This window comes from Bos taurus, chromosome 19 (assembly GCF_002263795.3).
Source record: "Bos taurus isolate L1 Dominette 01449 registration number 42190680 breed Hereford chromosome 19, ARS-UCD2.0, whole genome shotgun sequence".
Classification (NCBI taxonomy): Eukaryota; Metazoa; Chordata; class Mammalia; order Artiodactyla; family Bovidae; genus Bos; species Bos taurus.
Window position 1 is genome coordinate 9,021,609 of NC_037346.1, and position 72,089 is coordinate 9,093,697.

At 40.3% G+C, this 72,089-nt stretch overlaps 5 protein-coding genes across 5 annotated transcripts in view; all 5 read left to right on the forward strand.

The window, feature by feature from the left end:
• OR4D2 (olfactory receptor family 4 subfamily D member 2) overlaps positions 1-170 on the forward strand; it is a 936-nt gene extending 766 nt beyond the window's left edge. The window contains exon 1 of the mRNA NM_001389941.1: positions 1-170. This exon is cut by the window's left edge and continues 766 nt beyond it. Coding sequence (NP_001376870.1) covers positions 1-170 — 170 coding nt within the window.
• An 11,771-nt stretch (positions 171-11,941) lies between these two features.
• OR4D1 (olfactory receptor family 4 subfamily D member 1) lies at positions 11,942-12,877 on the forward strand. The gene has a single exon (NM_001390585.1). It carries the CDS (start codon positions 11,942-11,944, stop codon positions 12,875-12,877), a length of 936 nt encoding a protein of 311 aa, NP_001377514.1.
• Positions 12,878-22,412: 9,535 nt separating this feature from the next.
• OR4D2G (olfactory receptor family 4 subfamily D member 2G) lies at positions 22,413-23,348 on the forward strand. The gene has a single exon (NM_001390586.1). It carries the CDS (start codon positions 22,413-22,415, stop codon positions 23,346-23,348), a length of 936 nt encoding a protein of 311 aa, NP_001377515.1.
• A 39,149-nt stretch (positions 23,349-62,497) lies between these two features.
• Positions 62,498-63,433, forward strand: OR4D2E (olfactory receptor family 4 subfamily D member 2E). The gene has a single exon (NM_001390589.1). The coding sequence runs from the start codon at positions 62,498-62,500 to the stop codon at positions 63,431-63,433; it is 936 nt and encodes a 311-aa protein (NP_001377518.1).
• Positions 63,434-71,649: 8,216 nt separating this feature from the next.
• Positions 71,650-72,089, forward strand: part of OR4D2D (olfactory receptor family 4 subfamily D member 2D) — a 936-nt gene continuing 496 nt past the window's right edge. Inside the window, exon 1 of the mRNA NM_001390590.1 lies at positions 71,650-72,089. This exon is cut by the window's right edge and continues 496 nt beyond it. Within this exon, the coding sequence (NP_001377519.1) occupies positions 71,650-72,089 (440 nt within the window).

A 72,089-nucleotide genomic window follows, 5' to 3' on the forward strand; every position in this document is an offset into this window, starting at 1 on the left:
ACCTCTATGCCCGGCCCTTCACCTCCTTCTCCATGGACAAGGCTGTATCCATCAGCCACACGGTCATGACTCCCATGCTCAACCCCATGATCTACACCCTGAGGAACCAGGAGATGCAGGCAGCAGTGAAGAGATTAGGGAGGCACTGGCTGCTTTGTAAAAGAGAGTGATAGTGGGTCACTTCTCTTTGGCTTTGTTTTCCACTGATAATTTGGAGAGAGAGCTGCTGTATCTGGCTCTTCAATAACTTGTGTATGTGTTATAAGGGTCATCATAGAAGTGAATGCCTATTGAAAATAAGCAGCTTACCCAGATTTTGAGGAAAAAGGTAAATTCTTACTTTTGTTTGTGTTAGATGATTTGAACACTCCAATGACAGCAACATTTGTTGTTGTGGAAACATTCTGGCAAGCTACACCCTCCTTTCTGCCTTCTTGGTAGACAGTTAGTTTCCTGTTAGAATGATAGAATTTCCCCAGAAGAGCAGTTTTGTTTTCTGTATTTTGACCTCTTTCTCAGTACCTCGTTTTGGTGTGAGGCTGGATTATTGGAGACTTCCTAGGATTCTGAGTCTTAAGCTTTAATTTGGAGACCCTAACCCATCACTTACCAAATGGATGACCTTGCATGAGACACCTGCCTTCTCTTGAACTCATAACTTCTTATTAACAAACTCACTGATCTTAATATCTGATCCCAAGCCTCCCAGTTTTATTATAAGAATCATATATAAAAACTGTGAGATAACATTGAGTGAACTATGGAATTACATGTTATTTTCAAGTTTAAATTATCATGAGTATTCACACTTTTTCACTGTACATTTTATACTGTACATTTTCACTGTACATAGTATAATGATTATTATAAGCAAAAGATTAAATGTAAAACATGTACATTTTCACTGTACATAGTATAATGATTATTACAAGCAAAAGATTACATGTAAAACATATAATTTCAAAACACTATGTAATATAATATGAATATTCATGTACATGATATTCAATTCAAGAACCACAGGGTACCAATAGCTTATACCTGCTTATAGGTCCTCTCCATCACATGACTTTTCCCCAGATGAAACCACTTATTTGAATTTTGTGTTTATCATTCCATTACTTATAAAAGCAATCTCATCACATTTTTACATAATCAGCATATTGTTTTATTTTGCTATTTTGAGCTTCATACAAATATTACATTGTATATAATATTCCTGGATTTGCTTTTTTCCACTCCACATTATGTTTCTAAATGATACATGTTATTCTGTTTGGCTGTAGTTTATTCATTTGCTCTGCTGTTGATTATTCCTTTGTTAATATTCCTTTGTGAGGATAAGCTAAGAGGGATTGTTTCCAGTTTTTGCTGTTGCAAACAGTGCTCTTTTGAATATTCTTCTACTTATTGTTTTGTTGAGGGGCTTGGGTCATATATCTGGAAGTGGAAGTGCCGATTAAAGTGGGTAAAAATATTTCACTGTAGAGAAATTGGTATTTCTCTAACATTTCTTTCCACACTTTTTATTGTATGCAATTTCCCATGAATGTTTTTTGTTTGATTTTCTACTGACTGTTTCTATGTAGTATAGGAGTTCCTGTGTAATTTGGTTGCTGATTTATTGCCAGCTATACTTATTACAATGCCTTCTCCCAGTTTATGGTTTGTCTTCTTTATTTTTGGTGTTAATTTTCATGTAATCAGGTATATCAATCTTTTATTTTAGTATTAGCTAATGTGTGTTTAGTCTCTCAATCTTGCCTGACTCTGAAACCCCTTGGATTGTAACCTGCCAGGCTCCTCTGTCCATGGAATTTTTCAGGCAAGAATACTGAAGTGGGTTGCCATTTCCTTCTCCAGGGGATCTTTCCAGTCCAGGTACTGAACCTGCATCTCCAATGTCTCCTACATTGCAGGTAGATTCTTTACTTGCTGAGCCATTGGGGAAGCCCAGTTAGCTCATATTAATATCTAATTTTTAAAAATTGCTTCTTATCCAGAGGATAACATGATATTCTGCTACCAAGTTCTATCTTAACTTTTTAAAAAGTTTAACTTTAAAAACATTTTACACTCTTTGAGAAACTTCAAACTTACAGAAAATTTGTAAGTATAGGAGATTTTTTTCCTGAAAGTTTGAGGGTAAGTTACCAACCCAATGCCCACCACTCCTTAATATTTGCATGCATTTCCTACAAAGACATTTTCCTCCAGTACTGCCATACAGCCATTAAAACTAATATAAAACAAACATTGATAGAATATAATATTTAGTTTCTACTCAAGTTTTGCCAGATTTCTCAATAAAGTCTGGTAAACAGAGAATCGGGGGAGAAGCCATGTGTTGCATTTAGCTGTCATGTCTTTTTAGACTCATTAGACCTGGGAGAGTTTCTCCTTGGTTTTGATTAATAGTACTCCATTCTTCTTTATGGCTGAATACTATTCCACTGTCTGGATATAGTTCATTTTGCTTATTCACTCATCTGTTGAATGACATTTTGATTATTTCCATATTTTGTCTATTGTTAGGGCTACTGCTAATATTTGTTAACAAATATTTGTTTGAATACCTATTTTCAGAACCTTTGAGTATTTACCAATGAGTAGAATTGCTGGATCATGTGGTTAATTCTGCGTGTAACTTTTCAAAGAACTGTGAATGTGTTTTATACAGCAGCATTCCCATTGGAACTTATAAGTGTTCTAATTTCTTCACATTCTCACACTTGTAATTTATTACTGCTATTACTACTACTATCCTATCAGGTATGAAGTAGTATCTCATGGTTTTTGTTTTCATTTCCTTAATTACTGATGATATTGAACATCATTTCATGTTGAGCATTGTTTATTGTAGGGCATTTAAATACTTTCTTTAAAGAAATGTATATTCAATCCCATCGCCTATTTGGAAAATTGGGTTTTTGGCTTATTCTTGTTGAACTGTTGTTGCCATTCAATCACAAAGTCATGTCCAACTCCTGTGACCCCATGGACTACTTATATAAACTTTTCTTATGTTTCCTATGTCATTTCTGCTTACTTTTCATTCATTTTCCTATTTATTTGGTTTTTCCTTTTTGTCTCAGTGGCCTTCCTTAATCTCTTCTTGATCCGAGGCTATCTACACAGAAAAATAAATGACCCAATCAAAAAAAATGGGCCAAAGAACTAAATAGACATTTCTCCAAAGAAGACATACAGATGGCTAACAAACACATGAAAAGATGCTCAACATCACTCATTATCAGAGAAATGCAAATCAAAACCACTATGAGGTACCATTTCATGCCAGTCAGAATGGCTGCGATCCAAAAGTCTACTAGCAATAAATGCTGGAGAGGGTGTGGAGAAAAGGGAACCCTCTTACACTGTTGGTGGGAATGCAAACTAGTACAGCCACTATGGAGAACAGTGTGGAGATTCCTTAAAAAACTGGAAATAGAACTGCCATATGACCCAGGAATCCCACTGCTGGGCATACACACTGAGGAAACCAGAAGGGAAAGAGACACGTGTACCCCAATGTTCATTGCAGCACTGTTTATAATAGCCAGGACATGGAAGCAACCTAGATGTCCATCAGCAGATGAATGGTTAAGAAAGCTGTGGTACATATACACAATGGAGTATTACTCAGCCATTAAAAAGAATACATTTGAATCAGTTCTAATGAGATGGATGAAACGGAACCTATTATACAGACTGAAGTAAGCCAGAAAGAAAAACACCAATACAGTATACTAATGCATATATATGGAATTTAGAAAGATGGTAACAATAACCCTGTATACGAGACAGCAAAAGAGACACTGATGTATAGATCAGTCTTATGGACTCTGTGGGAGAGGGAGGTGGGGGGACATTTGGGAGAATGGCATTGAAACATGTATAATATCATGTATGAAACGAGTCGCCAGTCCAGGTTCGATGCACGATACTGGATGCTTGGGGCTGGTGCACTGGGACAATCCAGAGGGAGGGTATGGGGAGGGAGCAGGGAGGAGGGTTCAGGATGGGGAACACAGGTATACCTGTGGCAGATTCATTTCGATATTTGGCAAAACTAATACAATATTGTAATGTTTAAAAATAAAATTAAAACAAACAAACAAACAAAAATAACAAGGCAGTAAATACAAATTTGTACATCTCTATATGAAAGCATTTCCCTGGTGGCTCACACAGCAAAGAATTTGCCGCCATGAGGGGACCCAGGTTTGATCCCTGGGTTGGGAAGATTCCCCTGGAGAATGAAATGCAACCTAGCTTCAGTATTCTTGCCTAAAGAATTATCTGGACAGAGAAGCCAGGTGGGCTACAGTCCATGGGGTTGCAAGGAGTCTGACACAACTGAGTGACTAACACTTTCACTTTCATATAAAAGCTTTTAGACTTTATCTTAGAGGTTCAGGTGGATATTCACTATTTACTGGGGGACACCCAAATATCAAAACATGGAGGTCTATTTTTCTGGAGTTACTGTTTCTGCAAAGAAAAACCTTGCTTTCCTGTATTTGTCTTAGATGCTCAAATTTTGTGGTAGGGTAGGGAGAGTGATGGGTCAGTACTTCTTTAGAGAATAAATTCTTACTCGTTCTTTCATTTACATTCCTCACATTTTACCTCTGGTCCATCATATTCATTCCCTATTTCAGGTGCTTTATAAGAAGATGACTTTGTTCTTGGGGGTCTACCCAAAGCCATTCCCAACCACCTCCCTCTTGCTTGTCCTCAAACATAAGTGTGCAGTTTCCTAGAATATTTAGAAGCCAGGCTTCCTGATGTGTGTATCTGATCCAGGATTGAAAATTATAACAAAAATGTGTTAGCCAAGTAGCTTCTGGAGAAGGTTTCTTCTCCATGAGTAGAGATAGGAGATGAAGGAAGATAAAGAAACTGCCCCCTACCCCTTTCCTCCCCTCCAGCTTTTGAATGAGATGTGTGAGGACACACACCATAATGAGCACGGAGGCATCTTGCCTCATGAGGGAGAGATCAAGGGCACCACAGACTCACTGAACCTGTGTCCTGATATCAGAGAACTGTGTGTCTCTGGTGGCTCACTGGCTTTCACTCCTGATTTTTCTTAATTACCTTTTTATCCTTATTCTTTCTTAGCTCCCATTTCCTTTTCCCTTCCTCCTTCAGATCTCCACCCTACTCACATCTTTAATAATTTTGAAGCTGGGATGGACTGAGTCATGAACACAGAACAGTTATAAGCCCCTAACTGCCTTCATTCAGTCTTTCCTGAACAGAATTGAACAAACGGAGGAGCTATATACCGCTATGTCCATCCACTCAGCTCTCCCCTCTCTCCTCCTCCCTGCTGTCATGGAGGCCCTTGTCTGTAGGTCATTCTTCTGTGTGATGTCCTCCACTGGCTTCCCACATCTCTGAAGGTAAAAACCTAAATCTGTGAGACTGGTCTCTTAACACTATTTAGAGTGATCCTTGTCTGCTCTTCACCTAAATGTCCCACCACTTCTGTGCTCAAGCTTCGTTGAGGCTTTCAGGGTTCATGGAGCGTATGCTGTACCATTTCATCTCTGGACCTTTGTTCTTCTGCCAGATACACACTTTCCCTCCTCTGTATGCCTAACACACTTGTACTTTACTTCTGCTTAAATGTCATCTCCTCTCCAAAGTATTCCTTCTCTTCCAGTCATGGATGGCTCTCAGTCTTTTAACTTTTAAGCATTGCCCTAGTAGAGCTAGAAAAGCATTTATTAATATGTGTTTCTGGGTTTAGCTTTCCCATCAGTCTGTGAGTTCCTTGAGAGGAGAATATATGTCTTATTTTTATATCCTAAGCATGAAGTGTACCCAGACCTACCTCTCACTGCTCTCCTATTCTTCTTGCTGTTCAGTCACTCAGTTGTCTCTGACTCTTTGAGACCCCATGGACTGCAGTATGCCAGGCTTCCCTGTCCTCCACTATCTCCTAGAGTTTGCTCAAACTCATGTCCACTGAGCCAAGGATGCCATCAACCATCTCATCCTCTGTCTCCTACTTCTCCTCCTGTCCTCAACCTTTTCCAGCATCAGGGTCTTTTCAAATGAGTCAGCTCTTCACACCAGGTGGCCAAAGTATTGGAGTTTCAGCTTCAACATCAGTCCTTCCAGTGAACACCCAGGACTGATTTCCTTTAGGATGGACTGGTTGGATCTCCTTGCAGTCCAAGGGACTCTCAAGAGTCTTCTCCAACACCACAGTTCAAAAGCATCAATTATTCAGTGCTCAGCTTTCTTTACAGTCCAACTCTCACATCCATGCATGACCACTGGAAAAACCATAGCCTTGACTAGATGGACCTTTGTTGACAAAGTAATGTCTCTGCTTTTTAATATGCTGTCTAGGTTGGTCATAACTTTCCTTCCAAGGAGTAAGTGTCTTTTAATTTCATGGCTGCAATCACCATCTGCAGTGATTTTGGAGCCCCCCAAAATAAAGTCAGACACTGTTTCCACTGTTTCCCCATCTATATGCCAAAAAGTGATGGGACCAGTTGCCATGATCTTAGTTTTCTGAATGTTGAGCTTTAAGCCAACTTTTTCACTCTCCTCTTTCACTTCTCCAAAACTACAGTTCAAAATCGTCAGTTCTCCAGTGCTCAGCCTTCTTTGTGATTCAACTCTCACAGACATACATGACTACTGGAAAAACCATAGCTTTAACTATATGGACCTTTGTCAGTAAAGTCGTCTCTGCTCTTTAATAACCTGTCTAGGCTTGTCATAGTTTTTCTTCCAAGGAGCAAGTGTCTTTGAATTTCATGACTGCAGTCACCATCCACTGTGATTTTAGAGTCCAAGAAGATATTTTTTAAAAAGGATAACTTTCTATCATGTTAACTAATGTTAACCTAAAAATGTATGTGTTGTTGTGTTGAGTGCTCAATAACTCAGTTGTATCTGAATTTTCAGCCCCATGGATTGTAGCCTGCCAGGCTTCTCTCTTCATGGAATTCTCCATGCAAAAATACCGGAATGGGTGCCATTTCCTACTCCAGGGGACCTTTCCAACCCAGGGATTGAATCCGAGTCTCTTACATCTCCTGCACTGTCAGGCAGATTCTTTATCACTAGTGCCAGCTGGGAAGCCCATATAAAGAGTACTAGAGTTTTACAGATGGTGCAATAGAAATGGATATGAATGGAGAATCAACTCTGAGATCTGATTGAAAAAATAAGATTCATAGGATTTTTTCCACTGTTGTATACATTTTCCAACCTATGATGTTGTCCATGTAAAGATCAATTAATTTTTTTAAGTAAGCTATCAAATCATTTGTCTTACTGTGATACTGTGAGAAGAACTGTCCATTGTAGCTGACAAGAGCAGTGAAACTCAAAGTTAGTGGTTCTCAAAATGTGGCCCCAGAAAAGCAGTGTCAGCCTCACCTGAAAGCTTGTTAGAAATTTGAATTCTCCAGCTCCATCCAAGATCTACTACATCAAAATTTTCTGCATGGGCATTTCTCAGGTTTAACATCCCCTGGAGTGATTATAACACAATAGGTTCAAAAAATCCCACAAACTTTGAGAGAATCTGGTTTTTCAAATCTTGGTCTCCTAATCTTACACGTCACAAATCTACAATTTTCAGTGTTTTTTGTTGTCTTTTCTTTCATTTTGGTTTGTGTGTGTATGTGTGTGTTTTGAATTTTGTTATGTTTTGTTAGTTTTTTGCCCTCAAGGTAGACCTCTCATACACTGAGTGTTTTTGAGAGACTTAGATACTTTTTTAACAACTCCCATCCCCTTGCCCCCAGTGGGAATCATTTCAGCTCCACTTCCTGAGCTCAGTCCAATAATTTCTCCCTGAGGATATACCCTCTTCCCCAGGGTCATGGCCATGAATCATGTGTGTGAGGTATGGGCAGAGATCAGGAAATCTGAAGCTCACAGAGAGGACCTCCTAGAACAATGCAAGACCTGAATTCTCTTCCCCCATTCAGGGTTGAAGGAAGGTGAGAGCCTGAGGGTTTTCAAACCTGCCAAAGGTGATTAAGTTCTTGGAAACATCTGCTGAAGGGTGGTGAGTATAAAAAAGTGACATAGGCATGATGGTACTAAGTCTAATGTTGGAGGAGAGCCTCATGAAGTAATTTGGAACGGGGGTGGGGAATGTGCTGTTAAAACAGCTGCTTCAGGTTGCCTGTAAAGCCCAGTAGTTTCAGCAACCAACAATCACCCTACCACTGGCCTTGTGAGATAGGGAACACAGGATAAGTAAAATTACTTTAAAAATCTTCCATTACCTACTTAATACATTAACTTGACAATATTTACTGAGCATGTGCTATATCAGAGTTGCTGTTCCAAGTTCTGGGGTTAGCAAGATATTGAAATTATGATGTAGCTGGTTGAGGGGAGATGTTGAAAAAAAATGAATAATGATAAACTTGGAACAGAGGTTTGTTTTGATGTTAAAGAACCTTGAAAAAAAGGGAATTTGTTTGCATGGGAGAAGTAGCGACGGGAGTGACAGAGAGGGTGACATTTAAGCGGTGGACCTTTTCTAGTGTTGAGAAGGTAGGAACAGAGTTTCAGGAAACAAATATGGCATGTCTAAGACTATAATCCATTGAAGAGCTAGTGGTTCATTAGAGGTGCAGATACTGATTAGAAAGGCAGACGGAGGTTATGTTTTACAGCCCAGCGTGACATGCTGAGTTGCATGCACAAGTGTATGTGTTTCTACTCTGACTAGATCCACAAAGTGTTGGATGTGGACCCTAAGGGGCTCTGGTGAGCATCACTAAGAGTAGAAGTGAGAGGAGAACATGAATAAATCAGCATTTAGAAAGGTCTCATGGACACTTATATAGGAGGTTCAGTTCAGTTCAGTCGCTCAGTCATGTCTGACTCTTTGCAATCCCAGGGACTGCAGCACACCAGGCCTCCCTGTCCATCATCAACTTGCAGAGTTTACCCAAACTCATGTCCATTGAGTTGGTGATGCCATCCAACCATCTCATCCTCTGTCATCCCCTTCTTCTCTCACCTTCAATCTTTCCCAGTATCAGGGTCTTTTCAAATGAGTCAGCTCTTCACATCAGGTGGCCAAAGTATTGGAGTTTCAGCTTCAACATCAGTCCTTCCAGTGAACACTCAGGACTGATCTCCTTTAGTATGGACTGGTTGGATCTCCTGCAGTCCAAGGGACTCTCAAGAGTCTTCTCCAACACCACAGTTCAAAAGCATCAATTCTTTGGTGCTCAGCTTTCTTTATAGTCCAACTCTCACATCCGTACATGACCACTGGAAAAGCCATAGCCTTGACCAGATGGACCTTTGCTGGCAAAGTAATGTCTCTGCTTTTTAATATGCTGTCTAGGTTGGTCATAACTTTCCTGCTTGGTGTAAAAGCAAATTGAAGTGAAAAACAAGAAGGGAATGGTCTCTGATAGATAAGAGAGGTCTGGAGGTCAGTGTGGGGGATGGGATGAGGCAGGGGGAGTAGGAAGGGCATTTAATCCTCACCTATCACCTCTGTCTCTCACCCTCCGAGTCCTTCTTCACCTTTGGTTCCACTCACTCCCCCACCCAACCACTTTTCCATTCCCCTTCCTTCACTCATTCTGTTCCCCCATTTTCCTTCCTTGTAATTTTATTCCTCCCTTTAATTCTTCATCTATTTCTATTTCTCTACCTTCAACATTTTTCTTTCTTTTCTATGCTGGATTCAATATCATCTTCTAAAATTGCCATTCTTCAGACCTTCAACCAGAGAGGCAAGAGAGTGTACAAGTGGTGGCAGGTCCTGAAATTCTCTTCAGTTCTTGAGACTGGCCAGTCACATGTGTAAAGAGTATCTCCAAGAGGCAAAAGAGGCTTCTGTTGATACTTAAGGTGTGTGACTTCAGAGAGAAATGGATAATTGCGCAGCAAATCCAAACTTTTAGATTAGTGAATTGTTGAACTGCTAATCTTTCTTGATTCCCAAAGGAACAGATTATTTATGATTGAATGTGACATGTTCCTGAATTTTGCATGCCTTGTTGCAGCAATGCAGTTGCTAAGAATCCCATTTGGCTTGTCAACCTTCTACTCTTCCATTGTGCTGTAAAGGCCACATTCAGTGAACTGATTGTCCTGAACTGAACTCATCGCCTTCCTCTGAACCCTCCTCTGCTCTCAGGGTTACTCTTTCAGGAAACTAAGCATTACCATCGCCACTCAATTGCCCAACCCAGCAATCTAAGGATCATTCATGACATCTTCCTCTTCCCCTCAATCCGAACTATCACCATGCATGCATGCTAAGTTGCTTCAGTCATGTCCAGCTCTTTGCGACCCTTTGGATTGTAGCCTGCCAGGCTCCTCTGTCCATGGGATTCTCCAGGCAAGAACACTGGAGTGGGTTGCCCTGCCCCCCTCCAGGGGATTTTCCCAGTCCAGGGATCTAACTGCGTCTCATGTCTCCTGCATTGGCAGGCAGGTCCTTTACCACTCGCACCGCCTGGGAAGCCCAAGCTATCACCAAATCCTCTCAACCCGACTTCCGATTAGTGTTATTTCTACCACCCCTGTTCAGGCTACGCTCACCTTCTCTACTGCCTTAACCACATGCAGCTCCTAACTGGGCTCTCCGCATCCTCCTTTGCATCCTGTCCAATCAACTTGATGTCCAATCAACATCCCAGTCAATCAAAATCACACAACTGAGCTCACTGCTCTCTACCCTGAACCTTTTGGTGGCTCCCATATGATATGAACATGTGGTAAGACTCTACCAGGAAAGAAAAGTTACAGCTTAAAAGAGAACAAAGTTTAGAAATAAATTAAAAAAGAAAAGAAAAAAATAAAATTGCTGATCTTTCAGAAGAGCTCTATGTCTCCTTCAAACAATATATTCATTTAATTTCTTCGCTAACGAAACAGTTACCCCTTTGCCCCTTGTCTCCACCTATAATCTGAGGAGCCTCAGCAAGTAAGGGGCCAGCTCCTCTGGAGGATGGAAAGGAATGGAATGCCCCAGGTGTGCAGCTGTGTCCAGAGGCTCCCTTGCTTGTCCCATGGAGGTACCATTGCACACCAAGTAGATTTTCACCCACCAAGCCATAACACCAAGCACTTATTATTAATAATTACTGACTATGAGCAAGGGTGGACAGTGCAGAGCACAAATAAATTGTGAAATCAAGACTTATGTGTCTAGCACTTTATGGTTGAATTGTGGAGAAACACAGGCACATGAAAAGTTCATGAACATACAGATACATTCACATGAAAAATGAATGTGTTACATGAAAAATGATTGATACAACAGCCAATATTTTCTAATAACTGTAAGTGGAAAGTAACTTCTAAATTGCATAAAAGATAAGGAAATTTTTTAATAAATTATTTTTTTAAAAGGAAAAGTGATTAGTGAAAAATGTAGTAGAGACTGGAGTGGAGTAGGAGACTGCACAGAAGAGAGTAATTAACATTTTTATTGCAGATACTGTCCTAGGAACTTTCTGTGTTATTTTACTTAATCCCTTAAGCAGTTTCTATAAAGAAAATATATTTCTTACAGATATGAATATATATTTCTTACAGATATGGAAATTGTAATGCAGATTAAGAAAGTAGCTCAAAGCCAAATCTCTCTCAAGGAAATGGATGCTCTGAAGTTTTGGCTCTGGTTCTGAAGAATTCTGAGGGCTTCCCGCCCCTATATTACACTGAATCTTAGAAAGGCAAGTGGCGTGTGTTTCTGGATGGTTTTAAGGTATCTCATGTGTGTGTGTTCAAGCACAAACTAGTAAACTTTCAAGAGACAAGTCATTGAATTAGCACTATTGTGATCTGTACATGAAGATGTCCATCATATTTCCTTGGATGACTGAATTGAGCCCTTGAGCCCTAAAGGGGCAAACAACAACTTCACGTGTCTATGTCTCTGCCTTGTTTCCTTTAGGAATATGGAGAAGATATCATGGATTCAGGGAACCTCACATGGGTATCAGAATTTGTCTTCCTAGGGTTCTCCCAGAATCAGGAGCTCCAGTTTTCACTGTTTCTGGTGTTCCTGTTTGTCTACACAACCACTGTCATAGGAAACCTCCTCATCATGGTCACAGTGATCTCTGATTCCAGGCTCCACACACCCATGTATTTCTTGCTGAGAAACCTGGCCATCATAGACCTCTGTTTCTCCTCAGTCACTGCTCCAAAGATGCTGGTGGACTTCCTTGCTGAGAAGAAGACCATCTCCTACCAGGGCTGCATGGCCCAGATCTTCTTCTTCCACCTCTTGGGAGGTGGGACTGTCTTCTTCCTCTCAGTAATGGCCTATGACCGCTACATAGCCATCTCCCAGCCCCTCCACTACGTCACCATCATGAACACTCGAGTGTGTGTGGGGCTGGTGGTGGCTGCCTGGGTAGGAGGCTTTGTCCACTCCATTGTCCAGCTGGTTCTGATGCTCCCATTGCCCTTTTGTGGCCCCAACATCTTAGATAACTTCTACTGTGATGTTCCACAAATGCTGAGGCTTGCCTGCACAGACACCTCCCTCCTGGAGTTCCTTATGATCTCCAACAGTGGGATGCTGGTCCTCATCTGGTTCCTCCTCCTTCTGATCTCTTATACTGTCATCCTGGTGATGCTGAGGTCCCACTCTGGGCAGGCGAGGAGGAAGGCAGCTTCCACCTGCACCACCCACATCATCGTTGTGTCTATGATCTTCATTCCCTGTATCTGTATCTATGCCCGGCCCTTCACCTCTTTCCCCATGGACAAGGCTGTGTCCATCAGCTACACTGTCTTGACCCCCATGCTCAATCCCATCATCTACACCCTGAGGAACCGGGAGATGCAGGCAGCCAGGAAGAGATTAGGCAAGCGCCTAGTGATTTCCAGCAGGGAGTGAACTTAAAATAGGTTGACTTTAAATGACAGATCTTCCCTCTGAACTTCGTTTTCCCATATGAGAAGTGAAGGTGAGTCTTCATGGAATGCGACAGTTGAGATGAATATATCTATGAAGATTACTATTTCTATGAAACTGTTGTTCTGTCTGGTATTGTGTTAGGCACTTTCACACTTTTGTCTCACTCTCAGAAAACTGACAGTGGATGTGTTATTCTTGTATTAAACAGTTTAGAAATGAGAAAACTCAGAAGTCACTTGCTCAGTGATGAACAACAAGAGAAGAGATGACCAGGAGATGGTTCCTCTGATCCCCAAGTTTCAAGACAGGAGATATGGGTGGGTTTTGAAACCCAGGGCTTCTTCCATTCACAAGGGAAAGCTTAGAGTTTCTCATCTATGGATGGGGGCTTCCCTGATGGTGCAGTGGTGAAGAATCCACCTGCCAAAGAGGAGACGCAGGTTTGATCCCTGGGTTGGAAGATTCCCTGGAGAAGGAAATGGCAACCCACTTAAGTATTCTTGCCTGGGAAATCTAATGGACAGAGGCGCCTGGCGGATTGCAGTCCATGGGGTCACCGCAAAGAGCTGGACACAAATTAGCGACTAAAGAACACCAACAACAATATCTATGGATGAATATCTGTGATGAATATTCAACTATTTCATCTTAAATCTGGAACACTCACCTTTGTTCTGCTCCCTCATCCCCTCTGTGGTTTTTGGAAGTGATATCACTTGTAATATCATCTAAATATTTCCCATAAGGGTAGTCCCAAATCCCTTTGGGTTTGTTTCTTTTCTGTGATATACACCTTGGGTAATCAAAAAACTACTCTGCCTTCCCAACCTGTTCTTTGCATCATATAGATGATATGGCTGAGAGGAGGATGCTGTAGTATAGTTGGGGATCCAAGGCCAGAGAGACAGAGCCATGGCTATCAGTGGTCCAGATATGAGGTATGGGTTCAATCCAAGGTTGCCACCTCATGGGTTTTTGCCTTTCTCTTTGACTTCCTGCCCCAGATCGAGTGCTCCTTGAAAGTGGGCCATGCCTTACTCACCTTAAAATTTGCTCAGCACCTTGAACAGTAGCTTATCCAGAGAGGTATTTCTACTGTTTCTTGTACCCCATTCCTTCCCTGTATAGTTCAGATCTATATTTGATTTCTCTCTGGATAACATTTATTTGCTCCATCTTCTTGTTTCCTTTTTAAAACTCCCAGGCAATGTAGAACTTGACCCAAAGTTAGGAAGATAATATGAAAACTTTTCCCCCCATTCCCTCCCAATAACCACCTCATCCGGGAAATATTTAATAAAAGTTGCAGGCTCTTCAAGCCATTATGGCAGCTCTGAGTTGATCCTTTCTTCACTTTTATGTCCCTGTACCTTTTCATGCATTTCTCCCCATTCTCAGTAGGTGTTTGGAGACGAGGGCAGAGAAAATGGACTGTGTCATGTTTGATCTGAGTGTCCCTCAAAACGGTGTTTTCCCCTTTCACACACAAGTCCTTTAAATACCTGGTGATACTTTTCTCACCCTCTAACTTGTTTCTTCTCTAGATGAAGCATCTACTTTCCTTCATTTGTTCCCATTGTGACAAGTTTCTTAATTCCACCATCTTGGCCATCTCCTCTGTATTTACTCTCCTATGACAACATCCCTCTTGAAATGTGATGCTTAGCCTATGACATATAGCTGATTGGAGAATGTGATCTCTTTGGAAAACCATGATAGTCCTACTTGAAATATATAGCCACAAAGATGTTTTTGGTGGCAAACAGCAGCATAACCAAATTAGTGCTTAAAGAATGAGGAGATTATCTCATTTAAAAAGATTAGAGGGCTTCCCTGGTGATTCAGTAGTAAAGAATCCACTTGCCAATGCAAGAGACATGGGTTCAATCCCTGGTTCAGGAAGATCCTACATGCCTTGGAGCAACTAAGCCCATTCGCCTCAACTATTGAACCTGTGCACTAGAGCCCTGGAACCACAACTACTGAGCCCATGTGCCTCAAGTACTAAAGTCAGAGCACCCTAGAGCCCCTGCTCTGCAACGAGTGAAGCCACCGCAATGAGAAGCCAGCACACCACACCTAGAGAGAAGCCCCTGCAAACTGCAACTAGAGAAAAGCCTGAGTAGCAACAAAGACCCAGCACAACCAAAAATAAATGAATAAATAAAATTACATATATATAAATTAGAGGATTGGCAATTCCAGAGGTGGTTAATTCAGCAGCTCCAACATTTTAGGGCCCTGAGTTGGCTATTCTATAATTTGCTGTCTTTCCCTTCATAATGGCAATATGGCTGGTAAAGCTTCAGTAATCATATTTGTGTGTGTGTGTGTGTGTGTGCGTGCATGCTTAGTTGTGCCCAAATCTTTGCAACCCTATGGGCTGTAGCCCACTAGGCTCCTCTGTCCATGGGATTTCCCAGGCAAGAATACTAGAGTGGGTTGCCCTTTCCTCCTTTAGGAGTCATACATTTTTTTCTAGAACTATTCCAGCAGAATTCACTTATGACTTGTTGGGCAGAAACTGGGTCATACGGTCACTCTGCTCTACAAAAGAAATGGAAAGTGCATGGCTGGCTGTTTCAGCCAGAAAATGGCAATCAACAGTGTCTGCCACATAGATGGAAGCCCCTGGTAGCAGGATGGCAGAGAGGTGATTGGCCTGAGTTAGAAATCTTGACAATGAGCAAAGTTTCTTGTGGACAGGGTCATAAAATTAAATGCCTAGAGGAACTGACAAATAACACGGATCTGTTAAGTGGGCCCAGGTAAAGACTGAAGGGAACTAGAGAGTGGATATCCAGGTTGGAGGGAAAACAGCACTCCTACTGCTCTTGGCTACCCTTTGCAGAGATCCAATACCTAAATCCTTACAGAACAATCAGAAGAATTTTATTTAAATAAAATTTATTTACCCAGATGAGTAGTCCAGGCCATCTTCCCAAGGATCTTCTGACAAAACAACTGACCTGATCATCCTAATCAGAAGCCTCAATGAATACAGCTCTATCCATGAGAATTTACACCTTTAAGACATCTCTCATGGAAGCTATGTTGTGTTTGTGATATGAATTTGGCTCAACTGCACATTTATTTATTACCTAAATGCACAATGGACCTTCAATGTTCTTTAGTTATTTTGTATAGTGATTAGTGAAAGCACCTCTCTTAAAAGTTGTTGAGGGAAGGCTGTAAGTCATTCCAGTGGTGGTACATTAATTTTGGTCCAGAGAATAAATCACTGCTTCTCAGCCTCATTATCCCTTGATCTTGCCATTCCACTTGTATTTATATCAAGCATGGGGATGATTTAAGTGTAAGGAGAGAAAAACCTCAATTAACCTTACCTATGAAGTTTACTTCATATCAGTGAGTTCAGTCACTCAGTCGTGTCCAACTCTTTGCGACCCCATGGACTGTGGCACATCAGGCTTCCCTGTCCATCACCAACTCCCAGAGCTTGCTCAAACTCATGTCCATTGAGTCAGTGATGCCATCCAACCATCTCATTCTCTGTCATCCCCATCTCTTCCTGTCCTCAATCTTTCCCAACATCAGGGTCTTTCCTAATGAGTCAGCTCTTTGCATGAGGTAGCCAAAGTATTGGAGCTTCAGCTTCAGCATCAGTCCTTCCAATCATTATTCAGGACTGATTTCCTCTAGGATTGGCTGGTTTGATCTTCTTGCAGTCCAAGGGACTCTCTAGAGTCTTCTCTAGCACCACAGTTCAAAAGCATCAATTCTTCAACACTCAGCTTTCTTTATTATGGTCCAACTCTCACATCCATTCATGACTACTGGAAAAACCATAGCTTTTGACTATACAGGCCTTTGTTGGCAAAGTAATGTCTCTGCTTTTTAATATGCTGTCTGCTTCATATATGAGCCATTAAAAGTGGTGTATCAGTCAAGGTTCTGCCAGAGAAACAGGACCAGTATGATATGGAAGTGTTGTGAAGGAAGAAATATTCCTCTACCATTCTAGGTTCTCCTGGCTGGTCTATGAATGAAATTGACATAAGACAAATTAAGAGAAAAAATAAAGCACAATTTGAGAACATGTATGCATGGTAGAGAACCAGGCAAACTGAGTAACCCACCAAAATGGCTGAAACTTTCACCTTGAATACAATCTTCCGCTAAAGACAAAAGACGGTGTTGGAGGAAGTTCTGTGGGACTCCGAAAGGGAGGAAGACAATTCACATGGAAGTGGAAAAGAAAATGTTCGATAAGTAAATACTTGCTGGGCCACGTAGAGACAATGGAACACAGAGTGGACCCTGATCTTTAGGCCTGGTCCCCTCTCACTATTCACACAGACACAAATACATACCTAGTCCATATTCTTTGTAGGTGAATCTGGTGAAAACCCATTCTGGGAACAGGTTCTCTATTTCAATACTTTAGACAGCTAAAGGGGAAAGTCAAAATTTCTTCCTGAGTCCTTTGAGCCTTGACAATTTTCAGCTCAAAATATTCCAAAGACATTTCGGGGTGGAAAATTTTATATGTATTATATATGAAGAGGGAGAGAGAGAGATTTATTGCAAGGAATTCCTTACCTGATTGTGAGGCTGGCTTGGCAAGTATGAAATCTGTATGGCAGGCCAACAGGAAGGGCAGGCTGGAATTTTTGGGCATGAAGCTGCAGTCCAGAATTGCATCCCCTTCAAGGAAACCTCAGTTCTGCTGTTAAAACCTTTTTTAAAAAAGTAATTAAAAAAAATAAAAGAGTAATTCATTTTAATTGGAAGATATTTACAGTATTGTTATGGTTTTTGCCATATATCAACATGAATTGGCCACAGGTATACATGTGTACCCCCGACTCTAAACTCCCTCCCACCTCCATCCCCACCCTACCCCTCTGGGTTGTCCTAGAGCATTGGCTTTGGGTGCCCTTGCATCAAACTTGATGCATCAAACTTGCACTGGTCATAATTTATTGAATCTGGTACATCCACATTGGCTAGGATAATCTTTACTTAAAATGAATGGATGGGACTTCCCTGGCAGTTCAGTGGTTAACACTCCACTATTCAAATGTAGGGGGCAGGGTTCAATTGCTGGTCTGGGAACTAAGATCTCACAGGCCATCTGGTATGGCCAAAAGTAAAAAAAAAAAATTTTAATGAATTGATTGTAAAAAAATAAAATTAGCTGATTGGAGAATCAATCATATCTATAAAATACCTTCACAGCAGCACCTAGATTCAAATTTGAATAACTGAGAACTACAGACTAGTCGATTAACACATAAAACCAACCATCAAGAGGGGAATCATTAATCATCAATGACTCAGGCCTCTCTCAATGAGGATGCAAAAAAAAAAAAAAGTTCCTTCTAAATGTATCCTGCATCCATTTAGCAATTTGAAGTTAAGTCAGGCAAATACATACATATATATATATACACATATATATATATATATGGTTTTTTTTTTAGATATGTGATACATAGGATAATCATTTTCTTATCTCAGTGTACATGACTGGGTATTTACTCCATTCTGGCCATTCTTGGCTTTGGAACTCATGGCGAGAGGATGCAGTGAACAGATGATGAGGTTTGGTGAACATTTTACAGAATCACGTGCGCCCTGACAAGAGAATATATCAAGTGGGACATATCAGGTTTCTCTTATTGAAAAGTAAATCAGAATCTGTTTCAAAATCATCTACATGATAGTCAGTGAGATGGACAAGTCCTGTCCCTTCCCCAGAATCAATCAAGGCTACTTTTGTGGGACTTAATTTTATTTTCTTATTTTACCCTTTTTTCATTGTGAATCAATCTTAAAATGGACTAGAGCTCTAAATAAGAACTTTTTTGAAAAAATTATTTATATATGTGGCTGTGCTGGGTCTGTTTCTGGAAGAGCTTCACATCCTACTCTTACCTGCCACTGAACTCTATTTTGCCAAGAATGAGCATTTGTAGTAAAACATTCAGACCAACCTGGAAAGTTATATGCAGTTCAGAGATCTCTGTCTAAAAAATCAGTCTGTTTTTATAGCACATCAAGTTTAAAATGCCAATTAATTCTAGTTTTGATCAATCCCTCATAATGAGCATTGTATAAGTTTCCTGTACCAATCCTTGCATTAGAGGTAGTAAGAGTTCACAGGTAAGGAATGCTGGCATTTAAATAGATGATGTAGTGAACTTGGGGCTTCCTTGATGGCTCAGTGGGTAAAGAACCCATCCGCAATGCAGAAGACACAGAAGATGTGGGTTCGATTCCTGGGTCAGGAAGATTCCTTAGAGGAAGGCATGGCAACCCACTCCAGTATTCTTGCCTGAATAATCTCATGGACAGAGGAACCTGGAGGGCTACAGTCCAAAGGGTCACAGTCATACATGACTGACTAAGCACACATGCACCCAGTCGACTTGGGTACAGATGGTAAATCAACAATGGGGCTTCAGCTGCCAAAATAAGGAGAAGGCAATGGCACCCCACTCCAATACTTTTGCCTGGAAAATCCCATGGACAGAGGAGCCTGGTGGGCTGCAGTCCATGGGGTTGCTAGAGTTGGACATGACTGAGTGACTTCACTTTCACTTTTCACTTTCATGCATTGGAGAAGGAAATGGCAACCCACTCCAGTGTTCTTGCCTGGAGAATCCCAAGGACAGGGGAGCCTGGTAGGCTGCTGTCTATGGGGTCGCACAGAGTCGGACATGACTGAAGCGACTTAGCAGCAGCAGTAGCAGGGTTCTGTTGAACTGATACCATATATCTGCCCATGTATGACTTTCTCTAAGTAAAACTCAGTTAGGCATAAAAGTAGAAGAAAAAGGGAAGAAGCAGGAGAAGAAAGAGAAGAAGAAGGAAAGACATCAGACCAGTTGTCTCAGATTGCACAAGAGAGAGAACAGTCCTTATACTGACAAGCAAGTCCATGGTTCCCAAAGTGTGGTCCCTGGAACAGAGAAATCAGCATCATCTGAGAATTTGTTACGGATGCAAATTCTTGGCCTTATCATTGGTCAACAGAATGAGGAAGTCTGGAGCTTGGGCACTGTGATTTGTCTTTTAACCAGCTCTCCATGTGATGGTCTCAAGGGAAAGAATCAAAGAAATGGGTTCTTCTAAAACTCCCAGAGAAACTGTTTCTTTTGAAGAGACTTATACTTTTAGATCTTGGCCTGAGATACTACATGCTATAAATCTATAAAATTGTATTGTTCTTAGTCTTTTTGACCCTGAGGAATAACTTTTAATAAATGTGTTTTTGAGAGATTTTAAAACTTTTTAACAAGTCCCATTGCTCCCTTGCCCTCAGTGGTAATCAACCCAACCCTGCCTCCTGCATCGAGTCCAGTAGTTTCTCCTCAAGGATATTCCCCCTTCCCCTAGAGTCACACCCGTTGTTGTATACACAATGTTTGGGCAGTGGCTAGGAAACTAAGTTTGCAGGAAAGGGATCGTGAAGAAGATGCAAGACATGAGGGCTCTCTCCCATGCTGGGCTGAAGGAAGGTGAGAGATCAGGGTTTTCTCACCTGTAAATAGAGCAGCTGTTAAGAAGAATCCAGACACACTTGCTGGAGAGTGTGGAGAAAAAGCAAGAGATTTAGACTTGATGATTGTAAGGCTAAAGTGTGAGGAACGCTTCAGAAAGTAATGCAGGGGAAATGGGGTGTTGAAAACTGATTTTCCAACGAGCATGTCCAAAACCAGGCTTTTAATGACAAAGTGGAAACTGGGTCCTGTGATTTAGAGGGACGATACTGAGAGCAAATGATAGGAAAATACACCACAAAATTCTCCACGTGGTCACATTGAATAGGAAGGACCACGTAATTACCTACTTATTCATTATGACAGCAACTTTTTTTGAGCAACTGGTGAATCAGAGTTGCTGTTACAGGTGCTGGGGCTACTAAGTTACTGAACTTGCAATCTAGTCAAGAGGGACAATGGAAAAAAATATGATGGGACTAAAATGACCTCTGATGAACAATTCATTGCAGGAAGCGGGTGAGGGGTGGGGAGTGAGACAAGGCCGGGGAGTGAGGAGGCCACTTAACTCTCTACTGTCATCCTTATCTCTCACCTTCTGTGTCCTTCTTCGCCTTTGTTCCCAGCCTCTTCCCTCCCCCTCCACTTTCCCCTTCCCCTTCCTTCCTCTTAATATCCCCTCTTCATTCTTTTGACAACACCCTGGTGGCTCAGACATTAAAGACTCTGCCTGCAATGCAGAAGACCTGGGTTCAAAAGACTCCCTGGAGAAGGGAATGGCAACTCACTCTAGTATTCTTTATTCCTTTGTCTATACTATTTCTCTTATTTCGACATCTTCCTTTCTCATCTGTCTTTGTATTCAGTAACAGAAATTCTTGCGGCTTTTAAAAGAGCCCTTCCATACCCCTTCGTACAAAATCCATCACCTATTTCTTAATCCAGAAAGTCTCTCTCCGCCTTCTCATGTCTTAGCACACACACCATATATATCCTGCTAAGTCACCCAGGAAGGGACCACCTACACCAGTGATGGGGGGACATTCCCTATAATTGTTTACCCGCCCAGCAGTCCATGCCACATGCTTTTTAAGTATTGACTATGAGCAAGCATGAGCACTGCAGTGCACAGATTAATTGTGAATCAAGGCACATGTCTGTAGTGGCACATTATGGTTGAATCAGGAGGAAAACCTAGAAATACAAAAAGTTCACGAACTTTTAGATGTAATAACTGTTGCATGAGAAATGACAGGTACAAAAATATATTAGAGACTGTAAGAAGGCAGGAGGTTTTTAGTAGGAGACTACACAGAGGAGAGTGATTACTATTTATTATTCCAGATGCTATTCTAGGAATCTTATGTTCTATCTTATTTAATCCCCTGGACATTGAACAGAGACAACACTTTTATTTCTACCTTCAGTTCAGTTCAGTTCAGTCGCTCAGTCGTGTCTGACTCTTTGCAACCCCATGAATCGCAGCACGCCAGGCCTCCCTGTCCATCACCAACTCCCGGAGTTCACCCAGACTCACGTCCATCGAGTCAGTGATGCCATCCAGCCATCTCATCCTCTGTCATCCCCTTCTCTTCCTGCCCCCCATCCCTCCCAGCATCAGAGTTTTTTCCAATGAGTCAGCTCTTCGCATGAGGTGGCCAAAGTACTAGAGTTTCAGCTTTAGCAAGATGTGGAAACTGAGATGAAGGGCTTGAGTAACTTAATGTGGGTCCCATCTCAAGGACAAGAAACTCTGGAATTTGACTACATGTCTGCTGGACTCCAAGTGTCTTTTCCTATCACTATATTACACAGAGTTTTTTAAAGCAGGTTGTATATGTCATGAATGGCTTTAAGATATCTCAAGAATATATATATTCCAGTACCAACTGGTACACATTCCAGGGCCAAGGACATTTAGTCAGCACCTGGAATTATGATCTGCACGTGAATGTCCATCATCTAAACCTGGACACTCAGTTTGAGCCCCGGGCACTAATACATGGCTTCTGTGGTGTTTCCTTTAGGTGTATGGAGTAGACACCATGGAATCAGGGAACCACACGTGGGTGCCAGAATTTGTCTTCCTGGGACTCTCACAGACTCAGGAGCTCCAGCTCGTCTTGTTTCTGGTGTTCCTGTTTGTTTATATCACCACTGTCATGGGAAACCTCCTCATCATGGTCACAGTGACCTCTGATTCCAGGCTCCACACACCCATGTATTTTCTGCTGCGAAACCTGGCCATCATAGACCTCTGTTTCTCCTCAGTCACTGCCCCAAAGATGCTGGTGGACTCCCTTGCGGAGAAGAAGACCATCTCCTACCAGGGCTGCATGACCCAGATTTTCTTCTTCCACTTTCTGGGAGGTGCCATGGTCTTCTTCCTCTCAGTGATGGCCTATGACCGCCTTGTTGCTATATCCCGGCCCCTCCACTATGTCACCATCATGAACACTCAGCTCTGTGTGGGGCTGGTGGTGGCTAGCTGGGTGGGAGGCTTCATCCATTCGATTTCCCAAGTGGCTCTGATGCTCCCACTGCCTTTCTGTGGCCCCAACATCCTAGATAACTTCTACTGTGATGTTCCACAAGTGCTGAGACTCGCCTGCACTGACATCTCCCTCCTGGAGTTCCTTATCATTTCCAACAGTGGGGTGCTGGTCCTCATCTGGTTCCTCCTCCTCCTGGTCTCCTACTCAGCCATCCTGGTGATGCTTAGGTCCCACTCTGGGAAGGCGAGGAGGAAGGCAGCTTCCACCTGCACCACCCACATCATCGTGGTGTCTATGGTCTTTGTTCCAAGCATTTACCTCTATGCCCGGCCCTTCACCTCCTTCTCTATGGACAAGGCTGTGTCCATCAGCCAAACCATCATGACCCCCATGCTCAACCCCATGATCTATACCCTGAGGAACCAGGAGATGCAGGCAGCAGTGAAGAGATTAGGGAGGCATCCTCTGGCTTGTAAAAGTGAGTGACAATGGGTTCCTTACTTCTCTTTGACTTTGTTTTCTTTGTAGAGTGGGCATAGAGACCTACTGTATCTCCCCTGTTAATAACTTGTGTTTTTGTTGTATGGATTATCATAGAAGTGAATGCATAGTGAACCTAAGCAATTTACTCGGAGTTTTTAGCAAAATTGATAATATCCTTATTTTTTATTTTGATGTTGATTTGAATATTCCTGTGACAAGAAGATGTGTTGTCATGGAAGCATTATGGAAAGTCACACCTTCTTTTCTGCCATCTTGGTGGACAGTTTCCTCTTAGGATGACAGCATTCCCCCAGAAGAGCAGCTCTGTTTTCTGTACCTGAGTTCTTTTCCCCAGTACCCCTTTTTGTGTGAGTCTGGATTGTTGGAAACTGCACAGGATCCCGAGTCTTAAGCCTGAAATTGGAGACTTTAACCAACACTTACCAAATGGACGACCTTGAATGAGACACCTGGCCTCTCTTGAACTCAAAACTTCTTCCTCAACAAACTTGCTAATATTAATATGTGACCCCAAACCTTCCAGTAGCAGAATCAGAAATTGTGACAAAACATTGAGTGATTCATATAACTGTATTTTTTATTTTCAAATCAGAAATTATCATGAGTATTAAGATATTTTCACTGTAGTATAATAATTATTACAAGTAAAAGATCATGTGTAAAGCTCATTGGAAAAGACCCTGATCCTCGGGAAGACAGACGGTAAAGGAGAAGAGGGCAGCAGAAGATGAGATGGTTAGATAGTATCATTGACTCAATGGTTATGAATTTAAGCAAACTCAGGGAGATAGTGAAGAACAGGTGAGCCTGGAGTACTGCAGTCCATGGGGTCACAAAGAGTCAGACAAGACTTAGTAACTGAGCAACAATAACAAATGTATATACATTATAATATACAACATTATCAATATATTGCATAAACAGTCATGTATACAGTAGTCAGTTCAAGAATCACATGGTACCAGTAACTTCCCTATAGGTGCTCTCTACCACATCACTTCTTCCCAAATGAAAGCTCTTTCTTGAATTTTGTGTTTATCATTCCACCGTTTATAAAAATAATCTCACTATACCTTTACATAATTGACATATTGTTTTATTTTGCTTTATTGAGCTTTATACAAATATTAGACTGTATATTATATTCTGGGGTTTGCTTTTTTTCACTCCACATTATGTTTCTAAATGCCACATGTTACTCTGTTTGGCTGTAGTTTTTTTTTTTTTTTTTGCTGTATAATATTCTTTTGTGAGAATAAGCTTAGTGGGATTGTTTCAGTTTTTCTGTTGCAAACAGTGCTCTTTTGAATTTTCTTCTACTTGTCTCCAGTTGTCATGTTGAGGAACTATGAGTCGTCATATATTTTAAAGTGAAATTGCTGAGCCATGAGATCTTCAAAGATTTACCTTTACAAAATCATGCCAAATTCTTTCCCAAAGTTGTTAATGCATTGCATTTCATCAGCAGTGTTGAAGCGTTCCTATTGATTCATATCCTCCTAACATTTGCTATTGTCAGATTTCTTTGTTTTTGCTAATTTAGTGGGTAAAAAAATGAAATTTCACTGTAGTCCTAATTTGCATTTCTCTAGCATTTCCTTCCATACTTTTTATTGTATACAGGTTTCTCATGAATGCATTTTGTTCCCTTTCCTCTGACTTTTTCTATTTAGTGTATGAGTTCTTAGGTAATTTAGTGCTTAATCTATTATCAGCTATATTTATTACAATACTTCCTTCCACTTTGTGATTTGCCTTCTCTAATTTTTGTGTTAGTTTTCATGTAGTCAGTTTTATTTTAGTGTTAATTCATATTGAAATCTTATTTTTTTAAATTGCTTTTTATCCAGAGGACAAAACGATATGATATTCTGCTATGTAGTTCTTCTAGCTTTAAAATATATTTAAAAGCATTTTTAACTTTCTGAAAAATCTCACACTTACAGAAAATTTGCAAGTAGAGCATAATGTACTTTTTCCCTGAAACATTGAGGGTAAGTTGCAATCTTGATGCCCACCACTCCTTAACATTTGTGTGCATTTTCTGCAAAAACATTTCCACCAATCCTGCTGTACAGTCAGCTGTGGCATTTTTGTGACTTTACCAGGAATATTACAGAAGTCATGCTCTGCTGCTATTGCAGCCTATGAGGTATAAGAGATTTTGCTATGTCCTGTTGCTAATGTCTCATCGCTTTGATTACTAAAAGGTGTTCATTAGGCTTATCACTTAAGTTATTTATTTTCCCTCGGAAATTAGTAAATATTTTGTGGGAAAGTACTTTGAGATTATGTGAATATCTAGTTTCTTACCAAACTTCCAATTTATTCATTTATTTATTTATACCTGTGTGAAATTAATTTTCCTTTTTTTTCATCAAGTTATAATTTATTATTATCATGACTTATTTTGATGTTCCACTTACCCCAGAATTCGCCAGTCAGAGTCTGTAAGCTGGCTTCTGTTCTTTTTATTATTAGAGCACTTCTTTTCTTACTGGCCTAGTGAAATGCCCCATGCTTATCTTATGCTTTCTCTGCTCCAGCTCTGGAATCACCTATTTTAGTAAACAGTCCTGCTTCCTTTGAGGAGAATGGTACTGAAAGGCAAATCTGAGTGCTGGGTGTGCTGATATATAACAGTCCCATTCAATTTTTGTGTATCTATCATCTATCTATCTACCTCTATCATCCGTCTAACTAATGAAAATCATATATTCACATAGATACTTCCATTCCCATTGGAACATGATAGAATTCTTTCTATTTTTCTTTTTCTATACTTATAATTCCTTTCTCTGGTGAGGAACCTGGCTCCCATTATTCTTTTTATATATATAAAATTATTATATATTTATATTATTCTTTATGAGTTCAGTTCAGTTCAGTCGCTCAGTCGTGTCTGACTCTTTGCAACCCCATGAAACACAGTGCACCAGGCTTCCCTGTCCATCACCAACTCCCGGAGTTTACCCAAACTCATGTCCATCGAGTTGGTGATGCCATCGAGTTGGTGATGCCATCTAACCATCTCATCTTCTGTCGTCCCCTTCTCCGCCTGCCTTCAATCTTTCCCAACATCAGGGTCTTTTCAAATGAGCGAGCTCTTCGCATCAGGTGGCCAAAGTATTGGAGCTTCAGCTTCAACATCAGTCCTTCCAATGAACATTCAAGACTGATCTCCTTTAGCAAGGACTGGTTGGATCTCCTTGCAGTCCAAGGGACTCTCAAGAGTCTTCTCCAACACCATAGTTCAAAAGCATCGATTCTTCTGTGCTCATCTTTCTTTATAGTCCAACTCTCACATCCATACAGTTCAGTTCAGTTCAGTCGCTCAGTTGTGTCCGACTCTTTGCAACCCCATGAATCGCAGCACGCCAGGCCTCCCTGTCCATCACCAACTCCCGGAGTTCACTCAGACTCACGTCCATCAAGTCAGTGATGCCATCCAGCCATCTCATCCTCTGTCGTCCCCTTCTCCTCCTGCCCACAATCCCTCCCAGCATCAGAGTCTTTTCCAATGAGTCAACTTTTTGCATGAGGTGGCCAAAGTACTGGAGTTTCAGCTTCAGCATCAGTCCTTCCAAAGAAATCCCAGGGCTGATCTCCTTTAGAATGGACTGGTTGGATCTCCTTGCAGTCCAGGGAACTCACAAGAGCCTTCTCCAACACCACAGTTCAAAAGCATCAATTCTTCCACGCTCAGCTATCTTCACAGTCCAACTCTCACATACATACATGACCACTGGAAAAACCATAGCCTTGACTAGATGAACCTTTGTTGGCAAAGTAATGTCTCTGCTTTTGAACATGCTATCTAGGTTGGTCATAACTTTCCTTCCAAGGAGTAAGCGTCTTTTAATTTCATGGCTGCAGTCACCATCTGCAGTGATTTTGGAGCCCAAAAAAATAAAGTCTGACACTGTTTCCACTGTTTCCCCATCTATTTCCCATGAAGTGGTGGGACCAGATGCCATAATCTTTGTTTTCTGAATGTTGAGCTTTAAGCCAACTTTTTCACTCTGCACTTTCACTTTCATCAAGAGGCTTTTGAGTTCCTCTTCACTTTCTGCCATAAGGGTGGTGTCATCTGCATATCTGAGGTTATTGATATTTCTCCTGGCAATCTTGATTCCAGCTTGTGTTTCTTCCAGTCCAGCGTTTCTCATGATGTACTCTGCATAGAAGTTAAATAAACAGGGTGACAATATACAACCTTGACGAACTCCTTTTCCTATTTGGAACCAGTCTGTTGTTCCATGTCCAGTTCTAACTGTTGCTTCCTGACCTGCATACAAATTTCTCAAGAGGCAGATCAGGTGGTCTGGTGTGTATATATATATTATATATTATATATATTTCAAGTCACATAAAATTATTTAATTCACCCTTTCTATGCAACCATCTCCTGTAGTAATTCTGTCTACATTTCCACTCTCTCTCCTGATACTTTCCTCACTGCACTTGGGCTTTGGTATCACACAGCAGGTCACTCCCTGCTCAGACACTTTCCTTACCCTACTCATGCCCCAACACCCCCCATCAGAACCTTCCAATGTGGAAACCCTCCTCACCCTTCTTGGGCTCTGACAGTTGACATCAAGCTGCATCTCTGCTTAGACACCCTTCTCATCCATTTGGAGATATGCTACCTAAACTGAGTCATCCCCTATAGGAATAGTCTTCTCACCTTGAGTTAACACCGCAGTGGGTAGCTCCAAAAGGACACTCAGACTCTAACTACCCTTTCTGGGCCCCATCTTGAGGACACCCTAAGTAATTGTATTTTCATTCTACATTCAGAAGAAAATTCCTCAATGCTACTTTCCAACTCTCTACTAAAGTTTTCATTTCTGAAAACATATTTTAATTCCCAAGAATTCTTTTTTGTTCCATAATTTTTTCATACCTTATTTTTTCATGTCCTTATTTTATGGATGTTATATCTTCTTTCTTCTCTCAACAGACGTTAGCTATATAAACTTTTTTTCTGTTTCCTATGTCATTTTGGTTTTGCTTCTCATTCATTTTCCTATTTATTTGGTTTTTTCCTTTTGTGTTAGTGGCCTTCCTTAATCCCTGTTGATCCATGGCTACCTACACTCAAGAGCAAGGCAGTAAAACACAAATTTGTACCTCTCTTTATGTTAAAACTTTCAGACTTCATTTTAGGAGCTCAGGTGAATATCAGCCGTTTACTGGAAGTCGCCCAAATGCCAAAACATGGAGGTACATTTTTCTGGAGCTACTGTTTCTGCAAATAAAAATCCTGCTTTCCTGTCTTCTTACCTTGAGTTGAATACTCAAATTTAACTCAATTTTGGGAGAATGATGGGTCCCAGTACTTCTTTAGAGAGTAAATTCTTACCTGACCATCTTCTCTTATTTACATTACTTGCATTTGAGTACATGACCTCTGCTGTTAAGAGTTTTTCTGTATAAGACAGACTTTGCATCTCTGTCCACCTACTGTTGCCTCTGGTCCATCATGTTCAGTCCATGATAGTGCATTATAAGACGATGGTCTTGTTTTTGGGGGGTGCTTTATAAGACGATAGTCTTGTTTTTTGGGGTGCTTTATAAAATGATAGTCTTGTTTTTTTGGGTCTACCCAAAGCCATTCTTAGCCACTTCCCCTTTGTTTGTCCCCACCCCCAAAATTGTGCACTTTCCTAAAACATTTAGAAGCAAGGCTTCCTGATGTGTGTATCTGATCCAGGATTGAAAATTTCAACAAAAAATGTATTAGCCAAGGAGCTTCTGGAGAGGGTTTCTGCTCCATGATTACAGGCAAGATATGCAGAAGAGACTTCCCCCAAACGTATCGTCACCTCCAGCCCTTGAATGAGATGTGTGAGGACACACACCATAATGAAGCATGGAGGCATCCTGGCTCATGAGGGAGAGGCCAAGGGCACCACAGGCTCACTGAACCTGTGTCCTGATATCACTGCATTAGTGGGTCCCTGAGGGCTCACAGTCTTCCACTCCTGATTTTTCTTAATATTTTTAGTCTTCCTCCTTCTTTCTTACCTCCCAACTCCTGTTCCCCTTCTCCTCTACTTCTTCACTCTCCTCACATCTTTAACAACTTTGAAGTTGGGATGGGCTGAATCAAGGACAGAGGAAAAGTTATGGGACTTTAACTACCCTGATTAAGTCTTTGATGAAACAGGATGTGGTATGAATAAACAGAGGCACTATCTACCGCTCTGTCCATCCTCTCAACTCTCCCCTCTCTTCTCCTCCCTGCTGCCACTGAGGCCCTACTAAGTAGGTCATTTTTCTGCATAATGTCCTCCCCTGGTTCTCACCTCCCTCAAGGTAAAACCTAAAGGTATGGGCCTGGTCCCTTAGCACAATTCAGAGTGATCCCTGCCTTCTCTCCACCTAATGTCCCACCACTTCCTCTGTGCTTCAGCCTCATCGAGGCTTTCAAGGCTCATGGAGGGTATGCTGTACCATTTCATCTCTGGTTTCTTTTCTTCCTGCCAGATACACACTTTCCCTCCTTTGTCTGCCTAACAGACTTGAACTTCACTTCTGTTTAAATATCATCTCCTCTCCAAAGACTTCCTCCTCTCCCAGTCATAGTCATTTGCTCAGTCTTATAACCTTTGAGCATTCCCCTAGTAGAGCTCTCTCCTCTCTGAAATGCATTTATTTTCCCCATCAGCAGCTGAGTTCCTTGAGAGGAGAATGTATTCTTATTTTTGTATCCTCAGCATTGAGAATAGAGGTGGACTCAAGCTACCTTTTACTGTTCTCTTACTCTTAAAAAAGATAACCCTCAATTTTGTTAACAAATTGATCTAAAACAATAACCAAATACTTTTCCAGCAAAGATGGGTTCATTTGGGACCAGCAGAGAATTGCAATTCAGGGTCTGCACCCTTGGTGAACCATGTGCAAGTCCTTCAGGGCAAGAGAAGAAGAATGCATTTATAAAGAGGGGAAAGGAGAGTGGGAGACTTCAGTAACAAAGCGTCCATGGCTCTTCACAGACTGAGTCCTTGCCAGTCTTTTCATTGGAAGCAGGGAAGTTTTTCTTCTTCCTTTTGGTTTTGGAAGTTGTCGTAGGGTGTGAGAACCCCTCCATCTGTTCTCCTGATTCTACTTAATTGATGTTTTGGTTTATTAATTTTTAAAGCATTTATTGAATTTTCACAATGGGCCAAGTAACTCAAAACAATAATACACTGGAATCATTTCTCTAAAGCAGACAAATTGCATACAGTCCCACACTGAGGAATCAACTTGGAGGCTGAGATGTGGCTTAGTAGATACTTTATCATCTTATGTGTCTTGAGAAAAGAAATATATGGACAGAGGAAACAATGGCTTTTTAAAAATAAAAGTGTTTGTTTTTTAAAAGAACGATAATTGCTTTACAGAATTTTGTTGTTTTCTGTCACACCTCAACATGGATCAGTCATAGGTATACATACATCCTCTCCCTTCTGAAGCTCCCACCCATCTCCCTCCCCATCCCACCCCTCTAGGTTGATAAAGAGCATACAGCAAATTCCCACTGGCTATCTATTTTACATATGGTAATGTAAATTTCCATGTTACTCTCATCATACATATCACCCTCTCACCATCTCCTCCCCTCTCCCATGACCATAAGTCTATACTCTATGTCTGTTTCTCCACTGATGACCTGCAAATAAACTCTTCATTACCATTTTTCTAGATTCTGTATATATGGGTTGTAATATGATATTTATCTTTCTCTATCTGACTTACTTCACTCTGGATAATAGGCTCTAGGTTCATCCACCTCATTAGAACTGACTTAAATGCATTCCTTTTTATGGCTGAGTAATATTCCATTGTGTATATGTACCACTTCTTTATCTATTCATCTGTCAATGGACATCTAGATTGCTTTCATGTTTTAGCTATTGTAAATAGCTCTGTAATGAATAATGGGATACATGTGTCTCTTTCAGTTTTGATTTCCTCAGGGAATATGCCTAGGAGTGGGATTGCTGGGTCACATGGTGGTTTTACTCCTAGCTTTTTAAGGAATCTTCATACCATCTTCCATCATGACTGCATCAATTTACATTCCCATCAACAGTGCAAGAACAATCCTTTTTCTCCACACCCTTTCCAGCATTTATTGTTGTAGACTTTTGATGATGGCCATTCTGACTGGTGTGAGGTAATATTTCATTCTAATTTTGATTTGCATTTCTCTAATAATAAGTAATGTTGAGCATCTTTTCAAGTGTTTATTAGCCTTCTGTATGTCTTCTTTGGAGAAATGGCTATTTAGGTCTGTTACCCACTTTTTGATTGGGTTGTTTGCTTTTTTGGTATTGAGTTGTATGAGCTGCTTGCATATTTTGGAAATTAATCCTTTGTCAGTTTTTTCAGTTGCTATTATTTTCTCCCAATCTGAGGGTTGGCTTTTCACCTTACTTATAGTTTCCTTTGCTGTGCAAAAGCTTTTAAGTTTAATCAGGTCCCACTTGTTTACTTTTGTTTTTATTTCCATTACTCTAGGAGGTGGGTCATAGAGAATCTTGTTTTGATTTTTTTTTTTAATGTATATAGTGCCTCACTTTATTTTTTAATTAATTAATTAATTAATTTTACTTTACAATATTGTATTGGTTTTGCCATACATTGACTTGAATCCACCATGAGTGTACATGTGTTCCCCATCCTGAACTCCCCTTCCACTTCCCTCCCCATCCCATCCCTCTGGGTCATCCCAGTGCACCAGCCCCGAGCATCCTGTATCATGCATCAAACCTGGACTGGTGATTTGTTTCACATATGATATTTTACATGTTTCAGTGCCATTCTCCCATATCATCCCTCCCTAGCCCTCTCCCACAGAGTCCAAAAGACTGTTCAATACATCTGTGTCTCTTTTGCTGTCTCACATACAGGGTTATCGTTATCTTCTTTCTAAATTCCATATATATGCATTAGTATACTGTATTGGTGTTTCCTTTCTGGCTTACTTTACTCTGTATAATAGGCTCCAGTTTCATCCACCTCATTAGAACTGATTCAAATGTATTCTTTTTAATGGCTGAGTAATATTCCATTGTGTGTATGTACCACAGCTTTCTTATCCATTCATCTGCTGATGGACATCTAGGTTGCTTCCATGTCCTGGCTATTATAAACAGTACTGCAATGAACATTGGGGTACATGTGTCTCTTTCAATTCTGTTTTCCTCAGTGTGTATGCCCAGCTGTGGGATTGCTGGGTCATAAGGCAGTTCTATTTCCAGTTTTTTAAGGAATCTCCACACTGTTCTCCATAGTGGCTGTACTAGTTTGCATTCCCACCAACAGTGTAAGAGGGTTCCCTTTTCTCCATACCCTCTCCAGCATTTCTTGCTTGTAGACTTTTGGATCGCAGCCATTCTGACTGGCATGAAATAGTACCACATTGTGATTTTGATTTGCATTTCTCTGATAATGAGTGATGTTGAGCATCTTTTCATGTGTTTGTTAGCCATCTGTATGTCTTCTTTGGAGAAATGTCCATTTAGTTCTTTGGCCCATTTGTTGATTGGGTCGTTTATTTTTCTGGAATTGAGCTGCAGGAGTTGCTTGTATATTTTTGAGATTCTTTGTCCATTGCTTCATTTGCTATTATTTTCTCCCATTCTGAAGGCTGTCTTTTCACCTTGCCTATAGTTTCCTTTGTTGTGCAGAAGCTTTTAATTTTAATTAGGTCCCATTTGTTTATTTTTGCTTTTATTTCCAATAATCTGGGAGGTGGGTCATAGAGGATCCTGCTGTGGTTTATGTCGGAGAGTGTTTTGCCTATGTTTTCCTCTAGGAGTTTTATAGTTTCTGGTGTTACGTTTAGGTCTTTAATCCATTTTGAGTTTATTTTTGTGTATGGTGTTAGACAGTGCTCTAGTTTCATTCTTTTACAAGTGGTTGACCTGTTTTCCCAGCACCACTTGTTAAAGAGATTGTCTTTTCTCCATTGTATAGTCTTGCCTCTTTTGTCAAAGATAAGGTGTCCATATGTGTGTGGATTTATCTCTGGCTTTCTGTTTTGTTCCATTGATCTATATTTCTGTCTTTCTGCCAGTACCATACTATCTTGATGACTATGGCTTTGTAGTAGAGACTGAAGTCAGACAGGTTGATTCCTCCAGTTCCATTCTTCTTTCTCAAGATTGCTTTGGCTATTCAAGGTTTTTTTGTATTTCCATACAAATTGTGAAATTATTTGTTCCAGTTCTCTGAAAAATATCGTTGGTAGCTTGATAGGGATTGCATTGAATCTATAGATTGCTTTGGGTAGTATACTCATTTTCACTATATTATATCTTCCAATCCATGAACACAGTATATTTCTCCATCTATTTGTGTCCTCTTTGATTTTTTTCACCAGTGTTTTATAGTTATCTATATATAGGTCTTTTGTTTCTTTAGGTAGATATATTCCTAAGTATTTTATTCTTTTCATTGCAATGGTGAATGGAATTGTTTCCTTAATTTCTCTTTCTGTTCTCTCATTGTTAGTGTATAAGAATGCAAGGGATTTCTGTGCGTTGATTTTATATCCTGCAACTTCACTGTATTCATTGATTAGCTTTAGTAATTTTCTGGTGGAGTCTTTAGGGTTTTCTATGTAGAGGATCATGTTATCTGAAAACAGTGAGAGTTTTACTTCTTCTTTTCCAATCTGGATTCCTTTTATTTCATTTTCTGCTTTGATTGCTGTGGCCAAAACTTGCAAAACTATGTTTATGTTGAATAATAGTGGTGAGAGTGGGCACCCCTGTCTTGTTCCTGACTTTAGGGGAAATGCTTTCAATTTTTCACCATTGAGGATAACGTTTGCTGATAGTTTGTCATATATAGCTTTTATTATGTTGAGGTATGTTCCTTCTATTCCTGCTTTCTGGAGGGGTTTTTTTTTTTTTTTTTTTAATCATAAATGGATGTTGAATTTTGTCAAAGGCTTTCTGTGCATCTATTGAGATAGCCATATGGCTTTTATTTTATTTTTCAATTTGTTAATGTGGTATATTACATTGATTGATTTGCAGATATTGAAGAATCCTTGCACCCCTGGGATAAAGCCCACTTGGTCATGATGTATGATCTTTTTAATATGTTGTTGGATTGTTTGCTAGAATTTTGTTAAGGATTTTTGCATCTATGTTTATCAGTGATATTGGCCTGTAGTTTTCTTTTTTTGTGGCATCTTCATCCGGTTTTGGTATTAGGGTGATGGTGGCCTCCTAGAATGAGTTTGGAAGTTTATCTTCCTCTGGAATTTTCTGGAAGAGCTTGAGTAGGATAGGTGCTAGCTCTTCTCCAAATTTTTGGTAGAATTCAGCTGTGAAGCCGTCTGGTACTGGGCTTTTGTTTGTTGGAAGATTTCTGATTACAGTTTCAATTCCTGTGCTTATCATAGGTCTGTTAAGATTTTCTATTTCTTCCTGGTTCAGTTTTGGAAAGTTGTATTTTTCTAAGAATTTGTCCATTTCTTCCACGTTGTCCATTTTATTTGCATATAGCTGCTGATAATAGTCTCTTATGATCCTTTGTATTTCTGTGTTGTCTGTTGTGATCTCTCCATTTTCGTTTCTAAATTTGTTGATTTGATTCTTCTCCCTTTGTTTCTTGATGAGTCTGGCTAATGGTTTGTCAATTTTATTGATCTTCTCAAAGAACAAGCTTTTGGCTTTGTTGGTTTTTGCTATGGTCTCTTTTGTTTCTTTTGCATTTATTTCTACCCTAATTTTTAAGATTTCTTTCCTTCTACTAACCCTGGGGTTCTTCATTTCTTCCTTTTCTAGTTGCTTTAGGTGTAGAGATAGGTTATTTATTTGACTTTTTTCTTGTTTCTTGAGTTAAGCCTGTATTGCTATGAACCTTTCCCTTAGTACTGCTTTTACAGTGTCCCATAGGTTTTGGGTTGTTGTGTTTTCATTCGTTTCTATGCATATTTTTATTTCTTTTTTGATTTCTTCTGTGATTTGTTGGTTATTCAGCAGCGTGTTGTTCAAACTCCATATGTTGGGATTTTTAATATTTTTGTCCTGTAATTGAGATCTAATCTTACTGCATTGTGATCAGAAAAGATGCTTGGAATGATTTCAATTTTTTTGAATTTACCAAGACTAGATTTATGGCCCAGGATGTGATCTATCCTGGAGAAGGTTCCATGTGTCCTTGAGAAAAAGGTGAAATTCATTGTTTTGGGGTGAAATGTCCTATAGATATCAATTAGGTCTAACTGGTCTATTGTATCATTTAAAGTTTGTGTTTCCTTGTTAATTTTTTGTTTAGTTGATCTATCCATAGGTGTGAGTGGGGTATTAAAGTCTCCCACTATTATTGTGTTATTGTTAATTTCCCCTCTCATACTTGTTAGCACTTGTCTTACATATTGTGGTGCTCCTATGTTGGGTTCATATATATTTATGACTGTTATATCTTCTTCTTAGATTGATCCTTTGATCATTATGTAGTGTCCCTCTTTGGCTCTTTTCACAGCCTTTGTTTTATTTTTTTTTCTTTTTTTTTTTTCTTTAATAGAAAATTATTTAATTAGTATACATGTGTTCCCCATCCTGAACCCTCCTCCCTCCTCCCTCCCCACACCATCCCTCTGGGTCGTTCCAGTGCACCAGCCCCAAGCATCCAGCATCGTGCATTGAACCTGGACTGGCATCTCGTTTCATACATGATGTTTCACATGTTTCAATGCCATTCTCCCAAATCTTCCCACCCTCTCCCTCTCCCACAGAGTCCATAAGACTGTTCTATACATCAGTGTCTCTTTTGCTGTCTCGTATACAGGGTTATCGTTACCATCTTTCTAAATTCCATATATATGCGTTAGTATACTGTATTGGTGTTTTTCCTTCTGGCTTACTTCACTCTGTATAATAGGCTCCAGTTTCATCCACCTCATTAGAACTGATTCAAATGTATTCTTTTTAATGACAGCCTTTGTTTTAAAGTCTATTTTATCTGATATGAGTATTGTTACCTCTGCTTTCTTTTGGTCTCTATTTGCATGGAATATCTTTTTCCAGCCCTTCACTTTCAGTCTGTATGTGTCCCTTGTTTTGAGGTGGGTCTCTTGTATACAACATATATAGGGGTCTTGTTTTTGTATCCATTCAGCCAGTCTTTGTCTTATGGTTGGGGCATTCAACCCATTTACATTTAAGGTAATTACTGATAAGTATGATCCCATTGCCATTAACTTTGTTGTTTTGGGTTTGAGTTTATACACCCTTTCTGTGTTTCTTGTCTAGAGAAGACCCTTTAGCATTTGTTGGAGAGCTATTTTGGTAGTGCTGAATTCTCTCAGATTTTGCTTGTCTGTAAAGCTTTTGATTTCTCCTTCATATTTGAATGAGATCCTTGCTGGGTACAGTAATCTGGGCTGTAGGTTATTTTCTTTCATCACTTTAAGTATGTTCTGCCATTCCCTCCTGGCCTGAAGAGTTTCTATTGAAAGATCAGCTGTTATCCTTATGGAAACCCCCTTGTGTGTTATTTGTTGTTTTTCCCTTGCTGCTTTTAGTATTTGTTCTTTGTGTTTGATCTTTGTTAATTTGATTACTATGTGTCTTGGGGTGTTTCACCTTGTGTTTATCCTGTTTGGGACTCTCTGGGTTTCTTGGACTTGGGTGATTATTTCCTTCCCCATTTTAGGGAAGTTTTCAACTATTATCTCCTCCAGTATTTTCTCAGGGTCTTTCTTTTTGTCTTCTTCTTCTGGGACTCCTATGATTAGAATGTTGGAGCATTTAACATTGTCCCAGAGGTCTCTGAGCTTGTCCTCATTGCTCTTAATTCTTTTTTCTTCTCTGTTTCATTTATTTCTACCATTCTATCTTCTACCTCACTTATCCTATCTTCTGCCTCCGTTATTCTACTGTCAATTCCCTCTACAGTGTTTTTTTTTTTAATCTCATTTATTGCATTATTCACTATATATTGACTCTCTTTTATTTCTTCTAGGTCCTTGTTAAACCTTTCTTATATCTTCTCGATCCTTGTCTCCAGGCTATTTATCCGTAACTCCAATTTTTTTTTCAAGATTTTCGATCATTTTCAGTATCATTATTTTGAATTTTTTATCAGATAGATTCCCTATCTCTTCCTCTTTTGTTTGGTTTAGTGGGCATTTATCCTGTTCCTTTACCTTCTGGGTATTTCTCTGCCTTTTCATCTTGTTTATATTGCTGTGTTTGGGGTGGCCTTTTGTATTCTGGCAGTTGGTGGTTCCTCTTTATTGTGGAGGTTCCTCGCTGTGGGTGGGGTTGGACGGGTGGCTTGTCAAGGTTTTCTGGTTAGGGAAGCTTGTGTCAGTGTTCTGGTGGGTGGAGCTGGATTTCTTCCTTCTGGAGTGCAATGAAGTGTCCAGTAATAAGTTTTGAGATGTCAGTGGGTTTGGTGTGACTTTGGTCAGCCTGTATATTGAGGCTCAGGGTTATGTTCCTGTGTTGCTGGAGAATTTGCATGGTATGTCTTGCTCTGTAGCTTGTTGGCCTTTGGGTGGTGCTTGGTTTCAGTGTAGGTATGGAGGCGTTTGAGGAGCTCCTATCAATTAATGTTCCCTGGATTCAGGAGTTCTCTGGTGTTCTCAGGATTTGAACTTAAGCCTTCTGTCTCTGGTTTTCAGTCTTATTCTTACAGTAGCCTCAAGACTTCTCCATCTATACAGCACTGATGATAAAAAAACATCTAGGTTAATGATGAAGTTTCTCCACAGTGAGGGACACCTGGAGAGGTACACAGAGTTACATGGAGAAGAGAAGAGGGAGGAGGGAGATAGAAGTGACCAGGAGGAGAAGAGGGGGAATCAAAAGGGGAGAGAGCAAGCTAGCCAGTAATTACTTCCTTATGTGCTCTCCACAGTCTGGATACCTCAGAGATGTTCATGGAGTTACACAGAGAATAGAAGAGGGAGGAAGGAGACAGAGGTGGCCAGGAGGATAAAAGGGGGAATCAAAAGGAGAGAGACAGATTCAGCCAGTAATCAATTCCCTAAGTGTTCTCCACAGCCTGGAACACACAAGGAGATTCACCGAGTTGGGTAGAGAAGAAAAGGGCAGGGGGAGATAGAGGCGACCTGGTGGAGAAAATGGAGAGTCAAAAGGGAGAGAAAGCCATCAGGCCAGAGATCTCACTCCCAAGCAAAAATGGGTATTGAAGATTGGGTTCTTAAAGGTACAAAGTTGATAACAAATACCAAAAAGCAAAGATTAAAAATCTTGACAGAGGTTAGATTCTCAAAAATACAGTATTAAAAAAAAAAAAAAAACCAATAAAACAAACAAAAAACACAAAGTCACAGAAATTATAAACTATATGTACATGAAGCTTGCTTTAAAAATAGGGTCTTTTTTTTGTGTAAAGTAATAGTAGGTTATAAAAATGAAGATTAAAGGAGTAATGGGGACTTAAAAATAACCAAAATAAATAAATAAAATAATTTTTTTATTTAAAAAATGGCAATAGTAAAAATATATCTAAGACTTTCTCTGAAGCTGTTGTGGACAGTGTGGGGTCAGTTCATTTTCAGATAGTTCCTTGGTCTGGCTTGTACTTCTCATGGTCTATAGGCCCCTTTCTATGTAGTCGGTGCTAACTACAGGGTTTTAATCTATTGCACCTGTCACTTCCAAAGCAGTCCCCTCTGTTTATTTTAGTTTCTTCTATTTGCTGGTCTCTTCAGTGTCTAATTTCCACCCTGACACAAGGGGCGCTGTGGTGGTCATTTTTTTTTTTTTTTTTTTTAGGCTCGCTTGTTCAGTCGTGGTTTGGGGAGGGAGGAACACTGCAAACAAATATCACTGGTGTGTGTTCACACTGATTCAGCCACACTGGGTTTGCCCCTGCTCATGGCGTGTGTGCTTCCCAGTCTACACTGCTCAGACTCTAAGTTGCTCTGCCGGGAACTGTCTGATGCGGGCCCTGGTTTGCCTGCACTTCCCAGGTCTAAGCCATTCAGGTTCTGGGGTACTCCACAAAGGCTCAGACTTGGTTGGGCCTGCGTTTTGCTTCCGTCCCAGGTCCAAGCAGCTCAGGTGACCAGGTCCTTGGCACGCGTAGTCGCCCCCAGTTGAAGGCTGCAACGTATCCCCTCCCCCATCCCAGCCGCTGGGTTTTCTGGTTGTACAAGGGGTGTGCCTTCTCAGGTGTGCCATGTATCACTTCTGGGAAGCTGATCTCTGGCTGCGACCCTCCTGGCGGATGTTGACCGTCCAGAATCCCAAGAAGACTTGGTTAGCAACAAAGTCTGCTTGCAGTTTGGTATAGGATGCCTCTCTGGGGCCGTGATTGTCCCCTTCCAGCTCTGGCTGCCCTTTCCTGCCTGTCTCTGGTGGGGGATGGGCTGGTCCGCAGCCAGTTAGCTCTGCTCAGTCCTTTGTTCTGTGAGCGTGCCTGGCCATGGTTAGGGCTTTTTGCAGGTTCGCGGGAGAGCCATCTGATAGTCTGGATTGCTATCTCAAGCTAGTTCCCTCAGATTGCCCTCAGGGCATTCAGGGCCGGTCCTTACCCTAAGCAACGCAGCCCGCTCCTCCCTGTCCCTCCCCCACTTGCTAGTGGGGGATGCGAGCATCTGGGCTGTTGCACCGCTGGAAGTTGCTGTTAGGCACGTAATCTGTGGGTTTTAATTATTTATTTATTTTTCCTCCTGGTTATCTTGCCCTCTGAGATTCCAAGGCTTGCCACAGACCCACCGGAGAGAGTGTTTCCTGGTGTTTGGAAACTTCTCTCTTTTTTTAGGACTCCCTTCCCAGGACGGATCTCCATCCCTACCTCTTTTGTCTCCCTTTTTATATTTTATATTTTGTCCTACCTCCTTTCGAAGACAATGGGCTGCTTTTCTGGGTGCCTGATGTCCTCTGCCAGCATTCAGAAGTTGTTCTGTGGAATTTTCTCGGCGCTCAAATGTTTTTTTTTTTGATGAATTTGTGGGGCAGAAAGTGGTCTCCCCGTCCTATTCCTCCACAATCTTAGGACCACCTCCTCTTGCTTTGATTTATGTCACTTAGTGTTCTGTCTATATTTTCCTCTAGAGTTTTATAGTTTCTGGTCTTACATTTAGGTCTTCAATCTATTTTGGTTTATATTTGTGTATGGTATTAGGAAGTGCTCTAATTTCATTCTTTTACATGTCCAGTTTTCGCAACACCGTTTATAGAAGAGGCTGTCTTTGCCCCATTGTATATTCTTGCCTCCATTGTCAAATAAGGTACCCACTGGCATGAGTTTATTTTTGGGCTTTCTATCTTGTTCCATTGGTCTATATTTCTATTTTTGTGCCAGTACCATATACTCTTGATGATTGCACCTTGGTAGTATAGTCTGAAGTCAAGAAGGTTGTCTGAACGTTGATTCCTCCAGCTCAGTCTTCTTTCTTGACTGCTTTGGCTATTCATGGTCTTTTGTGTTTTCATATGAATTGTGATTTTTTTTGTTCTCAGTTCAGTTCAGTTCAGTCACTCAGTCGTGTCTGACTCTTTGCGACCCCATGAACTGCAGCATGCCAGGCCTCCCTGTCCATCACCAACTCCCAGAGTTCACTCAAACTCACCTCCATCGAGTCAGTGATGCCATCCAGCCATCTCATCCTCTGTTGTGCCCTTCTCCTCCTGCCCCCAATCCCTCCCATCATCAGAGTCTTTTCCAATGACTCAACTCTTCTCATGAGGTGGCCAAAGTACTGGAGTTTCAGCTTAAGCATCATTCCTTCCAAGGAACACCCACAACTGATCTCCTTTAGAATGGACTGGTTGGATCTCTTTGCAGTCCAAGGGACTCGCAAGAGTCTTCTCCAACACCACAGTTCAAAAGCATCAATTCTTTGGCTAGTTCTGTGTAAAATGCCATTGGTAATTTGATAGGGATCGGATTGAATCTGTAGATTGCATTTGGTAATATCAGTTCAGTTCAGTTCAGTCGCTCAGTCGTGTCCAACTCTTTGCAACCCCATGAATCACAGCACGCCAGGCCTCCCTATCCATCACCAACTCCCAGAGTTCACTCAAACTCATGTCCATCGAGTCGGTGATGCCATCCAGCCAGCTCATCCTCTGTTGTCCCCTTCTCCTCCTGCCCCCAATCCCTCCCAGCATCAGAGTCTTTTACAATGAGTCAACTCTTCACATGAGGTGGCCAAAGTACTGGAGCTTCAGCTTTAGCATCATTCCCTCCAAAGAGGATCCAGAGCTGATCTCCTTCAGAATGGACTGGTTGGATCTCCTTGCAGTCCAAGGGGCTCTCAGGAGTCTTCTCCAACACCACAGTTCAAAAGCATCAATTCTTTGGCACTCAGCCTTCTTCACAGTCCAACTCTCACATCCATACATGACCACGGGAAAAACCATAGCCTTGACTAGACGGACCTTTGTTGGCAAAGTAATGTCTCTGCTTTTCAATATGCTATCTAGGTTGGTCATAACTTTCCTTCCAAGGAGTAAGCGTCTTTTAATTTCATGGCTGCAGTCACCATCTTCAGTGATTTTGGAGCCCCCCAAAATAAAGTCTGACACTGTTTCCACTGTTTCCCCATCTTTTTCCCATGAAGTGATGGGACCAGATGCATGATCTTTGTTTTCTGAATGTTGAGCTTTAAGCCAATTTTTTCACTCTCCTCTTTCACTTTCATCAAGAGGCTTTTTAGTTCCTCTTCACTTTCTGCCATAAGGGTGGTGTCATCTGCATATCTGAGGTTATTGATATTTCTCCCAGCAATCTTGATTCCAGCTTGTGCTTCTTCCAGCCCAATGTTTCTCATGATGTACTCTGCATAGAAGTTAAATAAGCAGGGTGACAATATACAGCCTTGACGTACTCCTTTTCCTATTTGGAACCAGTCTGTTGTTCCATGTCCAGTTCTAACTGTTGCTTCCTGACCTGCATATAGATTTCTCAAGAGGCAGGTCAGGAGGTCTGGTATTCCCATCTCTTGAAGAATTTTCCACAGTTTATTGTGATCCACACAGTCAAAGGCTTTGACATAGTCAATAAAGCAGAAATAGATATTTTTCTGGAACTCTCTTGCTTTTTCAATTTGGTGGTATAGTTGTTTTCATAACATTGATTCTTCCTACCCAGAAACATGGACTATCTATCCATCTATTTATGTCATCTTTGATTTCTTTCATCAGTGTCTTATAATTTTCTGCGTACAGTTTTTTGTCCCCTTAGCTAAGTTTATTGCTAGATATTTCATTCTTTTCATTGCACTGGTGATTGGGATTGATTCTTTAATTTCTCTTTCTGATTTCTCATTGTAAATATATAGAAATGCAAGTGATTTCTGTGTATTGATTTTGTATCCTGCAAGTTTCCTCTACTCACTTATTAACTCTAGCAGGTTTCTGATACTGTCTGAAGGGTTTTCTATGTACAGTATCATGTTATCCGCAAACAATGAGAGCTTTACTTCTTTTTCAATCTGGATTCCTTTTATTTCTTTTTCTTCTCTGATTTCTGGAGCTAGGACTTCCAAAACTATGTTGAGTAATAGTGGTGAAAGTGGACACTCTTGTCTTGGTCCTGATCTTAGGGAGAATGCTTTCAGTTTTTCATGATTGAGAATAACGTTTGCTGTAGGCTTATCATATATGGCTTCTACTATGTTGAGGTAGGTTCCTTCTATGCCCATTTTTGAAAAGTTTTAATTATAAATGGGTGCTAAATTTTGTCAAAGGCTTTTTCTGCATCTATTGAGATAATCATATGATTTTTATCTTTCGATTTGTTAATATAGTGTATCACATTAAAGAATTGTTCAGTCCCTGGAATAAACTCAACTTGATTATGGTCTATGAGATTTTTGATGTGTTGCTGAAATCTGTTTGCTAAAATTTTGTTGAGGATTTTTGCATCTATGTTCATCAGTGATATTGTCCTGTAGTTTTCTTTTTTGCATTGCCTTTGTCTGGTTTTGGTGTCAGGGTGATGGTGGCCTCATAGAATGAGTTTGGAAGGGTTCCTTCCTTTGCAATATTTTGAAAGAGTTTTAGAAGGATAGGCATTAGCTGTTCTCTAAATGTTTAAAATAGAATTCTCCTGTGAAATCATCTGGTCCTGGGCTTTTGTTTTTTGGGAAATTTTTGATCACAGCTTCAATTTCACTGCTTGTAATTGGGTTGTTTATAATTTCTATTTCTTCCTTGTTCAGTCTTGGAGGATTGAACTTTTCTAAGTATCTGTCCATTTCCTCCAGGTTATCCATTTTATTGCCATATAGTTGTTCGTAATAGTCTCCTATAATCCTTCATATTTCTGCATTGTCTGCTGTAACCTCTCCTTTTTCATTTCTAATTTTGTTGATTTGATTCTTCTCTCTTTTTTTCTTGATTAGTCTAGCTGAAGGATGTTATTTTTGTTTATCTTCTCAAAGAACAAGCTTTTAGTTTTATTAATCTTTGCTATTGTGTCTTTTTTTTTTTTTCATTTCTTTCTGCTTGGATATTTATGATTTTTTTCCTTCCACTAACTTTGGGAGGTTTTTTGTTCTTTTTCCAGTTGTTTTAGGTGTAAAGTTCAGTTGTCTATTTTGTTGTTTCTTGAGGTAGGATTGTATTGCTATAAACTTCCCTCTTAGAATTGCTTTTGCTGCATTCCATAGGTTTTGAGTTGTCATGTTTTCATTGTCATTTGTTTCTAGAAACTTTTTGATTTCCCTTTGGATTTCTTCAGTAACCTGTTGGTTATTTAGAGACATATTGTTTAATCTCCCTGTGTTTGTGTTTTTTACAGTTTTTAAAATTGTAATTGATATCCTATCTCAGTGTTTTGGTCAGAAAGGATGTTTGATACAGTTTCAATTTCCCTAAATTTACTGAGGTTTGATTTGTGACCCAAGATGTGGTCTATCCTGGAGAATGTTCCACATGCACTTGAGAAGAAGGTGTATTCTTCTGCATTTGAATGGAATGTCCTGAAGATATCAGTGAGATCCATCTGATCTAATGTAGCCTTTAAGACAACAGGAAAATTTTGTGAATCTTCATTAATTTTCTGTTTTGATGATCTGTCCATTGGTGTGAGTGGGGTGTTAAAGTCTCCTACTATTATTATGTTACTGTCAATTTCTCCTTTTATGTCTGTTAGTGTTTGTCTTATGTATTGAGGTGCTCCTATATTGAGATAGGTGCATAGATATTTACAATTGGTGTGTCTTCCTCTTGGATTGGTATGTCTTCCTCTTGGTTGGTATGTCTTCCCCCTGGATCCAGGGGGGAAGACATGTAGTGTCCTTCCTTATCTCTTGTAATATTCTTTATATTAAAGTCTATTTTGTCTGATATGAGGATAGCTACTCCAGCTTTCTTTTGCTTCTCACTTGCATGGAATATATATTTTCCATCCACTCACTTTCAGTCCATATGTGTCTTGAGGTCTGTCTGAAGTGGCTTTCTTGTAGACAGCATATATATGGGTCTTGTTTTTGTATCCATTCAGCCAGTCTGTGTCTTTTGGTTGGAGCATTTATTCCATTTACATTTAAAATAATTATTGACATATATGTTCCTGTTGCCATTTTCTTAATTGCTTCAGATTTGATTTTGTAGATCTTTTTCTTCTATTTCTTGACTACATAAGTCCCATTAACATTTTTTGTAAAGCTAGTTTGGTGGTACTGAATTCTCTTAACTTTTGCTTTTCTGAAAAGCTTTTGATTTCTCCCTAAATTTTGAATGAGATCCTTGCCAAGTAGAGTAATCTTGGTTGTAGGTTTTCCCCTTTCAGTATTTTAAATATATCCACCATTCCCTTCTGGCCTGCAAAGTTTCTGCTGAATGATCATCTGTTAAACGTATGGGGTTTGCCTTATATGTTAGTTGTTGCTTTTCCCTTGATGTTTTTAATATTCTTTCTTTGTGTGTAACCTTTGTTAGTTTGGTTAGTCTGTGTGTTGGTGTATTTCTCCTTGGGTTTATCCTGTATCGGACTCTTTGCACCTCTTGGACTTGATTGACTATTTCCTTTTCCATGCTGGGGAAATTTCCAACTATAATCTCTTAAAAGATTTTCTCATACCCTTCTTTTTCTGGAACCCCCATAATTTGAATGTTGTTGCATTTGATATTGTCCCAGAGGTCTCTGAGATTATCCTCAGTTCTTTTAATTCATTTTACTATATGCTGCTCTTCAGAAGTTATTTCCACCATTTTATCCTCCAGCTCACTTGATTTGTTCTTCTGCTTCAGATATTCTGCTATTGATTCCTTCTAGAGTATTTTTATTTTCAGTAATTGTGTTGTCTCCATGTGTTTATTCTTTAATTATTCTAGGTCTATGTTAATTGATTTTTGCCTTTTCTCCATTCTGTTTTCAAGGTTTTTGATCATCTTTACTATGATTATTCTGAATTTTTTTCAGGTAGTTTGCCTATTTCCTCTTCATTTATTTGGACTTTTGTGTTTCTAGTTTGTTCCTTCATTTGTGTAGTATTTCTCAGCCTTTTTTTTTTTTTTTTTTAACTTATTGTGTTTGAGGTCTCCTTTTCCCAGGTTTCAAGACTGAATCCTTTCTTCCTTTTGGTTTCTGCCCTCTTAAGGTTGGTTCAGTGGTTTGTGTAAGCATCATAGAGGGTGAGATTTGTGCTGGGTTTTTTCTTTTTTTGTTGTTGTTGTTTTTCCTTTGATGGGCAAGGCTGAGTGAGGTGGTAATCCTGTCTGGTTATGATTTGGTTTGTATTTTTGTTTTGTTTGTTGTTTAGATGAGGCATCCTGCACAGGGTTCTACTGGTGGTTGGGTGGTCCTGGGTCTTGTATTCAAGTGATTTCCTTTGTGTGCGTTCTCATTATTCAATACTCCCCAGGGTTAGTTCTCTCATAGTCTAAGGTCTTGGAGTCAGTGCTCCCACTCCAAAGGCTCAGTACCTGATCTTTGGTCAAGAACAAAGATATCACAAGTGGTATGTTATGGCATTAAGTAAGATTAAAACAAATATCCAAAAACAAGAGACCAAAGACGAATGCCAGACAAATGGCAGTTACAAAATCTGGCAAATAATAATTAAAATAATGAAATATACACATACACATATATACTCATAAGAAAAATTAAAACAGTCCAACAAAACTAAAGTGCAATAGATTGACCCAGGAAACAAAGGAAACCAAAAATCATATCTATCAGTTAAGAACAAAATTAACTAAAACACAAACTGGAAAAAAAAAAAACTAAAGCAAGGTGCGATGTGGGGAATAAAGCAATGAAACAAAACTAATAAATATATTGAGAGGAATGAAAAGAACAAAAAGAAAGAAATAATAGCTATGCAAAGTTAAATAGAAGTAGATAAAAAGATTTATATACATTAAAGATTAACTGCAAGGGGAAAAGAACAGTAGGAAAAGCAAACAAAGGGATAAATGTAGAAAAATAATAATAATTTTAAAAAACTAAAATTAAGAAAAAAGAAAAAGAAAACTCCACAGAACTGCAAAAGCCCAACATAGAGGCAGAGGTTTATTTAAAAAAAAAAAAAAAAAAAAAACTGAGAAAACAAAATCAGAAGCTTAATTAGATTTCATAGTGCCAATAAAACCGACAACTACAATGGGGGGGCCTGAGGGGGGGGGAAATAAATTTACAAAAATCCAAAAGAATCCACAGAACAGGTCAAACTATAGGAATAATAAACGTTTTTCTTGAGTCACTACTGTCAGATTCCTTATCCTCGCGGGAGTCACAGTCCACCTCACCTCCCTAGGATGCCCTCCAACAACGTGCTGGTCTCTGAACCTTCTGTGGGGGTATCTCAGATTCTAATCTTGTCCTACTCCTGTGTGTTCTTGCCTCCAATGTCCATAGCTACCAGAACTAGGGTGTTTTCTTTTGTGGGAGTTCTCAATGTCCTTTTATATATTCCATAGACATAGAGTCTGGCTAGTTGATTGTGTGGATTTAAGCTACAGCTTGTACAGATGGTGGGAAGGTTGTGGGTCTTCTTCCTTAGACACACTGCCCCTGGGTTTCAATTGCGGTTTCATTTCCACCTCTGCATGTGGGTCTTAGTCTGTAGATTGGTGAATCATGCATTAAAGGGGCACCCTGTGTGGGGTCCTTCTCTGTAGTTCCCTGTGTCAGGCGTTTAATGGGCCAGCCTCTCAGCTGTTCAGCTGCCCATGCTGGCCTTTGGGGAGAGAGAGGCTATGGTGATGGCTCCAACCCCTATGTGTGACTCAGCAGTATCGCCTTGCTTCAGTGGCTGCCTGGCTTTCTTCCACAGGCATTTCCCACCACAGTCTCCTCCCCTACATCCCCTCAATCTGTCTCTCCATAGTCAACAGCAGCCTTCACCCTGGGATTGCTCCCCAATCCTTAAACTCCAGCTCCCAGCCACTGCACCTTCTAGGGGACCTGCATCCCTGTCCTGGGTATACTGCAGCAAGGACTGTTTGATTCTCATTCCCTTTAGTTTGCTGCAGATCAGCTGTTTCACTTTCAGTCTTAAATGTTTCTCCTCTCACTCAGACAATTGCCTCGATGTGGGGATGGAACCCCTACTTCAGTTCCCCCATTCCCCCACCCACCGAGGGCAGGTCCAGTCTTACGAACACTCCTGTTTTCCCCTCTAGTGCCTTCCTCCTATCGAGTTTTGTATGGTTCGATATATTCTTTTCCGCTGGTTGGGTACTCCTTTCTGCTCTTAGCTGGTGTTCTCCATGCACTTCTGTGTCTGAAGGTGTATTCCTGATGTATCTGTGGAGAGAGACATACTCCATATTCTCCTACTTCTATGCCATCTTGTTCTCGCTCCTGCTTTTTTTTTTCTTTTCTTCTTATTATTATTGAGAACTAAATCAGAATCATAATAAATTAACCCAGGTAATTTAATTAGTTACTTTTGATAGTTACAGTTAATGGCCTCTGATGGTAATGTGCTGTCACTTCAATCGTGTCTGACTCTTTGCCAGCCTATGGACTGTAACCCTCCAGGCTCTTCTGTCCTAGAGATTCTCCAGGCAAGAATACTGGAGTGGGTTGCCATTTCCTTCTCCAGGTCTACTGTAAAGGAGATTAATAAGACCTATTTACTTCTCCAGAATCAACCCAGGCTATTTTAAGAAAAGACTGGAGTTTAAAATGAACTGAAACTCTAAATAATGGAACAACTAGAGTTTTTAGAATCTCTTGTACTTAAACTACAGTTTCACATACTTTTAAAAATAAACCAGAGGGATTGTGCTTTGCTAAGTATAAATATTTGTAACAAAAGAGTTCAGATCATCCTGGAAATCTCATGTAAAACAAAACTGTATCCAAGAACTCACAGTTTTTATTCTACACCAAGATAATAAAAATTATCTAAACAGTTCATCATAATAGGAATGTATATACAATTCATGTCCTTGTATAAAAGGAAAGACTTTATTGAGTAGTAATTCATATGTAAAGGGTACTAGAGTTTTATAGATGGTGCAATAGAATTGGATATACATGGGGAGTCGACCTTGGGTTCTGGTGGGTAAAATAAATGATAAATTTATAGGGTTTGTTTTCATGTACAAACTTTTCCCACCTATCATATTGTCCAAGATCAATTAATTTTTTAAAAATTTATTTATTTTGATGGAGGATTCTTTATTTTATTTATTTATATTTTAAATTTATTTATTTTTAAAATTTATTAATTTTAGTTGGGGACTAATTACTTTAGAGTTTATTGTGATCCACACAGTCAAAGGCTTTGGCATAGGCAATAAAGCAGAAATAGATGTTTTTCTGGAACTCTCTTGCCTATTCCATGATCCAGCAGATGTTGGCAATTTGATCTCTGGTTCCTCTGCCTTTTCTAAAACCAGCTTGAACATCAGGAAGTTCACGGTTCACATATTGCTGAAGCCTGGCTTGGAGAATTTTGAGCAGTACTTTACTAGCATGTGAGATGAGTGCAATTGTGCGGTAGTTTGAGCATTCTTTGGCATCGCCTTTCTTTGGGATTGGAATGAAAATGGACCTTTTCCAGTCCTGTGGCCACTGCTGAGTTTTCCAAATTTGCTGGCATATTGAGTGCAGCACTTTCACAGCATCATCTTTCAGGATTTGAAATAGCTCAACTGGAATTCCATCACCTCCACTAGCTTTCTTCGTAGTGATGCTTTCTAAGGCCCACTTGACTTCACATTCTAGGATGTCTGGCTCTAGGTGAGTGATCACACCATCGTGCTTATCTGGGTCGTGAAGATCTTTTTTGTACAGTTCTTCTGTGTATTTTTGCCACCTCTTCTTAATATCTTCTGCTTCTGTTAGGTCCATACCATTTCTGTCCTTTATCGAGCCCATCTTTGCATAAAATGTTCCCTTGGTATCTCTAATTATGTTTAAGAGATCTCTAGTCTTTCCCATTCTGTTGTTTTCCTTTATTTCTTTGCATTGATCGCTGAGGAAGGCTTTCTTACCTTTCCTTGCTATTCTTTGGAACTCTGCATTCAGATGCTTATATCTTTCCTTTTCTCCTTTGCTTTTCGCTTCTCTTCACAGCTATTTGTAAGGCCTCCCCAGACAGCAATTTTGCTTTTTTGCATTTCTTTTCCATGGGGATGGTCTTGATCCCTGTCTCCTGTACAGTGTCATGAACCTCAGTCCATAGTTCCTCAGGCACTCTATCAGATCTAGGCCCTTAAATCTATTTCTCACTTCCACTGTATAATCATAAGGGATTTGATTTAGGTCATACCTGAATGGTCTAGTGGTTTTCCCTACTTTCTTCAATTTAAGTCTGAATTTGGTAATAAGGAGTTCATGATCTGAGCCACAGTCAGCTCCCGGTCTTGTTTTTGCTGACTGTATAGTGCTTCTCCATCTTTGGCTGCAAACAATATAATCAATCTGATTTTTCAGTGTTGACCATCTGGTGATGTCCATGTATAGAGTCTTTTCTTGTGTTGTTGGAAGAGAGTGTTTGGTATAACCAGTGCATTTTCTTGGCAAACCTCTATTAGTCTTTGCCCTGCTTCATTCCATATTCCAAGGCCAAATTTGCCTGTTACTCCAGGTGTTTCTTGACTTCCTACTTTTGCATTCCAGTCCCCTATTATGGAAAGGACATCTTTTTTGGGTGTTAGTTCTAAAAGGTCTTATAGGTCTTCATAGAACCGTTCAACTTCAGCTTCTTCAGCATTACTGGTTGGGGCATAGACTTGGATTACTGTGATATTGAATGGTTTGCCTTGGAAACGAACAGAGATCATTCTGTCGTTTTTGAGATTGCATCCAAGTACTGCATTTCGGACTCTTTTTTTGACCATGATGGCTACTCCATTTCTTCTGAGGGATTCCTGCCCGCAGTAGGAGATATAATGGCCATCTGAGTTAAATTCACCCATTCCAGTCCATTTTAGTTCGCTGATTCCTAGAATGTCGACATTCACTCTTGCCATCTCTTGTTTGACCACTTCCAATTTGCCTTGATTCGTGGACCTGACATTCCAGGTTCCTATGCAATATTGCTCTTTACAGCATCAGACCTTGTTTCTATCACCAGTCACATCCACAGCTGGGTATTCTTTTTGCTTTGGCTCCATCCCTTCATTCTTTCTGGAGTTATTTCTCCACTGATCTCCAGTAGCATATTGGGTACCTACTGACCTGGGGAGTTCCTCTTTCAGTATCCTATCATTTTGCCTTTTCATACTGTTCATGGGGTTCTCAAGGCAAGAATACTGAAGTGGTTTGCCATTCCCTTCTCCAGTGGACCACATTCTGTCAGATCTCTCCACCATGACCCTCCCGTCTTGGGTTGCACCACGGGCATGGCTTAGTTTCATTGAGTTAGACAAGGCTGTGGTCCTAGTGTGATTAGATCGACTAGTTTTCTGTGAGTGTGGTTTCAGTGTGTCTGCCCTCTGATGCCCTCTTGCAACACTTACCGTCTTACTTGGATTTCTCTTACCTTGAGCGTGGGGTATCTCTTCACAGCTGCTCCAGGAAAGTGCAGCCGCTGCTCCTTACCTTGGATGAGGGGTATCTCCTCACCACCACCCTTCCTGACCTTCAACGTGGGATAGCTCCTCTAGGTCCTCCTGGGCCTGCGCAGCCACTGCTCCTTGGACGTGGGGTTGCTCCTCCTGGCCGCCACCCCTGGCGTTGGGCATGGGGGGCAGCTCCTCCCAGCCGCCACCCCTGGCCTCGGGTTCGGGGCATGGGGTAGCTCCTGGTGGCCGCCGCCCCTGACTTTGAACCCAGGGTAGCTCCTCTCTGCCGTTCCTGCGCCATCACAGCCTGGCACTCTTGGCCGCTGCCCCTGACCTCGGAAGTGGGTTAATTCCTCTTGGCCGTCACCCTTGGGGCATGGGGTCCTCCCGGCTTCTGCCTGTGACCTTGGACGTGGGGTAGCTCCTCTCATCTGCGCTTAGTGCCCCGGTCGCAGCCGCCACAGGCTGGAATCAAGATTGCCGGGAGAAATATCAATCACCTCAGATATGCAGATGACACCACCCTTATGGCAGAAAGTGAAGAGGAACTCAAAAGCCTCTTGATGAAAGTGAAAGTGGAGAGTGAAAAAGTTGGCTTAAAGCTCAACATCCAGAAAACGAAGATCATGGCATCTTCATTTCACTTCATGGGAAATAGACGGGGAAACAGTGTCAGACTTAATTTTTCTGGGCTCCAAAATCACTGCAGATGGTGACTGCAGCCATGAAATTAAAAGATGCTTACTCCTTGGAAGGAAAGTTATGACCAACCTAGATAGCATATTCAAAAGCAGAGACATTACTTTGCCAACAAAGGTCTGTCTAGTCCAGGCTATGGTTTTTCCTGTGGTCATGTATGGATGTGAGAGTTGGACTGTGAAGAAGGCTGAGCACCGAAGAATTGATGCTTTTGAAGTGTGGTGTTGGAGAAGACTCTTGAGAGTCCCTTGGACTGCAAGGACATCCAACCAGTCCATTCTGAAGGAGGTCAGCCCTGGGATTTCTCTGGAAGGAATGATGCTAAAACTGAAACTCCAGTACTTTGGCCACCTGATGCAGAGTTGACTCATTGGAAAAGACTCTGATGCTGGGAGGGATTGGGGGCAGAAGGAGAAGGGGATGACAGAGGGTGAGATGGCTGGATGGCATCACTGACTCGATGGACGTGAGTCTGAGTGAACTCCGGGAGTTGGTGATGGACAGGGAGGCCTGGTGTGCTGTGATTCATGGGGTCACAAACAGTCGGACACGACTGAGTGACTGAACTGAACTGAATTACTTTAAAATATTGTAGTGCAATAAATCTTAAAAATTAGGGCAGAAATAAATGCAAAAGAAACAAAAGAGACCATAGCAAAAATCAACAAAGCCAAAAGCTGGTTCTTTGAAAGGATAAATAAAATTTACAAACCATTAGCCAGACTCATCAAGAAACAAAGGGAGAAAAATAAAATCAATAAAATTAGAAATGAAAATGGAGAGATCACAACAGACAACACAGAAATACAAAGGATCATAAGAGACTACTATCAACAATTATATGCCAATAAAATGGACAACGTGGAAGAAATGGACAAATTCTTAGAAAAGTACAACTTTCCAAAACTGAACCAGGAAGAAATAGAAAATCTTAACAGACCCATCACAAGCATGGAAATTGAAACTGTAATCAAAAATCTTCCAGCAAACAAAAGCCCAGGTCCAGACGGCTTCACAGCTGAATTCTACCAAAAATTTAGAGAAGAGCTAACACCTATCCTGCTCAAACTCTTCCAGAAAATTGCAGAGGAAGGTAAACTTCCAAACTCATTCTATGAGGCCACCATCACCCTAATACCAAAACCTGACAAAGATGCCACAAAAAAAGAAAACTACAGGCCAATATCACTGATGAACATAGATGCAAAAATCCTTAACAAAATTCTAGCAATCAGAATCCAACAACACATTAAAAAGATCATATACCATGACCAAGTGGGCTTTATCCCAGGGATGCAAGGATTCTTCAATATCCGCAAATCAATCAATGTAATACACCACATTAACAAATTGAAAAATAAAAACCATATGATTATCTCAATAGATGCAGAGAAAGCCTTTGACAAAATTCAACACCCATTTATGATAAAAACTCTCCAGAAAGCAAGAATAGAAGGAACATACCTCAACATAATAAAAGCTATATATGACAAACCCACAGCAAACATTATCCTCAATGGTGAAAAATTGAAAGCATTTCCTCTAAAGTCAGGAACAAGACAAGGGTGCCCACTTTCACCATTCCTATTCAACATAGTTTTGGAAGTGTTGGCCACAGCAATCAGAGCAGAAAACGAAATAAAAGGAATCCAAATTGGAAAAGAAGAAGTAAAACTCTCACTGTTTGCAGATGACTTGATCCTCTACATAGAAAACCCTAAAGACTCCACCAGAAAATTCCTAGAACTAATCAATGATTATAGTAAAGTTGCAGGATATAAAATCAACACACAGAAATCCCTTGCATTCCTATACACTAACAATGAGAAAACAGAAGGAGAAATTAAGGAAACAATTCCATTCACCATTGCAACGGAAAGAATAAAATACTTAGGAATATATCTACCTAAAGAAACTAAAGACCTATATATAGAAAACTATAAAACACTGGTGAAAGAAATCAAAGAGGACACTAATAGATGGAGAAATATACCATGTTCATGGATTGGAAGAATCAATATAGTGAAAATGAGTATACTACCCAAAGCAATTTATAGATTCAATGCAATCCCTATCAAGCTACCAACAGTATTCTTCACAGAGCTAGAACAAATAATTTCACAATTTGTATGGAAATACAAAAAACCTCGAATAGCCAAAGCGATCCTGAGAAAGAAGAATGGAACTGGAGGAATCAACCTACCTGACTTCAGGCTCTACTACAAAGCCACAGTTATCAAGACAGTATGGTACTGGCACAAAGACAGAAATATAGATCAATGGAACAAAATAGAAAGCCCAGAGATAAATCCACACACCTATGGACACCTTATCTTTGACAAAGGAGGCAAGAATATACAATGGATTAAAGACAATCTCTTTAACAAGTGGTGCTGGGAAATCTGGTCAACCACTTGTAAAAGAATGAAACTACAACACTTTCTAACACCATACACAAAAATAAATTCAAAATGGATTAAAGATCTAAATGTAAGACCAGAAACTATAAAACTCCTAGAGGAGAACATAGGCAAAACACTCTCCGACATACATCACAGCAGGATCCTCTATGACCCACCTCCCAGAATATTGGAAATAAAAGCAAAAATAAACAAATGGGACCTAATTAACCTTAAAAGCTTCTGCACATCAAAGAAAACTATTAGCAAGGTGAAAAGACAGCCTTCAGAATGGGAGAAAATAATAGCAAATGAAGCAATGGACAAAGAATCTCAAAAATATACAAGCAACTCCTACATCTCAATTCCAGAAAAATAAATGACCCAATCAAAAAATGGGCCAAAGAACTAAATAGACACTTCTCCAAAGAAGACATACAGATGGCTAACAAACACATGAAAAGATGCTCAACATCACTCCTTATCAGAGAAATGCAAATCAAAACCACAGTGAGGTACCATTTCACGCCAGTCAGAATGGCTGCGATCCAAAAGTCTACAAGGAATAAATGCTGGAGAGGGTGTGGAGAAAAGGGAACCCTGTTACACTGTTGGTGGGAATGCAAACTAGTACAGCCACTATGGAGAACAGTGTGGAGATTCCTTGAAAAACTGGAAATAGAACTGCCTTATGATCCAGCAATCCCACTGCTGGGCATACACACTGAGGAAACCAGAAGGGAAAGAGACACGTGTATCCCAATGTTCATTGCAGCACTGTGTATAATAGCCAGGACATGGAAGCAACCTAGATGTCCATCAGCAGATGAATGGATAAGAAAGCTGTGGTACATATACACAATGGAGTATTACTCAGCCATTAAAAAGAATACATTTGAATCAGTTCTAATGAGGTGGATGAAACTGGAACCTATTATACAGAGTGAAGTAAGCCAGAAAGAAAAATACCAATACAGTATACTAATGCATATATATGGAATTTAGAAAGATGGTAACAATAACCCTGTATACGAGACAGCACAAGAGACACTGATGTATAGATCAGTCTTATGGACTCTGTGGGAGAGGGAGAGGGTGGGGAGATTTGGGAGAATAGCATTGAAACATGTATAATATCATGTATGAAACGAGTCGCCAGTCCAGGTTCGATGCACGATACTGGATGCTTGGGGCTGGTGCACTGGGACGACCCAGAGGGAGGGTATGGGGAGGGAAGAGGGAGGAGGGTTCAGGATGGGGAATACAGGTATACCTGTGGCGGATTCATTTCGATATTTGGCAAAACTAATACAATATTGTAAAGTTTAAAAATAAAATAAAATTTAAAAAAAATAATAAAATAATAAAGTCTATTTTATCTGATATTAGTATTGCTACTCCTGCTTTCTTTTGATCTTTGTTTGCTTGGAATATCTTTCCAGCCCTTCACTTTCAGTCTGTATGTGTCCCTTGTTTTGAGGTGGGTCTCTTGTAGACAGCATATATAGGGGTCTTGTTTTTTTATCCATTCAGCCAGTCTTTGTCTTTTTGTTGGGGCATTCAACCCATTTACATTTGAAGTAATTATTGATAAATATGACCCCACCGCCATTTACTTTGTTGTTTGGGGCTTGAGTGTATACACCTTTCTGTGTTTCCTGTCTAGAGAAGATCCTTTAGCATTTGTTGGAGAACTGTTTTCGTGGTGCTGAATTCTCTCAGCTTTTGCTTGTCTGTAAAGCTTTTTATTTCTCCTTCATATTTGAATGATATCCTTGCTGTGTACGGTAATCTGGGTTGTAGGTTTTTCTTCAGGACACACTAAGTATGTCCTGACATTCCCTTCTGGCCTGAAGATTTTCTATCGAAAGATCAGCTGTTATCCTTAAGGGAATCCCCTTGTGTGTTATTTGTTGTCTTTCCCTTGCTGCTTTTAATATTTGTTCTTTGTGTTTGATCTTTGTTAATTTGATTAATATGTGTCTTGGGATGTTTTGCCTTGGGTTATTCCTGTTTGGGACTCTGTGGGTTTCTTGGACTTGGGTGGCTATTTCCTTCCCCATTTTAGGGAAGTTTTCAACTATTATCTCCTCAAGTATTTTCTCAAGGCCTTTCTTTTTGTCTTCTTCTCTAGGATTCCTATGATTCAAATGTTGGGGCATTTGACATTGTCCCAGAGGTCTCTGAGGTTGTCTTTGTTTCTTTTAATTCTTTTTTCTTTTTTCTTCACTGCTTCGTTTATTTCTACCATTCTATCTTTCACCTCACTTATCCTATCTTCTGCCTCGGTTATTCTACTGTTGTTTCCCTCCAGAATGTTTTTGATCTCAGTTATTGCGTTATTCATTATTGATTGACTCTTTTTTATTTCTTCTAGGTCCTTGTTAAACATTTCTTGCATCTTTTCAATCCTGTCTCCAGTCTATTTATCTGTAACTCCATTTTGTTTTCAAGATTTTGGATCATCTTTACTGTCATTATTCTGAATTGTTTTTCAGGTAGACTCCCTATCTCCTCTTCTTTTGTTTGGTTTGGTGGGCTTTTATCATGTTCCTTTACCTGCTGAATATATCTCTGCCTTTTCATCTTGTTTAGGTTGCTGTGTTTGGGGTGGCCTTTCTGTATGCTGGCAGTTTGTGGTTCCTCTTTATTGTGGAGGTTCCTCGCTGTGGGTGGGATTGGATGAGTGGCTTGTCAAGGTTTTCTGGTTTGGGAAGCTTACATCGGTGTTCTGGTGGGTGGAGTTGGATCTCCTCTCTCTGGGGTTCAATGAAGTGTCCGGTAGCGAGTTTTGAGGTGTCTCTGGGTTTGGTATGACTTTTGGTCACCTGTATTTTAATGCTCAGAGTTATATTCCTGTGTTGTTGGAGAATAATCTTGGTATGTCTTGCTCAGAAATTTGTTGGCTCTTGGGTGGAGCTTGGTTTCATTGTAGGTATGGAAGTTTTTGGATGAGCTCTTGTCGATTAATGTTCTCTGGATTCAGGAGTTTTCTGGAGTTCTCAAATTTTGGATTTAAGCTTCCTGCCTCTGGCTTTCAGTCTTATTCTTACAGTAGCCTCAAGACTTCCCCATCCATACAGCACTGATGATAAAACATCTAGGTTAATGGTGAAAAGCTTCTCCACAGTGAGGGACACCTGGAGAGGTTCACAGAGTTACATGGAGAAGAGAAGAGAAAGGAGGAAGATAGAGGTGACCAGGAGGAGAAAAGGGGGAATCAAAAGGAGAGAGACAGATCCAACCAGTAATCAGTTACCTAAGTTCTCCATAGCCAGGAACACACAAGGAGATTCACAGAGTTGGGTAGAGAAGAAAAGAGGGAGAGAGGAAAGAGAAGCGATGTGGTGGAGAAAAAGGAGAGTCAAAAGAGCAATCAAGACAGTAATCACACTCGTAAGTAAAAATGGGTTCTGAAGATTTGGTTCTTAAAGGTACAAAATTGATAACAAATATGAAAAAGCAAAGATTAAAAATCTAGAGTAGAGGTTAGATTCTCAAAAAATACAGTATTAAAAAAAAAAACAAAATCACAAAAATTATAAATATATATATATGAAATTTAGTTTAAAAATAGGGTCTTTTTTTGCAAGGTAATAATAGGTTATAAAAATGAAAATTAAAGGAGTAATAAAGAATTTTAGAATTACAAAATGATAACAGTGAAATATATCTAGGAATTTCTCTGGAGCTGTTGAGGGCAGTGTGGGGTCAGTTCAGTTTCAGACAGTTCCTTGTTCCAGCTTATACTTCTTCTCAAGGTCAATAGGCCCCTTCCAATGCAGTCACTAACGGGTTTTAATCTGTTGCTCCTGTCACTTCCAGTGCAGTTCCCTCTTTGTTTATATTGGCTCCCTCTGTTTGCAAGTCTCTTCAGTGTCTAATTTCCGCCCTGACACAAGGCAGCAAAGGTGGTCACTTATTTAGGCTCAATTGTTCAGTTGTGCTGTGGGGAGGGAGAAACACTGCAAAGAAATATCACTGATGTGTGTGGGGAGTGCTCACAGTGTCTGGGCCACATTGGGTTTGCCCCCACTCCTGGCACGTGTGCTTTGCCAGTCTACACTGCTCAGGCTCCAGGTTGTTCTGCAGGGGAACTGTCTAAAGTGGGCCCTGGGTTGCGTGCACTTCCCAGGTCTAAGCTGCTCAGGTTCAGGGTCTCGGGTACTCCACAAAGGCACAGATTTGGTTGGAAGTCACGGCTAGGTGTGTAATCTGTGGGTTCCTTTTTTTTTTTTTTTCGCTCCCGGTTATGTTGCCTTTCGAGATTGCAAAACTCCCCAGAGACCCACCGGTGAGAGGGTTCCCTGGTGTTTGGAAACTTCTCCTTCACAACTCCCTCCCCAGGATGGGTCTCCATCCCTAAGTCTTTTGTCTCTCTTTTTATCTTTTGTATTTTGCCCTACCTCCTTTCGAAGACAATGGGCTGCCTTTCTGGGTGCCTGGTGTCCTCCGCCAGCATTCAGAAGTTGTTTTGTGGAATTTGCTCAGCGTTCAAATGATCTTTTGATGAATTTGTGGGGGAGAAAGTGGTCTCCCCGTCCTATTCCTCCGTCATCTTCTAGAATACAGCCAATTAATTTAAGTAAGCTATCAAACCAATGGTCTTGATAATGTGAGAAAGAAACTGTCCATCATACTGACAAGAGCAGTGAAACTCAGTCATTCTCAAACTGTGGCCCCAGATAAGTAGCATTAGCATTACCTGAAAAGTTGTTAGAAATGCTAATTCTCTGTAGATCTCAGCCATCCAAGACCTACTGAATCTTAGGTTTAGCATCCCCTTCAGGTGATCCAGGTGCATGCTTATAGTCTCTGAAATGGGTCCTTCCAAAAATCCTGGAAACTTCCAGCGAATCTGATTTTTCTAATCTTGAACTCCTAATCTTACATGTCATGAATCTCTATAATTTTCAGTGTCCTTTGTTGACTTTTCTCTTGTTTAGGTTGTGTGTGTATGTATTTGATTCTTGTTTTGTTTTCTTTTTTTTGTCCTCAAGGTAAGCCTCTTAAATAGTGATTTTGAGAGACTTAAAGACTTTTTTTAACAACTCCCATTGTTCCCTCACCCTAGTGGGAATTGTTTCAACTCTGCTTCCTGAGCTCAGTCCAATAATTTCTCCCTGAGAATATGCACTCTTCCCCAGGGTCATGACTCATGTGCGTCAGTGATGCCAGAGATGAGGAAGCTGTGAGGCTGTATGGAGATGGTCGCCCAGAAAGTATAAGACATGAACTCTCTTCTCCCATCCAGGACTGAGGAAAGGTGAGAGCCTGAGGGTTTCCACACCCTCAGATAGGTCAATGATAGTTAGGTTCTTAAAGACACTTGTTGGAGGGTGGGGAGAATAAACAAGTGACCTAAACTTGATGGTACTAAGTGTAATGTTGGAGAAGAGCCTTGGGAAGAAATCTGAGGGTGGGTATATGCTGTTAAAACAGCTGCTTCAGGTTGCATGTAAAACCCAGTACTTTTAGCAACCAAATATAGATCTGGCCTTATGAGACAGGGAACAGAAGATAAGTAAAATCACTTTTAAAATCTCCACATAATTAATTACCTACTTAATACATTAATGTGACAATATTCACTGAGCATAAGGTGTATCAGAGTTGCTGTTCCAAGTTCTGTGGTTACCAAGATATTGAAATTATGATGTGGTTGGTTGAGGGAAGAAGTTTTAAAAAATGAATGATAATAAACCTGTAACAGAGGTTTGTTTTCAATGTCTGTATGTGTATGTTTGTGTGTGTGTCTGTTATCCACTCAGCTGTGTCTGAATCTTTATGATCTCATGGATTGTAGCCTGCCAAGGTCCTCTGTCCATGAAATTCTCCAGGCAAAAATACTGGAGTGGGTTGCCATTCCCTTCTCCAGGGGATCTTCCTGACCCAGGGATGGAACTGCGGTTTCCCGCATTGCAGGCAAATTCTTTATCATCTGAGCCACAAGGGAAGCCCCATTTTTTATGTTTAAGAACATTGAAAAATGAAGAATTTGTTCTGCATGGGAGAAATAATGAGAAGAGTGATGAAAAAGGTGATGTTCATATTGACTTTTTCTATGGTTGAGAAGATGATGAAGAGAATTGCAGGAAACAAAAATGGAAATAAATACACAGCATCTTTAAGACTATTTTCCATTAAAGAGCTAGTGGTTCACCAGAGGTGGAGGTACTAATTAGAAAGGCAGATGGAACTTACATTTAGAGCCCTGTGTGACATGCTGAATTGTGTGCACATGTATATGTTTCTACCCTGACTTGATCCACAAAGTATTGTATGTGTCTCCTAAGGGGCTCTGATGGAATCACTACAAGAATCGATGTGAGAGGGGAACATGATCAGAGACCTTCTGAAAGGTCTCATGGACAGCTGTATAGAAGGTGTACTGGAATGAAAGATGAAAGGGAAAATTAAAAAGGGAGTGATCCCTGAGAGGTAATGGATTTCAGGAAGTCAGGTGAGAGTGGGTGGAGATTGAGAGGAAGCCAAAGGAGTAGGGAGGGCACTTAGCCCTCACCTTTTGCCTCTGTATCTCACCCTCAGAGTCCTTCTTCATTTTTGTTTTCACTCCCTCCCCTGCCACACCACCTTTCCATGTCTTCTTCCTTCACCATTCTATTCCCACAGCTTCCTTCCTTATGATAAATTTTCTCCTTTGAATTCTTCATTTATTTCACTTTCTTTTACTTCAACTTTTTTTTTTCTTCTACTCTTGGATCAATACCACCTTCTGAAATTGCTCTCATTTCAGAAGAGTTCTAAGTCCCCTTCAAACAATGTATTTATCTATTTCTTAACTAATGAAATACTTACCCCTTTGCCATTTTCCCACATATAATCTGAGGAGCCTCGTTCAGTAAGGGTCACCTACCCTGGAGGTTGGAAAGAAATGGAATGTCCCAGATGTGCAGCTGTACCCAGAGACTCCCTCACATGTCCTGAACCCCAATAACTTTTAACACACCTAGCAGTTAACCCCAGTTAACACCATCTAAATTGGAATATTTAGGACATTCTCTGCTTTGAGGATTAGCCCCATAAACAGCAAAAAATCCTTAACCAGTTCAGCTAAAACTGGATCTCTCTCTCCCAGGAGGCGCACTAGTAAAGAATCTGCCTGCCAATGCAGGAGTCACAAGAGACCCCATGGGTTGGGAAGATCCCATCCCATGGAGTAGAAAATGGCAACCTACTCTAGTTTTCTTGTATGGAAAATCCCATGGACAGAGGAGCCTGGGGGGCTACGGTCCATGGGGTTACAAAGAGCTGGACATGACTGAAGTGACATAGCACACGCACACACGCACACGCACTTTTTAATTACTAACCATAAGCAAAGATGGGTACTGAAGGGGACAAATAAATTGGGAAATCAAGGCCTATGTGTCTAGCACATTATGATTAAATTCAGAAGGGAAAACATAGGCACGTGAGAACTTCATGAACATTCTGTTGCTTTCACTGTTGCATGAAAAATGATTGATACAATATTCATCCTTTCTAATAACTCTAATTGAAAAATAACCTTTAAGTTGTATAAAACATAATAGGTTTTTAAAATAAATTAATATTTAAAAAGGAAAAATGATTGGTGTAAAAATGTAGTACAGACTGGAGTAGAGTAGAAGACTACACAGAGGAGAGTGATTAATATTTACTATTCCAAATACTATCCTGGGAAGTTTATGTGTCATTGTATTTAATCCCTTAGCCAATTTTTATAAAGAAAACATATTTCTTTCAGATGTGGAAACTGAGGCTCACATTAAATAACTTACTCAAGGCCAAATCTCAAAGAAATAGAAGTTCTCAAATTTGATTCCATTTGGTTTGACTCTAAGTATCTTCCCAGCTAGATTACACTGAATCTTGGAAAGGCAGGTGGAATGTGTCTGGGTGGCTTTAAGATATCTCACATATGTTTTTTCCAGCACCAACTAGTAAACTTTCCAGAGACAAGGTCATTCAGTCAGCACTTGGTATTGTGCTCTGTACATAAGAATGTCCATTATTGTCTTGGACAACTGAATTGAGCCCTTGAGCACTAAGAGGGCAAGCAACAACTTCATGCCTATCTCTGGTGTGTTTTCTTTAGGAGTATGGAGAAGACATCATGGATTCAGGGAACCTCACGTGGGTATCAGAATTTGTCTTCCTAGGGTTCTCACAGTATCAGGAACTCCAGCTTTTCTTATTTCTGGTGTTCCTGCTTGTCTACACCACCACTGTCGTGGGAAACCTCCTCATCATGGTGACAGTGACCTCTGATTCCAGGCTCCACACACCCATGTATTTCCTGCTGAGAAACCTGGCTGTCATAGATGTCTGCTTCTCCTCAGTCACTGCCCCAAAGATGCTGGTGGACATCCTTGCTGAGAAGAAGACCATCTCCTACCAGGGCTGCATGGCCCAGATCTTCTTCTTCCACTTTCTGGGAGGTGGGACTCTCCTCTTCCTCTCAGTGATGGCCTATGACCGTTACATAGCCATCTCCCGGCCCCTTCACTATGTCACCATCATGAACACTCGAGTGTGTGTGGGGCTGGTGGTGGCTGCCTGGGTAGGAGGCTTTGTCCACTCCGTTGCCCAGCTGATTCTGATGCTGCCATTGCCTTTCTGTGGACCCAACATCCTAGATAACTTCTACTGTGATGTTCCACAAGTACTGAGGCTTGCCTGCACAGATACCTCCCTCCTGGAGTTCCTTATGATCTCCAACAGTGGGATGCTGGTCCTCATCTGGTTTCTCCTCCTTCTGATCTCTTACACAGTCATTCTGGTGATGCTGAGGTCCCACTCTGGGCAGGCGAGGAGGAAGGCAGCTTCCACCTGCACCATCCACATCATTGTTGTGTCTATGGTCTTCATTCCTTGTATCTATATTTATGCCCGGCCCTTCACCTCTTTCCCCATAGACAAAGCTGTGTCCATCAGTCAAACAGTTATCACCCCCATGCTCAACCCAATGATCTACACCCTGAGGAACCAGGAGATGCAGGCAGCAGTGAAGAGATTAGGCAAGCGCCTAGTGATTTCCAGGAGGGAGTGAACTTAACATAGGTTGATTTTAAATGACAAATCTTCTCACTGAACCTTTGTTTTCCATGTGAGAAGTGGAAAATATGGAGTGTGACAATTGAAATTAAAGTAATATTTCTATGGACATTTTCCTGTGTCAGCTATTTTGTTAGTTACTTTCAGACTTATCTCTTATTCTTACAAAACTGACAGAAGGTATGGTAGTGTTATACAGTTTTACAAATGAGAAAACTCAGAGAAAAAAGACTTGCTCAGTGATAAACAGCAAGTGAGGGGCAGAGCTTGGTCAGAAGATGGTTCCTCTGACTCCAGGTTTTGAGGCAGGAGATATGGGTGGGATTTGAAACTCAGAGTATCTCGCCATCACAAGGGAAAACTTAGAGAGTTCCTCTTCTATGAGTGAATATCTCTGATGAATGGTCAACGTTTCTATGTCAAATCTGGAACAATTACATTTGTTCTCCTCCCTGTTCTCTGCCTCATTCCCCACTGTGGTATTTCAGAAATGATATCATTTGTTAAATTTCTAACTATTTTTCATCATCAAAGTACATATTTACCTGCACTTTGGATTGGGTCTTTCCTGACCAAATACTTCTTGGATATTCTGCAGGATATTCTACTTTAGTGATCAAATCTTTATATACTTTGGATGATATGGCTATGAGGACAATGTTGTGGGTGGTTGGGGAACCCAGGTTAGAGAGGCCAGGGACCTTGTCCTGCTTCCTGAGGGAGTCCAGTAGTTTCTCCCCAAGGATATACTCTTGTCTCCTCGGGTCACTCTCCTTGTTGTATGGGTGATGTGTGGGCACCGGCTGGGAAACTGATCCTGCAGATAAAGGATCTCTAAGAAGACGGATGACCTGAAGACTCTTTCCCATTCTGGGCTGAAGGAAGGTGTGAAACTAGCATTTTCTCACCTAGAAACTAGGATTTTTCTCACCTATAGAGCAGCTGTAAGAAGCATCCAGAAACTTGTTGGAGAGTGTGGAGAATAAACAAGTGATATGGACTCCATGCTAGTCAGTCTAAAGTCTGAGGATAACCTCGAGTGTAATGCAGAGGATACAAGGCATTAAAAACCAATTCCTCAAGTGGAAAGTGAAAACCAGGCTTTCAACCACCAAGAAACACTTGGTCTTGCGGTTTAGAGGGAAGATGCTGAGAACAAAGGATAAGGTGATACACCCCACAATCTTCCACGTGGTCACATTGAACAAGATCACATAATTATCTACTAATACATTGAGATAGCAACATATTTGAGCAAGTGCTAAATCAGAGTTGCTATTATAGGTGCTGGGGCTACTAAATTATTGAATTTATAATCTAGTTAAGTGAAACAACAGGAAAAATATGATAAAGGCTGTAACAAAGGTACTTGCAAAATGTTACTGGAACCCAGAGAAATGAATTAATTCTGCATGTGATTAATGGAGAAGGAGTTACAGAAAAGGGGATATTTGAGGACTTCAAGGTTGAGAAGGTAGTAGAAGGTATTTTAGGAAACAGAATACATTCCCAAAGCTACAGAAATAACCAAGCTTAGGGCATATGTGAGACACCATGGATTCCTGACTAGCAATCACTTCCTGGGTAACAGGGGTACTGATGAGAAAAGTAGATGGGGCCTACATTTTGATCTTGGTGTGACATACTGAGAGTTACATGTACATATTTAAGCGTGTTTTTGAATCCTGAATTAACCCAAAACAAATGTTAGATCTCTTCTAAGAGTCTAAGTTCTAAGCTGTGAGTCCTTGATATAAAAGATTATAATGAGGAATGAAAGTGGTCAGGTACAAGTTTATGAAGGTCTCTGTGACAGTGATATAAAAGATGGACTTCAGTGGACGCAGATGAAAGCTGAAATGTGACACTAAAATAATCTCTGAAGGACAACAGTTTGCAGGAGGCAGGTGGGGGTGGTGAGAAGAGACAAGGCAGGGGAGTGGAGAGGCCACTTAACCCTCATCTGTCACCTCTATCTCTGACCCTCTGTGTCCTTCTTCATCTTTGTTCCAAGTCTTCCCCCACCCCAACCTTTCCCTTCCCCTTCTTTCCTTTCCCTCCCTCTTAATCACCCCTCTTTATTCCTTTTTCTATTCTATTTCTCTTATTCCGTCATCTTCCTTTCTCTTCTATCCTTGTTTCAGTAACATCTTCTAAAATTCATTTCTTTAAGAAGAACTCTTTCAGTGCCATTCATGGAAGATCATCACCCTTTGCTTAACCCAAAGAATCTCTCTCCTACCCTCATATCTCAGAACACATACCATCTATCCTCTTACCTCACCCAGTAAGGAACCACCTACCCCAGGGAGGGGAGGCATTCCCTCTAGATGTTCACCCACTCATCAGTCAATACTTTTTGAGTATTGACTATCAGCAAAGATGGGTACTGTAGGGTACAAATAAATTATAAGAAGCATATTCATTCCTCTGGATTCTATAGTTGAATTATGGAGGGAAAAACATAGAAACATAAAAAGTTCATTACATATGCTGACTGTTGCATGAAAAATCTTGGTACAAAATATGTTAGAGATTCGAGGAAAGGAGAAGGTTTAAGAATAGGAGACTGCACAGAGGAGAGTGATTTCCATTTATTATTCCAGACACTCTTCTGGAGTAGAGCTATTTCCTCTCTGAAGTGTATTTACATGTTTCTAGGTCTGTTTTCCCCCATCAACCTGTGAGTTCTTGAGAGGAGAATGTTTGTCCTATTTTTCTATCCTCAGAATTGGGCATAGAGGTGTACCAAACCTGTCTTTTACTTCTCTTCTACTCTTAAAAAAGGATAACCTTCAGTTCTGTTAACAGATTGACCTAAAACCTAGGATTGGTTTATTCAGGATCAGCAGAGAATTGCAATTCAGGGTCTGCACTCATAGTGAGCGATGTGCAAGTGCTTCAGTGTAAGAGAAAAAGACTGCTTTTATACAGAGGGAAAGAGAGTGGGAGACTGCAGTATCAAAGAGTCCATAGTTCTTCATGGGCTGAGTCCTCACCAGTCTTTTCTTTTTTTTTTATTGTGAGAAAGTGTTGAACCATATAACTATATTCTATTTAAATTTGCAAACTTGAAATTATATGTTTAACCAGTTTTTTCCTCTATATTTTAATACAGTATAAGGAATTATAACAAGCAAAAGATTATGTGTAAAATGCTTCTAAGCTATAAAATGCTATATTATATGAACATGCTCTTCAGTTCAAGAACCAGATGGTACTAATAACTTATACCTTCCTCTAGGTACTTTCCATCACATCACTTCTCCCCAGATGAAACCACATTCTTGAATTTGGTGTTTATCACTCCATTGCTTATAAAAACAATTTCATCAAATATTAACATAATCAGTATATTATTTTTTGTTTGTACTTTATACAAATAAGACTGTACCTGAAATTCTGGGATTTGCTTTTTTTCACTCCACATTATCTCTAAATGTCCATATTGTTTTGTTTGGCTGTAATTCACTCATCTGCACTGCTGTGTGTAATATTCCGTTGTAAGAATAAGCTTATTTGGATTGTTCTGGTTTTTCCTCTCGAAACAACACTCTTTTGGATATTCTTCTACTTGTCTCCAGCTGTCATGTTGCAGAGTTCTGGGTTATATACCTTGAAATGGAATTGCTGAATCATGAGCTCTTCAAAGATTTACCTTTAAAAAGTAGTGCAAAATTGCTTTCCCAAGTTATACTGAATTACACAGTCATCAGCAGCACCGAAGTGTTCCCTTTGATTCACATCATCATAAACAATTAATATTGTCAGACTTCTTAATTGTTGCCAATTAAGTGAATAAAAAATGGTATTTCATGATAGTCTTTGTTTTTAAACTGGAGAGATTTAAAATTTTTTAATTTATTTATTTGGCTGCACCAGTCTTAGTTAATACATGTGGGATCAACCTTGATCTTCACTGCCTTGAGCAGAATCTATAGTAGCAGCATGTAGGGTCTAGTTCCCTAACTGGGAATTGAATCCAGGCCCCTGCAATGGGAGGGTGGAATGTTAGCCTCTGGACCACCAGGGAAGTCCAGGCTTTTTCTTTTCAATGTAGAAGTTCTTACGTAACTTGGTTACTGATCTATTGTCAGTGTTTACTATAATCTTGTCTACATTGGAAGAAGGGGAGTCTTCCTTTTTCCTGTTGGTTTCTGAGGTTGTAGTAGGGTGTGGGAACTCCTGTTCCCCCGATTCTACTTAACTGAAGTTTCTGTTTACTAATTTTTAAACATTTATTGAATTTTCACAGTGGGCCAAGTAACTCCAAGACAATAAAACATTGGAATCATCTTTCTAAAATGGATAAACTATATACAGTCCCACTCTGAGGAGTCAACTTTGAGGCTGGTATGTAGCTTAGTAGATAATTTATCATTCTACGTGCCTTGAGAAAAGAAATATATAAACAGAGGATACAATGACTTTTTTATTGAGAACTAAATCAGAATCATAATTAATTAATCCAGGTGATTTAATTAGCCAATTTTTATAAAGTTGCAGTTAATGACATCTGACAGTAAAGGAGATTGATAAGACCTATTGACTTCTCCAGAATCAATCCAGGCCATTTTAAGGAAAGACTGGAGTTTAAAATGAACTGAAACTCTAAACATTGGAAGAACTAGTGTTTTTAGAATCCCTTTTACTTAAAAGCCACAATTTCTTATACTTTAAAAAATAAACCAGAGGGATTGTGGTTTGCTAAGTATAAATATTTGCAACAAAAGAATTCAGATCATGCTGGAAATCTCATGTAAAACAGAAAACTGTATCTAAGAACTCACAGTTTTTATTCTACACCAAGATAATAAAAATCAGCTAAACAGTTCATTATAATGTATAAGGAATATATATACAATTCCTTATACATAATGTATAAGTTTTATAGATGGTGCAATAGAATTGGATATACATGGGGAGTCCACCTTGGGATATGGTTGGTAAAATAAATGACAAATTTATAGGGTTTGTTTCCAGTGTAGTATACAAACCTTTTCCCACCTATCTTGTTGTCCAAGATCAATTAATTTTTTTAAAGTAAGCTATCAAACCAATGGTCTTGATAATGTGAGAAAGAAACTGTCCATCATGCTAACAAGAGCAGTGAAACTCAGTCATTCTCAAATGGTGGCCCCAGATAAGTAGCATTTAGCATCACCTGAAAAGTTGTTAGAAATGCTAATTCTCTGTAGATCTCAGCCATCCAAGAGCTACTGAATCTTAGGTTTAACATCCCCTTCAGATGATTCAGGCACATGTTTACAGTGTGAGCCACTGGTCTCTGAAATGGGTCCTTCCAAAAATCTCAGAAACTTTCAGAGAATCTGGTTTTTCAACTTTTGATCTCCTAATCTTACATGTCATGAATCTCTATAATTTTCAGTGTCTCTGTTGGCTTTTCTTTTCTTTTGCTTGTATGTGTGGTGTGTTTGATTCTGTTTTGTTTTTCTTGCTTTTTTGTCCTCAAGGCAGCCCTCTCAAATAGTAAGCGTTTTTGAGATGCTTAGAAACTTTTTAACAGCTCCCATTGTTCCCTTGCCCCCATTGGGATCATTTCAGCTCTGCCTACTTAGATCAGTCCAATAATTTCTCCCTGGGAATACGCGCTCTTCCCCAGGGTCATGACTCATGCGTGTCAGTGATGCCAGAGATCAGGAAACTTTGAGGCTGTATGGAGAGAGTCTCCCAGAAAGTGTAAGACATGAACTCTCTTCTCCCATCTGGGACTGAAGGAAGGTGAGAGCCTGAGGGTTTCCACATCCTCAGATAGGTCAATGATAGGTTCTTAGAAACACTTGTTGAAGGGTGAGGAGAATAAAAAAGTGACCTAGATTTGATGGTACTAAGTCTAATGTTGGAGAAGAGCCTTGGGAAGAAATTTGGGAGCAGGAATGTACTGTTAAAACAGCTGCTTTAGGTTGCATGTAAAACCCAGTACTTTTACCAACCAAGTATAGATCTAGCCTATGGAGGATAAGTAAAATCACTTTTTAAATCTCCACATAATTAATCACCTACTTAATACATTAATTTGATAATATTTATTGAGCGTGTGCTGTATCAGAGTTGTTGTCCCAAGTTCTGCGATTACCAAGATATTGAAATTATGATATAGTTGGTTGAGGAGAGAAGCTGACAAAAATGAACGATGATAAACCTGTAACAGAGGTTTGTTTCAGATATGTGTGTGTGTGTGCGTGCGTGCGAGTATATGTTAGTCGCTCAGTCATGTCCTATTCTTTGTGACACTATGGACTTTAGCTTGCCAGTCTCCTCTGTCCATGGAATTTTCCAGGCAAGAATACTGGACTGGGTAGCCATTTGCTTCTCCAGGGAATCTTCCTGACCCAGGGATCAAACCTGATCTCTTGCATTGCAGACAGATTCTTTACTATCTAAGCCACAAGGGATGACTGATTTTTAATGCTTAAGAACTTGAAAAATGGGGAATTTGTTCCGAGTGGGAGAAAGAGTGAGAAGAGTGACGGAAAGGGTCACATTCACATGAATATTTTCTAGGGTTGAGAAGATGGAAAGAATTGTAAGAAATAAACATGGAAAGAAATATGCAGCATGTTGAAGACTGTAATTCATTAAAGAGCTAGTGGTTCATTGGAGGCAGAGTTACTGGTTAAAAAGCAGATGGTGCTTACATTTAGAGCCCTGTGTGACATGCCGAGTTGCTTGCATATGTATGTGTTTCTACCCTGACTTGATCCACAAAATATTAAATGTGGTTCCTAAGGGGCTCTGGTGGAATCACTAAAGAATAGACATGAGAGGGGGACATTATCACATCAGTATTTAGAAAGGTCTCATGGACAGCTGTGTAGAAGGTGTACTGGAACGAAAGAGAAAGGGAAAAGTTAAAAGGGAGTGATCCCTGAGAGAGAATGGATTCCAGGAGGTCAAGTGAGAGTGGGTGGAGATTGAGAGGAAGCTGAAGGCATGGGGAAGGCAGTTAGCCCTCACCTGTCACCTCTATCTCTTGCCCTCTGAGTCCTTCATTTTTGTTCCCACTCCCTCCCCTGCCACACCACCCTTTCCTGTCTCCTTCTTTCACCATTATATTCCCCTATCTTCCTTCCTTATGATTTTCTTTCTCTCTAAATTCTTTGTTTATTTCTTTTACTTCAATAATTTTTTCTTCTACCCTTGGATCAATACCACTACCATCTGAAATTGCTGTCCTTTCAGAAGAGCTCTGTCTCCTTCAAACAATGTATTTATCTATTTCTTCACTAATGAAATAGTTACCCCTTTGCCACTTTCCCACTATAATCTGGGGAGCCTCATCCAGTAAGGGTCACCTACCCGGGGGATGGAAAGAAATGGAATGTCACAGGTGTGCCACTGTGGCCAGAGGCTCCTTCACATGTCCTGAACCCTAATAGCTTTTCACCCACTTAGCAGTTAACACCAGGTACTTATTAATTACTGACTATGGGCACTGCAGGGCACAGTTAAACTGAGAAATCAAGACCTATGTGTCTAGCACATTATGGGTGCATTGTGAAGGAAAAACACAGACACATGAAAAGTCCATTAACACGTTCTGATGTGTTCATTGTTGCATGAAAAATGATTGATGCCATAACCATTATTTCTATTAACTGTAAATGGAAAGTAACCTTCAAAGTGCATAAAACATAAGAAATTTTTTAAAAGGAAAAATGACTAGCATAAAAATGTAGTCGAGGCTGCTGTGGACTGGGAGACTGCACAGAAGAGAGTGATTAACATTTATTATTCCAAATACTGTTTATGAAATTTATGTTATTTTATTTAATCCCTTAGCCAAATTCTATAAAGAAAATGTATTTCTTTCAGATGTGGAAACTGAGACTCAGATTAAGTAATTTACTCAAGTCCAAATCTCAAGGAAATAGCTCTGAAATATGATTTTGGTTCTATTGAACTCTAAGTGTCTTCCCACCATGAGATTACACTGAATCTTGGAAAGGCAAATGGCTTGTGTCTTTGGATGGCTTTAAGATAACTCACATATGTGTATCCCAGCAAAAACTAGTAAACTGTTTGAGACAAAGTCATTCAATCAGCACTTGGTATTGTCATCTGTACATAGAATGTCCATTACATTGACTTGGACAACTGAATTGAGCCCTTGAGCACTAAGAGGACAAGCAACAACTTCATGCCTGTCTGTCTCTGGTGTGTTTTCCTTAGGTGTATGGAGAAGACACCATGGATTCAGGGAACCTCTCATGGGTATCAGAATTTGCCTTCCTAGGGTTCTCACAGTATCAGGAGCTCCAGCTTTTCTTGTTTCTGGTTTTCCTGCTTGTCTACACCACCACTGTCATGGGAAACCTCCTCATCATGGTGACAGTGACCTCTGATTCCAGGCTCCACACACCCATGTATTTCCTGCTGAGAAATATGGCTGTTATAGATGTCTGCTTCTCCTCAGTCACTGCCCCAAAGATGCTAGTGGACATCCTTGCTGAGAAGAAGACCATCTCCTACCAGGGCTGCATGGCCCAGATCTTCTTCTTCCACTTTCTGGGAGGTGGGACTGTCTTCTTCCTCTCAGTGATGGCCTATGATCGCTACATAGCCATCTCCCGGCCCCTCCACTACGTCACCATCATGAACACTCGAGTGTGTGTGGGGCTGGTGGTGGC

Coding starts and splice junctions, on each gene's coding strand:
- OR4D1 (NM_001390585.1), top strand. CDS start 11,942: ATGGATTCAGGGAACCTCACATGGGTATCAGAATTTGTCTTCCTAGGG.
- OR4D2G (NM_001390586.1), top strand. CDS start 22,413: ATGGAATCAGGGAACCACACGTGGGTGCCAGAATTTGTCTTCCTGGGA.
- OR4D2E (NM_001390589.1), top strand. CDS start 62,498: ATGGATTCAGGGAACCTCACGTGGGTATCAGAATTTGTCTTCCTAGGG.